At 37.9% G+C, this 72,089-nt stretch overlaps 7 protein-coding genes and 1 long non-coding RNA gene across 12 annotated transcripts in view; 3 read left to right on the top strand and 5 right to left on the bottom strand.

Annotated features, from left to right (window-relative positions):
* The window catches only part of LOC136257241 (glutamyl aminopeptidase-like), a 27,034-nt gene extending 14,107 nt beyond the window's left edge, over positions 1-12,927 (bottom strand). The window contains exons 1-6 of one of the 2 annotated variants that reach the window (XM_066050320.1): positions 11,956-12,927; positions 11,252-11,378; positions 10,241-10,395; positions 8,263-8,376; positions 8,078-8,212; positions 5,052-5,114 (exon numbers count right to left, since the gene is read on the bottom strand). In XM_066050320.1, the coding sequence (XP_065906392.1) occupies positions 5,052-5,114; positions 8,078-8,212; positions 8,263-8,376; positions 10,241-10,395; positions 11,252-11,378; positions 11,956-12,885 (1,524 nt within the window). In that variant the 5' untranslated portion in view covers positions 12,886-12,927. Of the gene's footprint in view, positions 1-5,051; positions 5,115-8,077; positions 8,213-8,262; positions 8,377-10,051; positions 10,210-10,240; positions 10,396-11,251; positions 11,379-11,955 lie in introns of both variants that reach the window. The other variant, XM_066050318.1, reaches the window with a different exon arrangement.
* A 39-nt stretch (positions 12,928-12,966) lies between these two features.
* On the top strand, positions 12,967-25,175 carry LOC136257240 (uncharacterized). The gene is made up of 8 exons (XM_066050317.1): positions 12,967-13,109; positions 17,421-18,129; positions 18,179-18,223; positions 19,359-19,602; positions 20,530-20,702; positions 21,336-21,410; positions 23,449-23,578; positions 25,019-25,175. Exons 1-8 carry the CDS (start codon positions 13,043-13,045, stop codon positions 25,142-25,144), a joined length of 1,569 nt encoding a protein of 522 aa, XP_065906389.1. The 5' UTR covers positions 12,967-13,042; the 3' UTR covers positions 25,145-25,175.
* A 1,717-nt stretch (positions 25,176-26,892) lies between these two features.
* Positions 26,893-27,543, bottom strand: LOC136259405 (melanocortin receptor 4-like). The gene has a single exon (XM_066052895.1). The coding sequence runs from the start codon at positions 27,541-27,543 to the stop codon at positions 26,893-26,895; it is 651 nt and encodes a 216-aa protein (XP_065908967.1).
* A 3,276-nt stretch (positions 27,544-30,819) lies between these two features.
* LOC136257231 (uncharacterized) lies at positions 30,820-36,633 on the bottom strand. Its single transcript, XM_066050306.1, has 3 exons — positions 36,527-36,633; positions 34,027-34,845; positions 30,820-32,317 (listed from the first exon to the last, which is right to left on the bottom strand). The coding sequence occupies exons 2-3, from the start codon at positions 34,810-34,812 to the stop codon at positions 31,001-31,003; spliced, it is 2,103 nt and encodes a 700-aa protein (XP_065906378.1). The 5' UTR covers positions 34,813-34,845; positions 36,527-36,633; the 3' UTR covers positions 30,820-31,000.
* LOC136257232 (protein OSCP1-like) lies at positions 36,622-56,324 on the top strand. Its single transcript, XM_066050307.1, has 12 exons — positions 36,622-36,822; positions 37,128-37,282; positions 38,589-38,624; positions 39,898-40,029; positions 42,819-42,899; positions 48,774-48,877; positions 49,587-49,712; positions 50,563-50,632; positions 53,939-54,017; positions 54,428-54,525; positions 54,986-55,037; positions 56,105-56,324. Exons 1-12 carry the CDS (start codon positions 36,705-36,707, stop codon positions 56,152-56,154), a joined length of 1,101 nt encoding a protein of 366 aa, XP_065906379.1. The 5' UTR covers positions 36,622-36,704; the 3' UTR covers positions 56,155-56,324.
* Positions 56,197-61,905, bottom strand: LOC136257230 (uncharacterized). 2 transcript variants are annotated; one of them, XM_066050304.1, is made up of 7 exons: positions 61,779-61,905; positions 61,090-61,728; positions 60,647-60,732; positions 59,715-59,886; positions 59,172-59,402; positions 57,695-57,919; positions 56,197-57,338 (listed from the first exon to the last, which is right to left on the bottom strand). In XM_066050304.1, exons 2-7 carry the CDS (start codon positions 61,630-61,632, stop codon positions 56,466-56,468), a joined length of 2,130 nt encoding a protein of 709 aa, XP_065906376.1. In that variant the 5' UTR covers positions 61,633-61,728; positions 61,779-61,905; the 3' UTR covers positions 56,197-56,465. The 2 variants fall into 2 exon arrangements, with proteins under 2 accessions (XP_065906376.1, XP_065906377.1); XM_066050305.1 differs by having other exon boundaries at positions 61,090-61,724; positions 61,779-61,864.
* Positions 61,906-65,137: 3,232 nt separating this feature from the next.
* Positions 65,138-66,127, top strand: LOC136259404 (protein unc-93 homolog A-like). Its single transcript, XM_066052894.1, has one exon. It carries the CDS (start codon positions 65,138-65,140, stop codon positions 66,125-66,127), a length of 990 nt encoding a protein of 329 aa, XP_065908966.1.
* A 697-nt stretch (positions 66,128-66,824) lies between these two features.
* On the bottom strand, positions 66,825-68,163 carry LOC136258982 (uncharacterized). Of its 3 annotated transcripts, XR_010703142.1 has the most exons (6): positions 68,067-68,163; positions 67,884-67,981; positions 67,581-67,831; positions 67,464-67,524; positions 67,363-67,409; positions 66,825-67,306 (listed from the first exon to the last, which is right to left on the bottom strand). It is a non-coding gene; the product is annotated as an uncharacterized lncRNA (long non-coding RNA). The 3 variants fall into 3 exon arrangements; XR_010703140.1 differs by having other exon boundaries at positions 67,363-67,524; XR_010703141.1 differs by having other exon boundaries at positions 67,363-67,524; positions 67,884-67,957; positions 68,067-68,161.
* Positions 68,164-72,089: the final 3,926 nt, after the last annotated feature.

Genomic DNA, 72,089 nt, shown 5'->3' with positions numbered 1-72,089 from the left:
CCAGCCTCACTTTTCCCTGATGACGATGAGCTGGTTATGTAAAACTACATGTAAGCCCAAGGAAGTCTTCAGATCGACCCAAAACGTTTTCAACAAGTTGCTATGGATTTTTTTTTTAAAGATTAAACGGAATTTTCTACTGACTGACTGAACAACTGACTGAGTAACTGTAACTGACTGATTCCTTCAGACAAGCATAATTAGATAACAGCTAACACTATGGGCTTGACTTTTTCACTGTTCGAGATCGCTTCGGCCCGAGAGGTACCTTTTGGCATACCGCAGTACGTACAATGCATTCTTCATGGACTTACCAGCACTACAATGGTTACACCGTGTACAGACCGATTTTCAAGTCATTCCTTCAAACGGTTACCCTGTGGCCGTGACAAAAATCACTATCGAATTTTTTGAAAATCACGTATAACTCCCTTGTTCTTTATCCAAACTGTATAAAAGTTGGAATGTAAACATGCTAAATTATGTTCTTACAGTCCTCCAAATTTGAAGAATATCGACTAAAGCATGCGTGAGTTATAACAATTTTTCTAAGTGGTGTGAAAAGAAGAATAAGATGAAGAAAAATTAGAAGAAACTAAGATGAACTTTGAAGGTGCATATCTCAGTGATGGCCTCGCGGATTCAGCTCAAATTTGAAATGGGAGGTGTCTCACCATGAAGGAGTTTCCACAGCAAAAATGCTTAATTTCCGTCTAGCCATTATCAAGCTATGGATGTGTGAAAACGGCATTTTTTTGGTTCCTGTAAAATACACAGTTGTCTGTTGCGTGCCCACATTGGCTGTACTCGGCCACACGACACACATTCTCTTGCAGTTTTTGTGGTTTTACAAAAGTAATTCAGGTAACAAAGGGATATAATTATTAAAACCCAAAATGATATCAGTGAAATTATAATAGCCCATAAGTACAATACAGCACCTACACTTGTACACATGGGCTTCTGGTAAAATTGATCAGCTAATAATTACCAATTCCCTAAAAGTATTACTTAAAACGAATGCCAAAGGTACATAAGTATGTACAAATGTATGTGCTAGTGATGCACCAACTGGTTTTATCAACAGGTACACATATTGATGAAGAAAATTTCTTTACTTGAATACCACGGTGTACTTTCAATTCCAATATCAGTTCATCAATCAACATATGGGTTTACAACACACTCAGATACAGTATGATATTTCATACTTATAGAACTTTGCGTGGGTGAGATCAAAGGTCAGGTGTACTTTAAATTTCATAAAGTACACTTTAGTACTTTATTGCCCACAAAGAGTGCTTTATTGCACCACAAAGAGTGCTTTATTGCACTGCAAAGAGTGCTTTATTTGTACAAAAAAGCACTCTTTGTGGGTAATAAAGCACAGTTGCCCACGTACTTTAGTGCAGGCTAATAGCCCGCGGCACTCACGTCAGTACAACTAATCACCCAAGCCAGTAAAGGCTGATAGCCCTCACCGCGCTGAGTGGTCAATCACCCCAGCCAATACGAGTTTTACCACTGGATTGTTTTTATAGACATACCTAAATGATATCATCCGAGTATACGGGATATAACTGTTTTATATCCCAGTGCGCGGGAGTGCACAGAAGTTTACGGATAGTAAATTAAGTTCCGGTTTGAGTTCCTGTCACTGTGCTCAAGATTTCGTCCGAATTGTGTGGAGATTCTACTTCGTAGCCACAAGAGAGACTTTACATACTGCCTACAAAACTGTAGCGAAGGGAGGTGTTATGAAGCAGCGGTTCCAGGTACGATTCGCCTTCGTCAGAAATTGGTATGGTGGTGTCGCGTGGTGTGCAAGAGAAAAATAAAGACCAACAAGTGGCTACCATAGTCCGAGATAGAACGATGAAGCTAGAGGAAGTTAGTTCTTACCATAGTGGCCGTTGGGAGTGATTGCTGGAGCAAAAATCGTCACGTACTATTCTTGACATTTGTTAGTGCCCTGCGATATATCGGTAATACCGTTTATCGTGATAAATTATTGTAACTGATTATCATACCGTGACAGTGTTTGATAGCCGATATATCGAAATACCGGTATATCGATGAATACCAGTATAGGATTGCTTTTAACCCAGCCTTTGGTGTTTAATTATCCAATTTGTTGATGGTTTAGTAGACACGCCCTAAACAAAACTTGAGGTTGTCACATTACAACACATGCTTACTTGTACTGAACTATATAGTTTTTGGTTTTTGGGATGATACCGCTTCATACTAGGCCCAAGAAATGATGCAATAGTTACAATAACAAGCTAACTATATACCGATATACCACGATATTTTCCTGTTACTAATATTGTGTATTCAAATTTCAATACCGCCGAGCTCTAATTGCTGTTACTATTTGTTAACCCATTGACGCCAAATTCTCCAGGACTCCTGGCCGAATGCCGAATCGCATCATACTAACCATCCAGTACACAGAACTACTTAGTAACCATATATCTAAATACTTGTTATAAACTAAGGAGGTCGACTGTGCTGTTTTTGTTTACATAACAGTAACCGCAACTAACTTTTCGAACAACAAAGTCTAAACTTTGGTAAAAACCAGCCCGAACAAACAACGGAATCCTATCTAGCTATTTACTAACTTAAAGGTGTATTACACTTCAAAGAACTATTCTATACAGTTTACTTACAGTGTGATCCATTCCACAGCTGGTTTCTTCGTGATTTATCCAATTTCTGCTGTTGCGCATGCGTATCTGCACTCGTGTCCACCATGCCACGTCTGGGATAAAGCAGCCGACTGTTGACTTTACCTGTCTCCATCGATGTATAACGCTTTCTTTGTTATCAGCTACTAGGTTTTAAGTCGAAGAACAATTTAATTCACCTATTATAACAGGTTACATTTTACACCATTACATAACAAACACGCACTAGTCTGGGAAGGATCTGGTTATCCCATAAACGGGACCTCTATGGGCGTGTCCATTTCAGTACTAGCGCATCTTGCTATGAAACTCGTTTTACAAGTTATAGCGAGGCTAAAATTTATTCTATGAGTGAGTTATGATGCCATGCTGCCATATGGCGGCAGTGGTTGTTAATGGGTTAATGTAAATGGACAAGTCCTGAAGATATCACGGAAAATACTTCACCATGTGTCACAATAAAATCGATTGTGGAGTGTGAACAAAACCTGCCAAAGTATGCTATGAACATCTACTATGCCAAACTATAGTGAACTACATGTGAGGTACTTTGTTAAACTAGTTTGTGTGCATTCAGGCTGCTAATAATTCATGCAACGTGTGTTAATTACAAGTCCTAGCGTACGGTGAAGCTACATGACTAGAAAGTTCCATAAATCATTTAAAGTATTTCTGCGAGTGCTTTATTAGCATTTCGGCCGCACGCCTTGTGCTTTATTTTTCATATAGTACTCGTGGCAATGCTTTAACATATACATAAAGCACCACCACACATGCGTAAGAAGAATAAGCATGAGGGAGTGCATCAAGAAAATGATACTGAAGCCAAATGCTGTATTAGTGTTGAGACACCCTTCATACATATAAGCAAAGATGACTCTTTAAATGTTATATAGTATTTTCTGAGTCGCCTTCTTCAGAGGATTCGCTACAAGTACCCGAACTGATTCAGTTCTGGACCATCAACCATTAGCAGCATTTAAACCACAATACTGTTAGTCATTAAGAACCCCTAATAACTAATACAGTACTTATTGAGTCATAAATCATTCTTTGGTATGTTGATCCTCCCATGTAAAGCACCATATCCACATAAACCAATCTACATACAGTACAATAAGTGTACTACAACATGGCATGGTCCACACTCAATACCAGTGGCGTAACTAAACCCGGGGCCTACCTGGGTCTAGGCCCGGGTGTCAGCAAATTATTGGATTGAAAACAGACATTTTGTATACCACGACGCCAAGACAGGTTTGGCCAACCGTCACGGACCAAGGGCAATGTACGTATCAAAAATTCGAACTAAAACAGTGAAGAAGACTTACTGGTTTTAGGTATATAGCTACTCTAGAGTATCTCTTAGTGAGCAATAGTGGACCATTGGTCGATTTGATCGAGGCAACGACCACACCCCTTAAATTAAATTTCACATGCATAAATTAGGCTGTGGTGTTTAGACCATGTAAACAATGTTGAGCACGTGTCCTAGCACATGGTAACAGTCGTGCTAAATGGCCAGCTTCTTCAGTGCTATTCTCTTCAACACTTCATTTAGCGAACGTGTGGTACAACAGTTAACAAAAGGATTTCCATGCTTGAGATAACATGTAACGAAACTATTAGTTACTCACACTAATTATTATTCTATTTTTAGACTAGCTTACTCATGCGATAGTGCATTTAAACAAAGACGGCTGACCTTTTGCAATTGAGGCTTGAGATAACAGTGGTAAACTGCACTATGAGGCGATGAATTGTTGGTCTGCTATATATTAAAGTAGAGGGGATTACTCGGAAATAGAGATAAGGAGCCAAACCGGAATCTGGAGTGGTAATTCACTAAATTCAGTGGACGAAATCAGTGTGGCCAGGAGTGTCTAACATAAATAGCTATAACGCATTATAATCAATAATTCTATACTGCCAGTGATGTATAGCTCTACTTGATCATGGATGAATATGTTGGAGTACAGTTGAGACACGTGAGAGTGAGATGAGGCTCAATCTGCAGTGGCTACATTATACTTACATAGATAGTAATTTGTAATAAAGCAGATATAAGTTAGCTAATACTACACCGTACGTTGGCTAGCCCATCATTGGGTCATTAGCCTTTTTGTACAATCATGACATTAAGTCAGTGTTCTGTGGAGGATGTGTCACCCCATCACCTTCCGGTTAGCTACGCTGCTGATTGCACTAGGCCCTGGTGTCAGTGTGGTTCTAGTTACGCCACTGCTCAGTACAACACTAAACAGTGGAAACATTGTGTATTTGTATATCAGGCAAGTGTGTACATTACAATAACAGTGAGAGTACATACATACATGTAATGGCATGTATGATACTCACCTTGATGCCATCTAGGAAAGCTTCACCCATGAAATTACGCAGCATTCTTAGAATTGTAGCACCCTACAAAAATGAGACATTTACATACGTAATGTACTGTGTACAATTGTATGTACAGAACATTTGAAGACATTCTTTTCATTTCAACATGAATGTTACTTGTAGGGTGCATGTATCATGCAACACACATGTTAAAGTGAAGGGCACAATGGGCATGTACCATGAATGTACAATGAATACTACTATGCCATCACATGCATGTTATCTGTTGGTACTAGCAGTATATCAATACCCTATTCTTACACCTGATCCAATATTTCATCCAGTACTGATACAGTAGTTCTGATGAACCGATATTACAGAGACATGCAGTCAATAATTTTAACCTCCACACACTAACCACACCACCCACACATGCTATTTAACAGAGAGCAGAGTTTTAAGTTATAAGAGTAACAATTATGCCCACACCATCATTTGTTAATATTACAATCACGCCAAGGAATTAGTATCAGTGTGGCAGCCACACATGTACACGATGTTGAGAATCAATTGGAAGGGTATTTAGTGTTCAGGATCAATTACAAGAGAGACAAGTTGCTACGAATTGTAACAAATTGATCTTAGCTGACAATGGATACTTCACTTTTCAGATAATTGATATAACTGGGGCATGCAGCACCATTTCTTTATTTTTGATGCAGTATGCGTGGGTTCACCAGTCATAAGAATTATTTACATAAAAAGTTAACAAACAAGTACACCAAAAATTTATGATAAAAAGTACTGAAACTAGCTGCATGGAGTAGTCCACTATATCAAATCACAGTGAAACAATAAGAAGTGTTATATCCCCACTGTGTATTTCCGTTCTGGTATCTTGAGCACATAACACTTCTTAATTGTTTTACTGTAATTTAATATTGTGCTTGTTTCAGTGCTTTTTATCGATGTGCTATGGTCCATACTCTAGTTGCAAAATTCCAAAGGTTTTTTGTATACTTGTATCATTAAATTCTGTCAGTATTCCCACAGTTATATACATTTCTACCAACAGTAGGTGTTTTAATACGTAAGTTGAAAACTTAAGGATAAGGTTTGGTCACTAAGTGAGGCATCAATTAGTGTTTGCATGACTGGTTGCAAATGTTCCCCACAGTGTGAGCTAGGGAGCAAAGTGACCATCCCAGCAAAGCCGGGCCAACCCTAGCTCACCTCAAACTCACCAAATACTTACTTTCATACAGACATCACTATGCTTAACAGGTAAACTTCAGTGTTAGCATTAGGATTAGGGTCTGGTTCAGCTTTGGTTTCTGCTTCACTGGTCTTCTGAAATATCCTTTCGACTCTCATTAAAAAGTAGAAAAGAAAAAAAGTTGCTGGTAGTTGAATGGTTAACATAGTGGAGTAGAGCGTAGGTAGTGGGTATCTATTTTAGTGCTTTTCGTCATATTTTTCATACTTTTGTCTAAGGTTTTACTGGTTGGTGACCATACCGTAGCTTTAGATGGTGCTTATGACACTGACGTCAGTAGCCTCAATCAAACAAAAATGCTGCATCACCAGTCACTGCTCACTCACACATTAGATATTCTTGTTCACCGTTGTTACCCATTTCCAATATTGTCACAATGAACCTTATCCGCAGTGACATCATAATTGACAAAATGGCCGTGTTTAGTGTGGGAACTTCGTACGTAATCACTAAAATGAGCTTTGTTTGTGGATTTCACGACTTGGAACTATTGGATAATAAAGGTAAAAGGCTAGTTAGCGTGATGTGGTGATGCAAAATAGTCCTACCAGACAAAACCAGACTTAAGTTTGCTATCGACACAAAACCACACGCATTTGTCTTGTAATTAAGTATGTACGTATGCCTCACCTTGTCCCTTGCTGCAGTATGTAAACGTTAACATAGCGAACTGCCATCTCTCCCAATACCCTCTGTACAAAAGTGCCCACACTATCGGCTGCCATTTAGTGCTTTGACGTCATTGCAGATAAGGTCCATTTATTTCTATCAGAGATTTGTGTTTCTTCTAACAAAAAAATCAACCCCAGCACTTGCATACATGTAATAGTTGTAACATGGGCATGAGGGCTTTGCCTGATATGTATGCCCTCTGCCCTCGGGCATACATATCAGGCAAAGCCCAAATGCCCATGTCACAGCTAATATGTAACACTTATCAGGCTGATAGCCTTACAGGGCAATCAATCACCCAAGCCAATACGAGTGCAGCCACTGGATGTATTGTATATGCATACCTAAAATTTTCGATTATGCGTCAGCAGCTAGTACATTCTGGTTACGTTCAGTTATGATAACCGGACATATCCTAGAAAAATCACGGACAATTTCCGTTACGCAAGTTTAATATTTTAATCAGTGCTATTGAATCGTTTATGGGAAACTACGCAGTTCACTAAAGGCCTAGACAGGTAAGCTTGCTTGTAGAGTGGTTACTCCGTGCAGAGTAGTAGGTTCATGATGGGGGTGTGTCCATATTCGAAAATGTGCGGAAACGATCGAATGAATAAGTTATAGCACTAGTTTTCACCTTAGCCCAACGTTTTTCAACTCGTAGGGTGGCGAGGATAACAAAATGCTCTCCGTCTGAGGGGTTTTCATAGCGAAATCCAAGTCATGCATCCTAATCATGTCAGTCTTGATCAATCCCCACAATCGATTTCAGCATATAATAACTGCCCAGTTGTAGACCGGCTACATTTTATATGTAGCCCGGCTAGCTGGGCTACATATGAAATGTAGCTAGGGCGGCTTCTTTGATCTGAGGTGTGAAAGCGTTACATACATAGCTACAACATTACCCATGCATGTATGGTACATATGCAATATTTTAAGCTGGGGATCTATTTATCTATTTAATTGCCATGCAAACACAGATTAGTTCTACAAAAATGGTGCAGTCAAAAAGTCCAAAGTTTATTTAGAACAAATGAAGAATACATATACACGTTGGGTTTAGTTCACTATCTACGCACATTCACTTACACACCTTCTGATAACTGATAGAGTCAAACAATGCATTAATTTCATCAGGGTCAGTTGCCTCGGCGATGATGGGGTGTGAAGTGTTGAGGCTGTCCAATGTCAGTGCTGTCCGTAAATCACTGACCACAAACTGGTCCATCTGAAGGAACATGGAAAATAATTTACAATGCATTTTGATGCAAAACTCACCATATTCCAGTCAGGCTGACTGTGGTTTGATCCAATGTACTCAACATATGATGCAAATCCTTCATTCAACCATATTCCATCCCACCATGCCATCGTCACTAAGTTACCAAACCACTGTGAGATAATAATATGCTAATACTGCAGATCAGGAGGTAAGTTTACATACTCCTTAAAAGTAGACTGATGTACTCTACCATTTGTTGATATGATATAAAAAGAAGAGTATATTAATTTTAAGGCTATAGGTAAGTATGTTTCGTGCTCATGTTTGTCACATCAGTCACTCCTGATGCTATATCATACTATCTGCATATCTTACTGTACACTGTATATTAGGAATCTCCCCAAAACAGAGGGCAATTGCCATAATTCTGATACTAAAAACCACAATAATTTTTTTTATTATTATACAAAACAAAAGGCACCTCTACAGAGTCTTACAGTGTAGTGTGTCTAACATCAAATCTAGCAGTAAAAACAAACATTACGAAAGCATTAATATTGCTCTTCATACAAGGAAACCATAATAAATTTTCTTCTTGCAGGGAAATTATATTGAGGTATTAATTTTCGATGTCGCCACTTTCTTTAATAGACATCACAAAATTGTGTGACATGTTACTGCAAGAGAGAATTGATAAACTGTAGCTGCACTAATAACTATTGAAACACACTACAGAAAACAGAGTAAGGAAACCATGTTCCTTTATAACTTAGCTGCGCTTATACCAACTGGTTTTGCTGCAGTACTGTGATTGCACTTGATCCATAACATCACTTGAGATCAGCAGCAAGATCAAGATACCAGCTCCAATAAAGAAGGCACTTTAATAAAACAGCCATGAACACAAGCTGTGTGTATCATACATAGTTGCAGTGCTGCCTAAAATGCCACGATAGAAACATTATACATGATGAAAATCACTTTTACAGAATATTCTTAGTACATCTAACTTCAAATTCAGCAATAAAAACAAAATACTCACTTTTTTTGCCAAAACCCAAATATTGGTCGCCTGCCTGTCTGCCTTTCTCTGCCTGCCTGACCACAGTTGCAAGGCTAGAAGCCAAAAAAAGCAGCACACGACAGCCACTTTACACCACAATAACAAACTCACTGGCAGTGTGTGCCATTTCCAGTTCTGATGAGTGTCTGCCTTCTGCACTTTGCCTTTCCTTTTATGTTCAATGTTAGTCATCTTCAAGGAACCATGCAGAGGAACTAATTTTCCACATTGACATTTTCCTTTGAGGAGCACATTTAGCAGCCACAAAGCTATTTGAAGCCCTTTAGTGACTGTAGCTACACTTATAAACAAATCGCACGGACCGACTAACAAGACTTATTGGACATGCATTTCACCAAAATAAACTCTTGCCAAAATCAAATTATTAAGCAAACACCAAATACGTATTCTGTTCAACAAATTTATGCTTATACGGTAACGGTGGTACAACATATGTAGCTACAGTAATGTGGTAAACCCCTACGGCGGCATTGATATCAATTTTCCCACATAGCTAGGTTGTAAAATGATCCCTAAATTAATACTTTTATTAACAATGCTTCATGTGTCTCTGTTCCATATTACGCTGCCCCAGTTGTTGCCTCTGCAAATATAAACCAGTTGTACAACAAGTTTTAACTGAACACTTCCAACTACAGTAAAGGATAGAGTGATGTTAGCTTCATCAAGAAATGACATTACTCAAAGTGGTAGTTGTGGTAACTTAAGCAATAGCAGCATGCATACTGTACAACAGTAAAATACTATCCAATTTTTTACACCTGATGGGCTAACTCATGAGCCACTATAGTAGCCACTCTCTGCTTCTGACTAGCAGAAGATGTCCCTATTGGATCAACCAGTAGAGCTGATTCTCGGTAGGTAATAAGTCCCCAATTCTCCATAGCTCCAATAGCAAAATCAGGTATGGCACACAGATCTATATGACACAATACAGTATAGTAGTTTACCTGATGAGCTAGCTCATGTGCTATTACCACACCAACCCACTGCTTGTCAGCAGAGGAGGTGGATTCAGGATCATAGAGAAGAGCTGTCTCTCTGTATGTGATTAGTCCCCAATTCTCCATAGCCCCAGCAGCAAAGTCTGGTATGGCAAACAAGTCTACAAAAAAAGCTTTCTAACTGCAAGGTTAATATTTGTATGAAAGAAATTTGAATGCATACCAACTCATACCTGAATCCACCTTTATGCATTTACAATGAACACATACAATGTACACACACATAACAGGCAGTCATTCATACAGTGTGTGCAGTAACTTAATAAAGCGTATAGGCACCTCAATTATTTGATTGTAAAAGTGACCGTTCAATTAGAGTATTTCATTGCTGGGGTGAAATTTAATCTACAGTATGTATACTCTATAGTAGTTGGATGGAGCTCTGTACATATGATAATCTCTATCTCAACATTGCTATCAAACTCTCTACAGCTAAGTATATAATAACTGAGGATCCAATGTAGTCAAATTTAGTCTAATAGATTTGTACTAGATCCAATGTCTACACACATATAGCGGAGAGTCAACTGTCTGTATGTCAAAAATGCTAGTAGAATAGCATGTAGCACTAACACATGCATCAATACACTGTATCTCAGCTGTCGGAACACCTTTGTTCTAGAACATGATGTTATAGCATAGTGTTTTGCACATGCATATAAATTAGAGAGTTAACTTGTAATAACATGAGTGAAGTGCCAGCTGACGTTGATCCGCCACTTGAGCTGATACCTGCCACGTAACAATGATAAGATTTTTCAGATAAATGAAGCCCATTGGTATACAAAAAGCTGTGCTGTCTATGTACTCTAACAGAACACACAACAAATATTGTTATAAAATATGTACTCTAACCGGGCAACCAGTTTTAGCATTTTGATAATTGAGGAGTTCAGATAACAGACCAATAAGCAAAGGATACATTCTATTACTAACACATATAGACACTATATGTACCTTGTTTAGGTAGGGGGTAAGCTATATCAAAGAACTTCTCATAAAAGCTTATCACAGACACTGCAACTTCAAGGGCAAACTCAGTTTGATCATAAGCTTCTGGTCTGGACCAGACTCTAACAGTGACCTGTGTAATAATAGAGTATAATGTCTTCCTCTTGGTCTTACATTATAACCAAGATTAGCTGTGTGATATATGAATAATAAATGCTTTGTTTGTGTCCTATATATATGTGTATGAGTGCTTGCATAGTATGGTGTGTGCATGTGTGTGTGCGTGCGTGCGCACATGAGTGTGCATGTGTGTGTGGTGTATAGTTAAATGCATGTACGAATATACTGTGTGCACACCATGGCCACAATATTGTGTACGAGATTCTAAAAATATATCAAACATTTCATAAGCATCATATACTGTAGTACGTAGTATGAAATTATTTACCTGTGCAGGGAAGGGGACCAAAGTCATATTTCCTTCATTAGGAAGTTCAATAAAATATACTCCAATAGAGCAGTCAATGTATATATACGTATATAAACTAGAATTTGCAGTTACACTGTTTACAAGGCGTACGAGGTCCCAAAACCACTTGGTGCATGCAGCATGCATTAATTGTTTCAGACCAGTGCAGGCAATACGAAAATATTTACTCAAAGCCAAACACTTGTTGCATTTAATCACACACAAACACAAATGCACATACATTCTCTCCACTTGTGCTGACAAAGCTTGAATTTCTGGACACAAATTTGGAGACAACAAAAGCGACCAGGTAGCTACTCATACGAACACTTGTTTGAAACTCAGTACGAGTTAAACCACTACCAATATCCATCTCTCTGGCAATAGGCATGTTAGACACAGCATGATACTGTGAATTGTGGATCAGTGTGATCGTGAAGTTTGCCTTCATCGCTGGCTCATCAAAACAAGGGAACGCTCTCCGAGCATCAGTTGGTTCAAACTGGGTTGTAGCTAATACCTCCCTATTACCAGTTGGTAACAAATAACTGCTGTTGTAAAACCCAACCAGTTCATCTGCCGTCAACATGTAGTGGTAAGTCAGGCGTATCAAAATAACTCCTTTCCTTAGTCGACTGTTCAACTGCACAACATAATAGTCATTCTCATCATAGTTAAGACTCTTTTTCACGGAGTAATTCTCTACAGAGAAACTGTCAACAGTGATGTCCTTAACATGTAGTAAGATGTAGTCTGTTTCCTTGTTCACATTGGCCTCTATCTCACTCGTCCCGTTAACGTAGAAGCTATTCATGTCTGGTTGTAGGGTGATACGATAATGGATGGGTATTACAGATGACGGTAGACGCACTTTCTCCCAAATATGTTTGGCTGGAGTAGAGTTCCCGCCCCCTTCCTCAGAATTACTCTGATCCTCGCCTACCGCAACACCGATGACCACAAACACTACAGCAATCACTGCGATAGACACTAGGCCAACAAAGAGGCAGATTTTTTCGCGGCGATCAAATCGATTGAGATTAAATCTTCTGCGTAACTTCTTAAAGCATCCTTTTTCCCTGTGCATAGGGAGCAAATCATCGTCATCTTCTTGTTCAGAACTTTCCACATCGTAACTACCTTTGTTTGCCCTGAACTTCGACATTCTCATGACAGTTTTACCTCAGTGAACACGTGACACACCACGCCCTTACGGAGCAATGTTAAACGTAAATATACGGTGATATGCAAATGCTAGTGACAGTCAAAGCGCAAGCGCTTAACTTCGAAGTCGTCTCGAATCATTTTAGCTGGATCAAGGTCGACCCATGATGATCCGAAACGTTCGTCTAGTATCTAGGTATTTCACGACATCACGTGCAAACATTGCAGCAAGTAAGTTTTAGTGTGAGTATGCGTGTGTGTGTGTGTGAGTATGCGTGTGTGTGTGTGTGAGTATGCGTGTGTGTGTGTGTGTGTGTGTGTGTGTGTGTGTGTGTGTGTGTGTGTGTGTGTGTGTGTGTGTGTGTGTGTGTGTGTGTGTGTGTGTGTGTGTGTGTGTGTGTGTGTGTGTGTGTGTGTGTGTGTGTGTGTGTGTGTGTGTGTGTGTGTGTGTGTGTGTGTGTGTGTGTGTGTGTGTGTGTGTGTGTGTGTGTGTGTGTGTGTGTGTGTGTGTGTGTGTGTGTGTGTGTGTGTGTGTGTGTGTGTGTGTGTGTGTGTGTGTGTGTGTGTGTGTGTGTGTGTGTGTGTGTGTGTGTGTGTGTGTGTGTGTGTGTGTGTGTGTGTGTGTGTGTGTTAGGGTCTGCAATCCAAACAATCAACTTCTACAAATCAAACACACGTGAAATCCACTGTAGCGCACAGGTTTCCCAGTGTTGGTTCACTGGGTAGGTGTGACCGTGCCAGCACGGCAGTTGCTCTGCTTTGTGTGTGTGTGATTAGTGTACATGTACGTTAAGCAAGTACAGGCATACATCACCGAAACTCAAATTTTTGTTTGCCTGCCTGCCAGCCTAAATTGTCCATGACTCACAAAGGTCCTTATAGGATACACAGACCACATGACACAGCCTGCTAGTCTGAAATTTTCCTGTGCTGACTCTTAGCAGAAAGTACATTAGTACTAGTACATTAAAAATTATAAATTTAAAAATGAAGTAGGAATCCAAACGATAAAAAGTAGTGAAACAAGAGATGAACGATGGTAGCTATTACAGCAAAGCTCAGTGGGAAATCCCTGGTATAGCAATTATTTTGTGTTCAATGCCAAAGTAGGGATTTCCCACCAAGTTATGCTGTAATAGCTACCATAGTTCATCTCTTGTTTCACTACTTTTTATCACTTGGATTCCTACTTCATTTTTAAATTTATAATTTTTACTTTACAAGTATGTTTAGTTTTTTTAAGGCATACAGCTAGCTATAAACATGTGACTGTTCTATTAGGGTGACTGCTGTATTAGAGTATCTCGAGTCAGCCTGCAAGATGTGCGTTTGTCCAAAAAGGGGCATAGTTTCGATCGATTGTTAGAGTATCTCGAGTCAGCCTTCCAACTTGAAGGTGCGTGGTCACTGAAATACAGCATAAGGTGTATCATTGTGGTTTCAATTGACAGATCGATAGTGCACAGAATGAAGAATGGGCGTGATCTTGTGACCTATCATGAAAGCTATCTAGTACTGGTACCTCCGTACAGTAGCCTCCGTCATAGATTATATACGTAAGTAAGGAATATATAATCTGCATGCCTCCGTACAGTGTACAGTAACATAGTCTAAGCGCCTTAAATAATTTTGTGGCGTCTATTATGCTGCTTAAAGAAAGTGTTGATATGGAAAATTAATGCCTCGATATGGTTTCGTTGGATGAAGAAGAAGACAAGCAGCCTGATTGAAGATAAAAGAAAAGACAAGGCACAGTGGGCACACACTCATCAGAACCCCAAAAGGCACATCCCACTGGTGAATTTGTTATTGTAGCGTAAAATTGTGGCCATGCGCTGCTTTGTTTGGCCTCTAGGCTTGCGACTGTGGTCAGGCAGTCAGTCTAACATTCAAGTTTTTTGGCGATTTTTTTAAAATTCTGTATCTGGCAACCTGTAAGCGTTTTGTTGTGTTTTATGTATTATATGGACTAGTACTATTCCGTAAAAGTGATTTTTGTCTCATAAGATATCTCTAGAATGATTTTTAAAGGCGGAATTTTGGACGGCATGCAAAAATTTCACCTGGATTCCCACTTAAATGGCACGACCATCGTACCGTTTGATAAGGATCATGAAGGTTTGGACTTCCCTGTACATAAGTAACACCCAAAAACCAGCTTCACTTTTTCTTCACACTGGCTTGGTAGGATCAGTTACCCCAAAAATACTCTCACAGTGACCTCAAACCCTTCCAACTAGCTTCTTATGTTTTTGTTTGTTTGTTTTTTGTGTGTGTTTTTCTGTTGTTTTTTTTGTTTTGTTTAGAAATTTAGAGTTTTCCACTAACTTGTAACCTCTAGTTTATTGTTATTCAAGAAATGGGATGGTATTTATAGAGTTGTGTGGACAGACCTCACTTCAGCGCCCACCCAGCCACCTGCCAAATAAACTCTAACATTTTGGCTTTGGGCCACAATGTTGTAGAGCACCGACCTGTACGTACCATAGTATCCAAACTGGTACATACCTTTTCACCAATAGCATCAGCTACAGTGTATGCATCATGGACTTGTCTTTGTCCTCCTTTGTGTCCCACTTCTTACTGGGAAGTGAAGTGGCCGTTCCACTTAGTTTTCAGCTAAAAGTATGTTCCACTCGTTATACAGCATTACAGACAAAGAACAGTACGAGATGCAATCAATCCATTGACTACAAGCGATTCTTGTGATGGCAGCACAGCCATCATACGTCACCATGAATCAACACCAATGCGGTAGTGGAGTTGGATCCATGATAGCTACAGACTACAGTACCATACACGTATAAGTTAGTGGTCACCCAGTGATACTTATCAACTTGTGGTGGAGCCACTTAGACTAGTTCCACCCTTATAGTGAGATATTATATAGTTATACAATGGGCACGAGTGCATTTATACAGGCAGAGTACAAGTGCTCGTTGTATAACTGTTATGTACCACTCACCTAATAGGTGGAAATCACCCTTTCGAAAATTTAGTCCTGGTACAGGCATGGAATTAGTCGTTTTTGTATGTTAGCAGGCCTGTAACCTACTCTATTATGTACAACAGCCTCTGTTATAAACTGGTAACAAGCCTGTGAAATATTCAAATCCTGTGTCAGGCCTGTAAAGATTCATTCATTTTGAGGTGTGGTTGTGTAGTCCTGTGCCAGGCCTGTACTAACTGATACAGGCCTGTAAACGCTGCTGCATTTTGAATCCCACAATGAAAAGTGTACTTGTTAGTAAGATTATAGATACAATATGAAACCTTTAATATAACAGGAAGACGGAGTGGCAAGTTAGTCAATATGGCATGAGTATAACTGCTCTCTATACTGCATAAAACTTGGAAATATGCAAAGTAAGCTAAAGCCTGTAGTTGGTGACTAAACAATACAGTAACTAGTAGCAACAGTGGTCACCATAGCAAATTACTACATGTACATTCCAGGCCTGTTGTACAAAATTGTTTTTCAGGATACACTGGTCCATGACCGTGACAGGCCTGTAAATTCAAATTACGTACCTGCTACAGCACCATTACCATCCTGCAGCAATCCTGCCAGACAGGCCTGTCCCAGGTATGGCACAACAGCATTATCTACAATACAGTGCTGTGACAGGCCAGTGACATATAACATTGACAGGTTTGCAGAAGGCTGGTAACAAGCAATAATTTTTATAATGCTGCAGCTACATTTCTTTTATAAAGTAGAATGTCAGTATTGATTGTGGCGCTCTAAAACTAACGACATTATTACGTATCAAGCATGGCCTTGAACATACATACAATCACATAGCAATGCCATAATCGATTGTTATGGTGAATATCAATTAGAATAATATTTAAAAAGCGATTTGTCAAGGTGGAAGCTTCGATCAAACTAGTAATGTATGTAACTGTGTTTATATATATGTAAATAGAGTTTTACCTGCCGTGTTTTCCTCCTTTGATCACCATTGGTTGCTTTTATATCACACATATAACGTAGTAGTGACGTTCCCTGTATGGCCCCACAATCGAATTTCGCATGTTAGGCTATATAAGAATTCAAGTAAACGGTGTAGCATCTTGCCACCTATTAGGTGAAGTGTCGTCGGCACTTGTGCAATGTAGCACAAAACCACAGCCAGTGCAATATATGTGGTCAGTGCATTATACGTTATAATGCACTCGCTGCGGTTAGTGCAGCAGTGCTATATACGAATTATAGCACTCGTGGCACCTTTGAACTGCCCACACAGAGTGGTGCATAATTATATAACTTATTAACTCTTGATGTTATGTACTGTAACAAAATCCTTATGAGAGAATGTAGGATAAACTTACTAGCTAGACAGATATCAGAATTTCAAAGGCCATTATGACATTTCAGGTGTCATCAATTGTGTCAGAAATTACATAGTTGTAAACTCATGGTGACAATTACTTTGCATGCATGTGATAATAAGTATCTGTAGTGGTATTTTGGTATTTTGGTTTACATATGACTGTGTGAATTATTTCTAACGTCAAGCCATTTTTGTTTCATCACAGAATCTTCTTCCATTGTGCATAACAGAGCTGCCATACTCAGCCATATTTGTTTTAACACAACGACAGCAAATGCCAAAACTTCTGCTAATATCAATCATGTCATTCCCAAAACAATAACCACCAATGGACCTTCACTATTCAAACTACAATACAAGTTAATAAACCTTGCAAAGTCTGGTGAGCTGGATGGTGCACTCAAGCTGCTCAACTATATGATAAAATCGAACTACCACATCAATCTTAACATCTACTGTTCTCTACTGAAGTATGCAACAGAGTACCAACATGAGAGTGTGTTCTCGACTATCTTGAGTTACATCAAAGACCACAATGTGTCTCATGATGTTCAGTTATATACTGCCATTGTTAGCGGCACTCTGACATTTTATGGATATGATGAAGCTATGAAAGTGTATGATTTAATGATTAATGAGGGGTTTTCTCTTCGTAAGGACCTGCTAAATGTCTTGTTTAAGAATCGGTTGGCTAATGGTGACATTAAGAACAGCATAATGTATTTTGAAGTGTACCTTGAGCAATCCACCCTACCTCCAGTACACCTTATTAAACAGTTTATTACGTTTTGTCTCGATAAAGAACTTCCTGAGGGTGTGATGAAGTTACTACAGCACTACTCGTCACTGCATGTACCAGTTGAAGAAGATCTGGTCCATCACTTTAAGGAGTATTATGATGAGTACAATAACAGGTGAGCTGTTTAGTACTATAAACTATACATACCTATGTTTGTTCTACAGGTATGGGCACTGTTGGAATACATCACTGACAACCATTGAAAGAAGGTAACTACACTGTACATACGTACGTCATTTATCCTATTAATATATAATTGTTAAGTGTGTTTTGGGTTTAGTTGTACAAGCTACGTACCAAGGGATAAGGCAGAAACTTTAATGTTGCTATTGCACAGGTACATTCCTACTGTATTTGGGTGTGCAGTTGTGTGACTGTGTACCCATCGTGTAAATATGCAAAATAATATGTAACTGCAAAATATACACTGCTACTTTATTATAATGGTGCGTATAACTTGTAACAGAGTTTACTGTCATTCGAGAAAATACAAATCTAGTGAACGGTGGGGTTGAATGGGGTTTACTGGATAATCAAATTGTAAGGTTTAAGATGGTGCGTTTGGTTTTTTTAAAATCCTTTGGTTTATGGCAATATTAACAACGTATATCGCGTGTAATTACCTCAGTCCTTCGCATTCCATAAGAAGTAGCAATAAACATTGCGTGGTAACTCCAGTTGTAAGCTTAGTGTTCTTCAGTATGTTATAAATGAACCAGTTGTATAATATATTCTAGCAGTGCTTAAATCGTGTCCGCCCTCCTCTGGCACTTAGTACCTCCTCCCATAGTACCATAGTATCCAAGCTGGCACAGTTTGCAGGTCATCAATTTTACTTATCGGTGATAAAAACGAAAATTTGACATAAGAAATTTTTATTTAGCCAATAATATGTGTGTGTCATACTTGTAGTTTTTGTACATGTATTCATGTCTGCAATTGTCCATACTGTGTGTATGGATGTTATGGACATTATATACATTATGTAATATGTATACCATATTCAATACATACATGCACATTTGTGTATGTGTGTATGGGATAAGTATAAGTTCATGTATTGTATGTATTAGCTATGTATGTATGGGGATGTGCCCACAGTGGTCGGCAATGGTCGGTACCAACCAGCACTCAAATAAAATAGCCACCACTACCACTCACAAACCACCACCAATTCACTTCAGTTAAGACCCTATCCTACACTTCTGGACTCAACCCTGTCTTTTGTAGCCACCACTATTCTAAACCAGCACATCCCTGTATGTACCTGTATGCATGTACATTGGTATATGTATATTTGCAGTATGTTCATTGTACATGTTTGTGTCCATCCACACCCTACAGTACATGTGCTAGTTGCCAGTCAAGACTACCGTCAAACCGTCTCAGTGAGGATGAGGTGAACAAGCTAAACCATCACATCACAGACCTGATCAGCAAGAAGGTTGGTTCACTTCCATCTGGCAAGTATGACCTCAAAGAGATGGAGAGGTTGAAGGAGATGGTCTCTGCCCACTCTCCTTTCGAATACGTCATGGACGCAGCTAATGTGGGACACACTGGGGAAACTTCATTCTCCTTTAACAAGGTAATGAATATACAATGGAGCATATATTATCCAGGGGATGGGTGTTTGTATAGCTGAAAAAGTACATCAAACACCCATTCATTGTTCAGTTGTTCTACTCAAGCATACACCTTTTGAAAATACTCTCTAATTGAATAGTCATCTTAACATTCCAGTGGTTGATATTTGATACATGGATATTCTGCATGCATTGCTATGTGTCTTAAGTTATCTCTACTGCTCCCAAATCCTTATCATATCCTTTGCATTAAAGGGGTCGATCTGGTTACTCCTCGTAGAATTTTCTTGCTACAGAGTGATAACAGGGGAAGCTACTGTATGTATACAAAACTACTCCATTAACATTTATCCAAAATTAAAAGTACTCTTTCGTTGAGTATGGACAGTTTGTATTTTATTACAGTGAAACTCCATGTAAACAATGGGTTAATGGGTTTTAATAATCCAAAAAAGTAATAAATGAATTTGCTAACTGCACTCATAGCATCTCCTGGGAACAGGAGGGCTCAGCCCTTACCATACTGAAAAGAATGCATTTATGAGTTCGAGTAAATATGCTTAACATACATGTATTATGATTATGAGATTCATAAAGCTCTCCCAGTGCCCGGGAAGTAGTTGTGTTTGCTTCTTGAAAATCAAGTGCATAAATACAAATGATTGCATCCTTACGTAGGTCCATGTGGCTGGGTTGAAATGACTGAAAACACTAACACTACATGTACATGGTGTCCATACATCTTGTATGTCTTGTAGCTACTCAAAGCCTATACCTTTAAATTGTTTTCCCAGCCAATAGCAAATGCGCACACATAATTTTATTGTTGCTTTTGTGGCCACATCATGTTGAAAGTGTCATCATTGTTTTCCTAGTGTTTACATGTTTGTAAATGTTGTTGTTCCTTCTGTGCTTATGTCATGATGAAGGTGTTAGAGATGTGTAAGAGATTGATGGAGAAGAAAGACTGCAAGTTGTTGGTAATAGGACACCAGTTCATGCACACACACTTTATTAATGTTAATGGAAAACCTGTCACTGAACAAGAAGCTATAGACTACTATGCCAAACAAGGAGTATACTTTTTCTTCAAACATTATAGGTATGTACTTTGTATGTGTACGTGCGTGCATGCATCTGTGTGTAGTGTAGTGTGTATGCATTGTGTGCTGGGAAGAGGGGAGGGTGCATGTGTGCATGCATACACGGCCAAGTGGCCAGATAGTACAGTGCAGTGAAGGGCAACCAAGGGTCCCAGATTTTAATGCTTACTAGGACAAACCTTAGTGCCTATGTTACTACTCACATCCTTCCTACAAACTACTACATATTCCAGCCCCAATTATATACAGTACTGTATCAACTTACTGCACAAGAACCATACACCTTTGCTTTACTCTGCTATGAATAAAGTTTTGGCACGTAGTAAATGGGTGTAGCTAAAGAATCTCGGCTATATGTTAAAGAATGACTATGTTAAGTTGTACAAATGTATGTACATAGCTGAGGTTTTCTCCATGGCCTTATTGACCCTACCATGTTACTGTGTATAGAAAAGAAGACGGATATGACTTTTCCAATTATGTATAATCAACATTAATTAGCAATGGCATGCATACAATGGATTACACTAATCAAGTTTCCAACTGCTATATCTGTACACAAAGTTATCATTTAGAAAGTTGATTATGATATTTTTAGACACAATCACAAATCGTGTTACTTATTATCACAGAATTCCTGATGATTATTGTGTGATGTATGCTACACTGAACTCCAGCAACAAGACCATGTTCATCACAAATGACAGGTACTCATACAGACTTGAGCACTGTGTTACTGTACATATAGACAGTACTAGTACTAGTACTGTATGTGTCTATATACAAATTGTGTACCATGACAGGTTTGGTTACTGTGTACATTCATGCAATGGCCAGAAAGTTTTTAGATTCTCCACCTTTTTGAAACACACTTTCTGTAGCAACTTTAAACAGGTTGTAGGACCAGGTGTCCTACAGACCTTCAGCACTTGTGCTGTAAAGCCTTAATAAATAAAAAATAATAATAAAATACCACATAATTACAGTAGTGCATAAATTAATAAGATATCTACTAATTTCACACTGCATACAGTAGTTCCTACAGAGTCATCGATCAATAATGAGTTACATATGTTCCAGTTTTTATTTTCATACAATAAGGCCATGAAAAGTTAATGGCATTGATTCTAGTTACCTGCCTAGTCATTTTTGAAGAATGAATTGTGCAGTTGTTGGTAAAAAGTACATACCATTGAAAGTCTTACAAACACCATTTTCTTGTGTTACATTTTATAGTTGTAACGTGGGCACGAGTGGTCTGCCTGCCTAATATGTCCACCTGAAGCACAAGGGTCGCAGGTCCGAGGTGGACAAATCAGGCAGACCACGAGTGCCTGTGTTACAACTATTATGTAACACTTCTATTGCAGGCTAATAGCCTGTCAGGTGATTAACTACCCATTCCAATACGAGTGAAACCACAGGATTCATTTTGATTCGATTACAGGGAATTTACAAGTGCTTTAATGCTATCGTGTACTAATTACAACATAATAATTATACTAAAGGCCTAAAGGGGTAAGCTTCATTATAGCATGGTTTACTTGTGTTATCTGTAATGTGGGTATGGTCATGTGATATTTTTATACTCAAAAACATGCCAAAATGCTTGTGTATACGCAATAAGACTAATTCTCACCTTCAAGTAATGTTTCTCAACTTGTAGAATGGCAAAGATACTGAAATTCCTCCATCTGAGTGCTGCTTATGGCCAAACTCCAACTCGTGGTAATAGTCACATGAGCATAATAATCGATTTCAGTCTGAGATTTTATAAAACAAACCGGGCATACCGCTACCTAGAGGGCATTATAAAACCTAATAACCACAGGGCATTATACAGATAATTCCCTGACCACAGGCTAATATCAGATATGTATACCCAAAAATTCCTTTGATCTGCTCACGTAAGGTGTTACATAACTTTATATACACCACCAATTTTGTTTTCCTACTATTCCATGCACCACTACTGCATGTCTAATGCAACATGCAACATTTTTGTAATAAAAACAGAAACCTAGCCGCTTAGTGGGAGATGGTAGGACCAGAAACTTATCATTAACTTTGTGCAACGTACAGTATGTGACAGAAAAAAGTTTACATAATTGCGACACCGTAATTAACTAACCAAGCAAGGCAAATGCTTGGCAAGACTCACGACTGGTTGCTCGTCCGTGGTCTTGCTTGCAGAGTGCAAACAGCTGAACTATCACTAGTTTCTATTTGCTTCGCACGGAAATTTGGAAGCAGTTTTTATGCCTACATACTCAGTGGCCAGCTGGTCAGCGTTTATATTGTGTAATCATTTTTATTACAAGTGCATAATCGTACAGTACATGTACATGATGACCTAATCAGGTTTTTTTCCGTAGTGTTTTTTTATTCTAAGCAATAGTTTATTCCGTCGCTCTGTAAAAACGATACTTTTTAAAGCGAATCATAATTAATTCAGTTTCTGATCATTTTATTAATATTTAAAAAATGATATTTAAACTTTTTTCTGTCACGTACTGTAATAGTATCAACAGTGTTATGTGCTGTGGTAGGGTTTGAACAGTACAGTAAGCTAACAGCAGTACAAAGATGTTACTTAGCTTGTTTTATGAATGCAATATGATTTCTCAAATATGATAATATTTGTTCACTGTTAGTTGGTACTCGGATAGTAGCACAAAACAGTAACTAATCCAGAAATGGTCTTCAGTTCTATCTTGTGGTATTATTATTGACATATGTTGACAGGTTTCTGGACCACATTGTAACAATGGAATTGAAGGGTGAAATGGAAATACTATTCCGTCAGTGGCAGTCAAGCCAACAAATCAAATTAAAGTATGATGATGATGATGATGATGGGAATATCAGACTAATTGTAAGTTAAAATGACACCATAACAAGCTACTATGTTTGCTCAACTGCATCAAGTACATAATGTGCAGGTGTACACCTTTCAAGCTTAAGTGGCAGTATTTTATTGGAAATAGGTACTACATATTCTAAAATCTGCCAATTCAGTAGTCAAAATCTTTGTACTAAAACTACTGAATGTGTAAAAAAATTAGTGGTGACTTGATGATGCAGTCTAGGTATGCACCAGAGGGATCACAACTGCATCCGTGAAACAACTATGTCAATATTACATGTACAGTATAATATGTCATTACAATCAATCACTCTAATATGTGATCCGCTGAGTAAAAACCGGACATTTTCACGAAACTCTTATTTTGTTGTAAAAACATATTGAAATAAACTGGGTAAAAATATGCGAGCTACATAAAAATTTTACGCATGTTTCAATCGCTTCGTTATGTATTGAAACAAAGCTCAAATCAATAAACCTATGCATCACCAGATTCTCCTGTTCATTGGGAGTATGAAAATCTTTGTTTCGTGTTTGTACAGCGTACGGTACGTGAGTTATGGTTGCTTATTTATGATGTGCCAATTTACAGGGAAAACACTATACCTTGATCAATGTGCCAATTCATGGTAAACAGACTGAGCCTAATGCCATCTTTGTAGCTTGTTTTAGTTGTGAGTTGTGATCAATTAAAAAAGCACTATAATTTATTTGCCATATTGTTGCTGTACAAATCGAGTTTATCACTGTTCCAACTGTCAAGCGTTATAACTCCAAGACCATTCATCGCAAAAAGCTGAAACTTTGGCTGTCCACTCGATTACTATAGATAACAGAGAAGCAATAAAATGGAATTTTAGGAATGTGCAAAAGCAACCGGTTTATGCTCAGCTGGTCACATATAACAGTCAATCAGTGTAATAAAATTATTCACATACTTTTGAATTGGGTATTAAACTGAATTGTCAATCATTGTTATGTATATATAACTGCATTCATCATCACTTCCTAACTAATTTGTTCCTGTGGAGGTCACCATGAAGCAGGAATGTCACTTCTGGGAATGTGGGTGGGTGGCTCATTATTCATTACCATTGTACATACACAATTACACATGCATTGCTGTTGTATTAAAGTAAGCGGAATGCCAGCTCTATTAACAGTATTCTGTTATTTCGATCTGTTAAAATGTTAAAGCCCCTCCCTTGAAGTTTTAGACCCATCTAAAATGCCTTCCTCTATGCCTAGCTACTGTATGTGTAAGTAAGTGATCAGACATAGAAATGATGAAATAACAGTGAAAACGTGCATGACATCATAATAATGACCAAATTTAGGCAGTGAGACATGGCAATGCAGGCTAAACATAAAATAACAATACGTGGCCATACAGAAAAGTGTAGCGTGTATACATGTAGCAGCTACTCATGCTTGTATTCTCTTCTACAGTATCCTAGACATTATGAGACAAAAGTACATATAGAAGATGATGGCTGCTGTCACATACCAATACAACAATCTCAGCAGTGGCTGTGTGTGAGGAAAAGTGAACACAAACCGAATTACATTTTGTAATTTGTTATTCATATTATTTTTACAATTTAAAGTGGAGTAAACAAGAAAAGAAGAGAAATAATACTGTTGCTCAACATGTATATGCTAGTTCAGTAACTACCACATATGCAGTACATTGCTATACGCACACACGTACTGTACGTACATATACACTGTAGATAGTTAGTTGATTATCCGATTTTTTGATTATAGAGTGACTGCTCAATTAGATACTATATAAAAACATCCCTCCCCATATGAACACCCCTCCCCCCATATTAGTCTAGATAATCAACTCTACAAAATTTGTTTTGCATTAATAGTTACCGAGAGCCTGCAAAAATAGGTCATGTGGGCACAAACTACACTCTGTCACACAATGAGTCCTAACTCAGTATTGGAATAGAATATCTGCATTCTATAAACATAGAATGAATTATATAGCCAATTAAATGAGTAATACATGCTGAAAATTTCATGGCATTAGCTTAATGGTATCGAAAGTTTATGAGTCATTATAGTTTGAAAAAATAGGCTAATTTTATGTGCTCGCAGGCCCGGTCACAATTGTTGATGTTTTATATGCAGCAGTGTAACGTTCCCTTGAAACGTAATCACATGTTGTGGATATAAATATTATACATTGGGAATGAGACACAGACCCAAAGCTGAAACACATTAATATCAAATTAGTAGATATTTTATCATAGTGAATTCATACACACTTGATGAGCAAGAAGAATTTGATTACCTAACTACTGTTAGTATACATAAAATCCAGTAATGTGAAAGTGCTAATATTATAGTGGATCGGTTTGACTGTATCTGAACATCATAGTTACCAGAGCTTGTTCAGATTTGTTAAATCTGTTCACTGTGTGATTTGGTAAATCTGTCCACGTGTATATCAATTACACATTATACAGAGCACTGTTCACTAAAATACTCTAATTGAACAGTCATTTTTACAAAATTAATATCGGATTATGGAAACTGAACATTTTTCAAACAACAAACAGACTAACACTATAAGAGATTCTGTATAGCTAAGTGTTTGAAAGGGACAATGTTGTGCAATGAAATGTCCTTCACATGTATGTATATGTTTATGGATAATATTATGGCTATGTAAAAATAAATAAAATGTTTAGACATGTTTTATACAACAGATTGAGTGAATTGAGACTTCTAGTTTAATAGTTACTATACTGTAATAAATGGTATGTAAAGATGTACATGTATAATAACATTAACAATAAAAGTGATATACTTAATATACACACCCAATACTGCCAATGTGTAAATACACTGTAACCATCTGTAGACTTTTATATTTTAAACATTAGCAACAATATTATATACAATCTCTCATATCAGTAACTGTACTCTATTTGGCATGGCCTGTCACTAATTATTACCAGAAGGAGCTGGAGCAATCTGGTTTGGTCGCACATGAAGCATTCTTAGTAATCGTTGGTAAAATTTGTACTTTTGTAAGCATCTTCGGATCTCCTTCATGTAAATACCATAAACAAAGAAGTGAGAGAACATTTGGACACATTCCATTAAATAGGTCAACTGGAAAATGTACACATTTGCTAAGCCAGATGATGATGCTAGGATAATAAAAATAATGGCCAGTAGCATAATCACTCCACAGTCTATCCCACCCAAAATCAAGCAGTTGGCTTGGCTTGCATTTGTAAGGTATTTAGCAACCTTTGTATTCTGTTGATTTCATTTCTGTCTCCATTTAATCTTTTGCTTTTCTACAACTTCTTGTTTGACTGAAAAGTAACATAGTACAAGTAAGCATTGGTGGCTACTATCAATATTATTGAGCTAAACAAAGAAAATCCAATTACAATGGATGCTATAGGACTAGGTGGTGGTACATAACTGCCAAATGGTTGTACTAGCTGCAAAGTTGAAGTAGACCAGGTAATGAAGGAAACAATTGCTGCTATACACCATGAAGCACATATAAGAACGCATACCACCCGATGTGTCATGATCTTTCTGTAATGATATGGGAACCCGACTCCAATGACACGATCAATAGCCAAAAGAAGAAAAGCAAAACGTAAGTTGATCCTTGGAATTGCCATAATGAAAATCAGAATTTCGCTGTGTTCGATGGTTATACCTAACAGATACAACATCATCGTGAGCATTTCATACAGGTATCGAGGTGTACTGAGGGTATCGGCAACCATCAAATTTACCACAAAGAAATAATACTTTTTGTGCAATGCTCTGTTCTTCCATATCACATGAATGATCAGGGAAGCTGGTATTACAATGGTAAGGACTGCTACTAGTAACAGCTTCAGGTAGGTAGCAAACAATGGCACTTCAGAGAAGATATCACCAGAAGATACATTAGACTTACTCACTGAATAGTTTATTTCAGCCTCCATTATTCTGATTCAGTGGTGTTTACAAGCCTTCAACAACTGATAAAAGCTTACTGACTGGACAGGCAGTGATTACAGGGACCAACAGTACATACTAGTGGCTACAACTGAAACACTCGTGATTATCTTCAAATACCTGTCAATGAAGCCATGTATGTTAGCTTGTACCAACTGTCACAATGTGTTATCAAAGACTACAAAGTAAAACACTAAATCAACACAATGCTTTAAATACATGTAATGTGTGAATAATTATTAATGTCACACTTTTCCCTGAGAGGCACATACTAGCCCATTGAGCATATACATATAAACTATATGTGCATGCATGAAGCATTAAGCACAATGCCAGCACAGTAAGAATTGTGCAATAGAAATCTTTACTTCTAAAGTTATCATATAGTGCAATTTTAGCATACAACCATAGCATACCATAGTAAGAAATAAAAAGCATAATAATATTTATGAGGCTGATGCTTATTAAGAGATAATGATATTATATACCAACTGTCCAATTGTTTGGTGTAATCAACAGACTGACAAACATACAGTAATTTGCATGTCAGTTGTCAGTCGTACAAAAATTCTGAATGGCACTCACATGAAAACCAACCAATGATAGGCGGCCAGACTTTTTCAAATTCTTGTGAAATATCTGGTTGGCTGTTTTTCACGTGATATCACCAGTGAAAGGAATTGTAGCTGACAACTGTCTTGCAATTTACTGTAAACTGTTCTGGTGACTAATTTCGTGAAGTTGAGCAATTAATGAACAAGATGTAGTTCAAGCAAATCAATCACAAAATGTGCATCATTTACTATCAATGATACTTTTGCAGTTCTTGCATGCTGCCAGCCTGATCACTGTTCAAAAGGTATAATACGTTCTCTGTACATTTTACATGCCAGTGAGCTTAGTTGTATAAACAAATGACTCTATGTATTCAAAATGTAGCATTGTGCATGGTCGATACAAAATACTGTGCAACCTATAGCTATATACTTGAATTGTATACACACATGTGTGCTACACCTATATAAGAATCTTGATAGAACTGAGTGCATAATTATAGTTATGGTTAAAAAATAGTCTAGTCAAAATAGGGTAAGACCCATCACTAATTACAACAAATGTTTTTCTTCATAAAGCACTTTTATGGAATGCCTAAATCTACACATTGAAAATGCACGTTGGGGAAATACCAGAAATTCGTTAAGAACAAACTACTCTAATAGAGCAACCAGTCAATGTTAGTATTATGATTAAAGCCTTTCTTGATTTTTTCTGAAACACACCCTCCCCGTAACCCCAGCCCCATGTTGCCTGATACATGTGCTATGCCATTCCCTTCTATACTTTTTCAGTACTTTCTCTACCTCTAATTGTAATTATGTGTAACCGATATTTGTTTTTGGATACAAGTGTTAAGAGATGAGTGCTATACAGCTAATGCAATGTGCTTTCCGACAATCCAATACTGTAGCTAGTTACCGATGACTAGTACTGTTTGCAAAATTGATCAATTGTACAGAAATTTTAAAAAGGTTGTACCAAAAACCTCCAGTGAAGGAAAACCTGGATTTCAACCACACCAGCTTCTTCATTCAAGCATGCTATTTTAGAGTTCTTTATGGCTTACAATAGTATCTATACAACACCAAAACATTCTCGGTGATATTTATACACAATTAATCAATACTCATGATATTGGTACTGATACCAATACAACATTAATTGGTGCAGTCTTAGAATTTTTGTCATGGAAGCATTGAAAACTTCTCATCAAAATAATTTAAAAACCAGCATGTATATAGGAATTATAAATTAATATAGAAGTAGCATTTGGTAGTTTTGCAAGAAATCAAAGTAACACCTAAGGTCAAAATACTCTAATAGAACAGTCATATCGAATTTCACATAATATTTCTCAAGGTTGGATTTTTAGTATGTTATCTAAGCACTTTTTAGAAGTTAACCACAAAGAAAAACTGTTACAAGCAGTGATGGGTATGGGCCAAAAGTCACATAGATTGACCAGCCTAAAATGGGTTATATTTTGGGTGAGAAAAAGTTACCTTTTCACAAATTAGGTTTCATACGTTTGCTAGATAGCTATACAAGATCAGTGTTATGTTGTAGCTACTATTTTTAGGTAGTGTAAGCATGTGGCTAAGTGTATGTATTCTAATGCTTGTGCTATACTCTAATAAAGTAGTCACACACTATCTGTCATGTGTTCCCATGCCAACTATACACCCTTAAGGGTCACAATATGTCCCAGGATAATTTACAAATATACAAATTATTTGAAATCTGAGAGAAGGCACACACTGGGCAATATTGAGTATATTATATATACACACTATTGAGGACAAGCTAGCTAGCCTAACTGTTGATTCTAAGATACATCACGAGCATGCATGTCAACATTCAACACTGCGATTGCGTATTATTGTAAAGTAGTTAACAATCATGAAATAATTGCTGTCATGTGACCTGCAGGTCAGATTATCACAATTAATTCTCATTATATAACATCTTCAAGATTACCTGCTTATAACAATTGAACCTGTAAATGTGCTGTACAAAGAGGTATATAAACAGATGACTAAGAATGTCCCATAACACATCCTAATGATCTTTGTCAGAGTGGCAACTCTGATGAGGGAGCTATGGATTATTCTTGGTCCCATTTGGGAGGTTGACGTCCAAATTATTTAGTAACTAAATCTTGGAACTTCCATTTTTTATTTAACTTTTGATACAACCAACACTACAACACCATGACAACAGACAAAATGGATGGTGATTGGGCTATACAAAAGCAGCTACACTTGTTCTAGCACTAGGCTACAGCCCAATTTCCCACACCATAGTAGACAGTATATCACACTGTGTTTAACATACTTATTGCCAGAGGTGGTTATCGACAATTGACATAACCTGGATTTGTAATTACAAATTGGGAGTCACCAAGTTGCCTTTTGTATGAACACTTGTCTGAAACCTGGTAGGAGTTTAGTGAAGAAAATCTATACTGTATTTTGCTTTATTTTTGTCCCAATAATTTCATGGTAAAAAAAAATATTTGTGTATAAATAGTATCTCGATCTTCACAAAAAATTTTGTGCCAGAAAGTTACAACAAAAAACACCGAATTATGGTAATAGTTGCTGCTTTGCTTTGTCAGAATCACTGAACTCTGACAATGATCCGCAGAATACATTTAACACTTCTCAGGGAAAACCACAATTCCCATATAAGACATTATAATAGTATCTGGTGCAAACACATAACACAAGAACAGATCATTTGTGCACTGTACAGACAACCAACACATCAAATGGTGCAGCTATTACAAATACCTACGAACTCATAAATTTACTACGTGCTCATAGAAACTAGCTAGATATGTTTTTTTGTCAACTGAAATAGCTAGCTAACTGTAGTAGAAAAATGTTACATGGAGTCAGTAGTATTGGAGCTCAATGAATCAATCCCTCTGGGTATTATTACCATAGCTTGTATTAAAACAGACCCGTTGGACATGCTACCTATGGATTTCACAACATCCATCCCATCTGCTTGTACATAACTGCCACCGCCGCCGCCTCCAAGTCCACCACCTCCGCCGGAGTAGCCGCCTCCCCCTCCTCCACCAAATTTCCCGGCACTTCCACCACCACCAAATCCACCACCATCTTTGCCACCTTTACCCCAGTGCATGTAACACGCTGCAGTTGTTGACGACTCCATGTAGCCAGCACCACCATAGCCAACGCATACTCCATTACTTGCTAGAGCATCTTTGCCAGCATTTCCATCAACACCACCAGCACCACTGTCTGCGCCTGCCCCACCGGAGCCAAATTCTTCGGTGTTAGCATCATTCCCATTACGATCTTGTGGGTCAAATCCACGGGTTCCCCCTCCACCACCTGCACCAATCAGTAGTTCACGTCTTCCACTGTTGTGTACAATCATGACAAAACTGCCACCAGCACCACCTGTACTGGGACCAACCATTTTTGACATGCCACCACACAGCATCTCTAGCACAGTGTTAGCATCAAAGAAGAACGTCGCTGATATGATGGCCCCTTTTCCACCAGTGTGCATCTGTCCATCAGCAGCCTTTGCTCCTTTGACCGTTATCCGATAATTACCCTCGTAAGGTATCTGGATTTTGACAAATTCACCAGTGTAACCAATTTCAATTGGGAAGTTTGGCATTTCTCCAATCACAGGATGACTCCAGACACCAAAGCCAGCCATATTACGAGAGCGCATCCTGAAACAGTAAGAATAGCCAGGACAAAGCATATCAACACGTGCCATGCATTGGTCAGGGTTTAATGTGAGGTTCTGCACACCAGTACTGGAATTAACTGCTTCATATTCCAACTCATATTCGGTGACTGGATTATAGTGATTGCCAAGGCCCCACTGCAGATACAATAAGCCATTAACAATGACACTTTGGACATTTGTAGGGGTAGCGCCTCCACCAATAACACCAAGTTTATCGATGGTCTCATTAAAGCCCTCGTCAACAAAGAAAGGTAGGTGGTTATCAACACTTGCTTTAAGGAATGTTGTACTTCCCTCCTGTAGTAGCTTATCGATGACTGTAACCATTTCATTTCCTTCTTGTAGAGCTGCGAGGTCGTGTTTTTGTAGCAACACCTTGGCATTGGCTATCTTAGAGTTGGCATGGCCAATGGACACCTCCATTCCTTCCCTTTGCCTTTCAAGCATCTTCTTCACTTCAGAAAACTACATGGAAATAACACACAACAATGACACATGAGGTACTTAGCATAATTATTACTGAGATACAAGTACTTGCTTTACACACACTGTACATAGTAAATGTGATATGAATATAAATATAAGAAACCTTATATGTACATAGCAACCAGCTAGCCATCTCAAACGGTCAAACTTGTATGGTATTCACAAAACCACAAAAACAAAAAAAGAATACAAAGATTTTATGGAGAATTTGATAGCACACATACTACCAAAAGTAAATCAGTACTTGAAGTACATAGGCATATGTGTTCTAATGCTGAGACTATTTGCGACCAGGCCTACAAAAATAGGAAATGTGGGCACATAAAATTCATGACCTGTATGCCATCATGTTATGAGCCTTATCCGAAATTACTTCACAGACATAAAATGGCCGCTGTAGTGTGGGGACATTTGTAAAATTTGTATGGGCGACTATGGGAAGAAAATTTCTGAACGCCGATATCTCAGCTAAGACGAAATATATCGAGCTCTAACCAGCAGGTATGGTTATAAATTAGCTGAAAGAATAGGAATCTAGTGTTGTTTTGAAATCAACCGAAAATCAATTTTACACACTTATTGTAATGTCTTATAGCCATACCTGCTAGTTAGAGTTCGATATCTTCCTTCTTGGCTGAGATATTTCCGTTCAAAAATTTTCTTCCCATAGTCGCCCATACAAATTTTATGAATGTCCCCACACTACAGCGGCCATTTTTACATCTGTGACGTAATTTTGGATAAAGCTCATTGACATGCACATTGGAATCCTTATTCAACATTTATTTGGCTTCATAAAAGTTACAGAATGCAATGTTCTATTCTGGTATTAAGATATGACTTGTTGTGTGATAACATGTAACTTGTGCCCACATGCCCTATTTTTGCAGGTCCGGTCACATTTTATTCAGCAACTTTATAAGCCATGATCCCTAATATACAGTACTATCGTACTATATGATGCAGTTTACTAGAGATTACAATACATTCATTAACAAAATCAGTACTAGGGCAACAGAAAACCACATGTCCGGTGGATAATAAGGTTTTATAATATTCACTGATATCTGTTCAATCAAGCTTCAAAGTGGAAAGTTCTATTAGCACACTGATCAGGGCTCTACCTTCAGACTATGTTACCTAAGTATACCAGAGCTGAAACAATCATGGTGTTTCAGTATTCAAGTACTCTCTAGAGTTAACGATCAAGTACTCATGACTTGTAGTCATACCCATTTGACACGTTTTACACCAAATTTACAGCTTCTTCAACTACATTAAAGTATTGATGCTAATGTTCATGACAAGAAATTACGCCAGTTAAACTCTTCAGCCTCCATTGTGTCATTCCCTGGTGACTAATACATCGTGTGAGCTGAGTCACATGGTCTTAACAAGTACTCGAGTATCAGTTTTACTATCCGAGTACCAAAATCCTTAACAAGTACTCAAGTATTTGTTTCAGCCCCTAAAGTATACACGTGTGACCAGATCTGATGGGACAAAAAAAATTATAGCCTCCTGATAAAAGTGGTATTTTTAAAGAGGTCGTGAATATAACCTTAGGTAACAATATTTGACATGGCTGCATTTCAGAGGTTGTCATAAACAACAAATAACAGGTGGACACACATACACAAATGTGATTGTGGGACAAATGTACTCTATACTATATATAGCTACTGTACCTCAGAATCAATCATGGACTCCAGTTGAACTTTACGTCTCTTCAGGTTAACCTCAAAATCTGCAAACAAGGTTCTGAACTTCTCCGTCATGTTGTTGGCCTCCATGTCAAGATTGCCAAGCATAGTTGATAGATTGTCCATTGCTCCCTGAGCCTTCACCAAGTACTGTTGTAAGGTGTCCAGCCTCATCGCCACTTGTCTGTGTAGACTATTAAATGCAGTACCAACAGTCGTGTAATCTTCCTTAGGGAATTCACTCTCCGACCCAGAACAGACATTGCAGGCAAAGCGATTGTATTTGAAGGAGAACAGAGTAACAACTTTATCAGGATGGATCTCACAGTGGACCACACTAGGTGGTGGTTCAAATGTGTTTTCATTGATGAGCTTCCTCTCGTGTTGTCTTACTGGAGGGAAGTTACGATCATGTTCTTTACTCCAACAAACATCACAAAAGCAAAATCCGTTGGCATGGCACTGGTAGCACCTTGCTGTAGCTTCATTCTGTGTACAAACTTGACACTTGATGACATTACTTTGGCCACCAAGCAGACTATCAATTGGTTGATTCTGAAATCCACCACTTACAATTTGAATGATAACATAGTTTGGAGTGATACTGTCTTTATCGGTGTAAGCATAGCATGATGGGCATCTAATGGGGTTGCTCTCACGCAGTAAGTCTTGTATGCATTGATGACAAAATGAGTGGCCACAGCTAAGGGCATTAGGTTGCTTTACTCCATCAGGAAGGTAATCGTCATTACAAAGGGCACAACGAATCATTTTGTCACAGTGAGGGAGTATAACATAGCAATCCTGTGGAGATTACATACATGCATACATGCATACGGTTCCACTGATAGTGTATACATAATACATATGTGACCATCTCAACAACACCCCACAGTTTGCAGAATATCTGAATTTTTTACTGTTTCAGTTTTATCTACAGTGTCCAAGGGATGGGTTACCAGGTTTTTGTACATTCTATGGTTGGTCATGCTGGTCAAGGGTTTCAGAGAACTTGCAGTTCACTATTAAAATAAGCAGTGAAATGTGGAAAAGCTGTCTTGTTAAATTCAATATTGTCTATTATGCTCTAGAGCAATTTCACCTTACCCTGATGAAATAGTAAATTTTAAAGGGAATGTGACAGTGATAGTTAACCAGCGACCAACTTGCCAGCCCTTAACCACCATCGGAGTGCATAAAAACCCAGTGCATTAGTTTAGTCCACTGAATAGTAACAGCCCACACATACCCTTGAAGCTTCCAGAATTTGAACTGTCCATTAGCAGGTAGATAAGACGGTAGGTTTATTTGATCTGACGCGTGCTTACCTGAGTAATGAGTTGATTACCTGAGTAATGAGTTGATTAAAACTTGCACACTAAGAGCGTGCAAAATTTCACTTTTATTTAATTTCGAAATATTAAGCAGTTTACTTGAGCAGACTAATGAAACTATGCAGGTATTGGCTGAGAGGGTCACATACAATACTAGTGGATAGTATGACATGTACAATTAAAAATCCCACACACGTACAAATTTGTCAATATATATTCTCTAATGTTATATTATCTCTGGTGCATTTTATGATATATACTTAGCCAACTACGTGCTTCTACGAGTCGGTTAAATGCCACAAAGAATGCATGAATATTCCTTAAATGGTATATACACAACGCATAAAGCAGGATGTAATAAGGTGAGGGAATACTTTTACTATGTAGTCAAAATCCCTTCAAGTAGTGTATATATTTGTGGTCTGGTTATTAATTTGATTATCATGCTTCACAACCCGTGATGAATCCATGTATACCCACTGTACCTTGACAGTTACATTTTAATAACATCCCAATCATCTCACATATATACACTACTTTGCACATGGTGCTGGCAAGATAACACCGATTAGCATTTGTAAAACATTTTAAATACTCGTTGCTTAATCAGATCGGTTTCGTAAAAAGTCTGTGCAAATCTTTTGTTAAGTGGTAAGTTTGTAGTCAATACATTCCTAAAAACGATGTCCCTTATTGATACAAGAACAGGTATACCATTCAATCAGTGCAAAGTCAGCAGGTAAACTAATGGCATGCTTAATGTGAATACTTAGGGGCGGGGTGCTTTTACCAAAATAAAATGTTATCTGTGTACAAGACTTTTGCACAACTTGCACTAAACATCTTGTGTAATTCTTTGTACAAAATACAGAAAACAGTGCTGCACTTCGCTTGAGCGGAATCCTTTCATCAGTACAAATGCGTTATCGGATCGAACGAATGTCAGGCATTAACCAACCAGTTTATGGAACACGTTGTGTACAACACTCTTTAAACAGTTAATGGTTGCTCCAAGTGGGTCGCTCTAAATTTCCTACCCTTGTACATACTGGGGTTCAAAAGATGTTAGTGCGGTTTTCACGGGAATTTTAACTTAACCGATTCATCAATAACACATACAGCAACTATGCGCTACACTAAGCAACACTTACGGAGTTTAATCGCAGCAGTTTCCACCTTCGGTTCTCACAAGAAAAATCTTTCCTCACCTTCCGCGCAGGCGTTACTGTACCCCTTTCGCGCTTACCGTAAACATTCTTTTTCGTATAATTAAGAAGGTGTTTATTAATTAGAACAAGGATATTTTGGCACCTCCGCTGCCTCGTAAAGATGGCTAACTCAAGGTATTGTCTACCTATGGTGTTCTTCAACCTTGGTGGAGAGATGTTATATGTTTTGGACCAGCGATTGAAAGCTCAGAATATTCTTCCGGACAAAGCAAGCAAGGGTGAGTAGTCGTTGAATGTGTTAAACATTTAAACGGTCGCACTCGTGTGTACTGAGCGTTTTTTCCATTAATGCCAGTGGATGCCATTGACGAGGGCCTTAACTGGAATGCTATGAGTCAGATACTGCAGTATTTTGCAGCATCTTTATGCTTACAAGTCTGCAAATGGTGCACTTGTAGCAAAGTGGGAAGGTGTTTTCACTGTAACCAATCTGAAACTGGCACCTTTGCTCGACAACATCCTGCATAAAAATTAATAATGTAGTTTTCAAAATTCATGTCTTGACGTGTTTGTTTCCTAATAGTGTTGTGTGACATAGTCAGCCAGATGACTGAAGAGAAATGTCTGGAGGAGATATTCAATCCTCAGTTATTACCTGGTAAAGCTGCCATCAGGAGTTTGTTTGATAGACTAGCCCATGCTTCCATTATGAGGTTGAATACGTCTAGTATGGATAAGGTGTGTAGTGTGTGTAAACTTGTTAGACACGTATAAAACATGTTGTGATGTGTTGATTTGTGTAAATAATATCGACACAAAAACAACAAAGCTTTATAAAGAGGGTGTGACCTTCAAAGCCTGGGGGCTAGCACCTGCTTTATTGAAAATTGGTTTATGAAAGTATGTGTATATGTGCCTATCTATGTTTGTCCTTATGCACCCAACCCTTTAAAAAGTAAAAGCAACTTGCACACAAGAAAGTCTGCATTAAAATTCTTCACAGGTAAACTTTGTTTTGATGTGTAAAATGTGGGTGTGGTGACTCCTCAGACTTTGGTAACTACCTTCAATAGATGTTTAACAGTTGAAAAACATTGCTGCAGGCCTCGTAGACGACCAGGAACAGCCTATTCCTTCAATTGAATTGCATACTTACGTGAACAAAAATGCAGGGTAGCCTTTTGGCTTTGTCAAGAGAACTTACGAGAAAAGCAGGATGGACAAATTATGAAAAATACTGCATAATACCGTATTTACTTGATTTGTGCCCCAGGGGTAGTATTTTTTTTGCCCAAAAATAAGGATAAAGCTCTTTGAATAGTGCCGCACTGCGATGTTATTCAAGGGTGAGCTACTAATATTGTAAACCTGCCACTACTGTAGCTATTCTACATTATAGTTTTATAAAACAATCACAACACGTTGCTACTTACTTCTTCTATACAGGACCTTTATTTCACTCAAGTCCTTGTAGCATAACCTTGTCACGCTTCATGCTACGTGGTCAATTTACCAACTAATATCTGGAATTTCGATTATGTGACAGCCGGTTAAGCAGGATAATGCCTTCCTTAAATTTAGATGGAGATTAGTACTAAAGGTATGATGGTATGATAGTACTAGTAAAGAGTAATTATGAAAGTATAGTGCGGTACTATTCACGATACTATTCAACGGTGTGGTACGATTAAAATTATTTTCATAAACAAGGATAAAGACCTTCGAATAGTATCACAATGTGGGTACTATTCGAGGATGCTGCACAAATCAAGTAAATACAATATATTGTTTAAAGCAGTTTGTTCGACTAGCACTTTCTTAGCAGTGCTTACAGTAGCAACGTAATTAGAGAATTATAAATGATACACTAATTATGAAATACGAAATTGCAATAATTTTTTTTTTAAAATTTAATAATTTTATATGCATAGTATATATGTAGTGATAATTTAAACCTTGTTGTGGCTATTAGCTGCATAGCGCTTGGTTTATAGAAGTACAGTAAGCAACATCCAATTTGTTTTAAATTTTTGTTTTCCTATAGCTCTATGATCTGATGACAATGGCATTAAAATATCAGGTATGACTACATCGATGTTAGTTTGTATACACTGTAGTACTATTTGTGCTTTAGAGCATACAATACAATACATGTACACAGATGTGTGTTACATTTTGCAATGTAACACTTTTGACACCTCAGATCAAAGGAATTCCAGAGGATATATTTGTCATGTATAATGGACAAGTCCTATGGATATCACGGAAAAGTTGAGTAGGGCTAATTTCGGGGAATTTACAAGTTTTGCGTTGTTTAAAGACTAATCACAACGTATGCTAAAGGCCTAAAGGTGTAAGCTTCGTTATAGAGTGGTTAACTTATGTCGTCCATAATGTGGGCGTGGCCATATTCTAACGCTTGTGAATGCACTGTAAGACTAGTTCTCACCTTTCAGTAACATTTCTCAACTTTTTGAACGGCAAGGATACTGAAATGCCTTCATTTGAGTGCTTACTTCAATGTATGGTAATCATCACGTGAGTATTAATTTATTCCCACAATCGATTTCAGTATGAGCTCGTATAAAACAAACAGAGGGCAGTACCACTACTTCATACACATCAAGGCCATGCTTGCTTGATGAAAGTGGCTTGCTCTTTTAGTAGTACAACCACTTTCCCGGGATACATTACAATGTATACCAGTGTACATTTAGATATCTCCCTGTGAAGAGGTTATCATAACAATCGTAGCTACAATGTTACTTGCTGCCTAACCATAATCGAATCTTTCAGACGTCCATATAAAAGGAATCCAGTGGTTGGCGTCAAGGCTATTTGCCTGAACAGATGTGTTACGTAATAGCTGTAACATGGGCACTCATGATTTGTCTGATATGTATGCCCTCAGCCCTTGGGCTTTGGGCATACATATCAGGCAAATCACTCTTGCCCATGTTACAACTATAAAATGTATGCACTAATATTCAGCTGCATAAGTGTATGGTCAATTGTAAGAGCAAGGCTTATACCCTACACATGATCAACAAGTGATTCCCACCTGATCCTAACCTGTTATTGGCAGTAAGCATATACCTTGTTATCCTTTGCACAACTACAGTGTACATTCAGTTGCTCAAGGAAAATTAGCAACCACACTCTCTGTACAGGTATTTTGAACCACACAGTTGCAAGCATCTACACATGTGTTACAGAACAGGTGTACATTGCACACAGTGTATGCCGCACATAAATATTATCACAAGTACACATCTTGTTCCGTCATAACAGGAAGCACTTACAAATAATGTTTCTACCAAATATTATCAGACTTCCTCAATACACTGTTACAGGTGATGTTAAGTAAGGCTCCAGAGGATCTCATGTTGGTCACTCTCAACCACCTGGACACCATCAGAGATATGGTCAACAGTTCTGAACCACTAGTAGCTTCCATCAATGATATACACCGAAGACTGAGAGGGGTAAGATCTAATGAGCACACGTACTTTGTACACTTTAGTCTGACCATCCTGTGAACATTGTCTTGTACCTTATCTATTCCCACCATTAGTGTCATCATGTGTAGTAAGCCGTATAGCATACGATGTTCAGTCTTGGTTGTGCTTACAGACAAAACATTGCGTGGGTGTTTCCCTGTCCTGCTTCCAAGTTTGTTGATAGACTACTGTGACTTCTAATAATAGAGGGAAGTATCTGATATGAACTTATTAAGCTATAAATTAATATCCTTTAAATCTGTACCACTGAAAATGTGTGCTACTCAAAGGGGAGGGGGGGAACAAAGCTGTGATCTACAGTCAAGAATCTTTAATCATTATTCTCTTCAGTGCTTTGGGTTTCCAAGTCAGGCTTCTGTTGAAAGCGAAGTATATTTTTCTGTTTCAGGCCAAGAATTGTCAGCTTTCTCTGTACTTCTTTCACTATTGACCTTACTATGTTTGCAGGGACGGAGGGAAGGCCTGAAGGTTTAAATACAATTTTTTCCATGTACATTTTTAATGTTGTTACAGTTGTGAACTTTGTTAGACAAGCATCCTTCTGATCTGTTACAAAACTTTTGCTTTGTTACAGGTTGTGTGCTTTACTGTGAATCTGTATGCTGTAGGTCTGAAAAGTAATGTGTACAGGCCAAACGGTACATTGCTTTCCAGGGGGATTGATAATCAGGACACACGTTACGTAGCTCAAGTGATATTGTAATGTGTCTGGGCAGCATCTTTATTTCCTTTGATGTAGTTGACTTAATCGTTATCATAGATTCACAGGGGGTGTAATAACCCTACCGGGATTTGAAACGGAAGTTGCGCACTTGATAATTTTATAGAAACTATACAGTGAGCGGTAAATCCCTTTGAAGTTGTCCGTGTTTCGCCTTCTGTACTTCTGATTGTGGCAGACTGCTTTGTACAGTACATACAGCAGAACTTTCTCGAAAGTATTGCATTCCTAGGGTATAAAAATAGCCAGTATTTTAATATCCTCGTTCAGAATTGAAACTGGAATTGTATGGGCTAAAGTTAGGCCCTATTGCAAGTTATAGAAGTGTTTTATGTGTTAGTACAGTTGTATTTGACAAACTGTCACTTTTTCATATGTTTTGAAACAAAACTCACTTCGTTTTTCAGTTTTCTTTTGGTACATGCGTTGCCCAGACAAAGCGGCAAACCATTTTGAAATTTGGTATGGTGATTTATAATTCCTTCCTCTATGTGCTCCAATCATTGATACAACAACATAGCACTGTATTTTCTGCTTACAGCAATGATTTTAGACCGTACCTAACACCATGCATGGTGAAATTGGGGTGAAATATTACATCAGGAGAAACATGGATACCTGTAACCGCAACCTCCGTTTCCTAGCCCATTAAGTGTTATTATACCTGTGGATCCTACATCAGGTATATACAGAATATAGCCATATATCTTGCTAACACTTGTTTACTCTTTTGTACTGGAATGTAAATTATACCATCAAGTGTTCACTAGTATAGTTGTAGGTGTAGATGATCTCCCTTGTTTCATTGTTTTGTTTCCTATGATTCCTTCTCAATTACAAAATTTCTTGCACTTCTTATTACATAATAAATACGAAGTCAAAGAAAGCTTGTAAAGTCTGTACAGTGCATACTGTAGGTGCTCCACTCCTGTATGAGTAACTGAACAGTATAAGTAACCAGTAGCAACAGAGGTAACCCATAGCAACCCATCCTGGACTTTAACAGGCCTACAACAAAACCTGTAACTTGAAAGCTAACACTAAAGCTTTGAATGTTATTAGTGAATGTTCGTAAATTTCAATATTCGTCCCAGTTTTTTATACAGTACTACAGGTAAGGTGACCAGCCAACTCAGGTAACCGTTACCATTGTACCTGTACATGTGACAGTGTGAGGGCTGCCAGTGATAATACACCATTCTGTCAGACAAGACTACCAAACAATAATTGTATGCCTGTATATCCATGATTCAGTCCTGTGACAGGTTTGTAATCTTAGATCTGTAACAAGCAATCAACCTTTGTAATGGAAAATTTGATTATTGTTCATTTTTAGTATATATTGCTTAGCGACATAGCTACTAAGGCTCAAACTAATACTGGTTTACTGAATTGGAATATTCACTCAGCCCTAACGAAATTTGTCGAACAATTAGTATAAGGTTTCATTGCAATTCAGTAATGAAGGTGGCCACTACCAAGAAGCCTACAAATAACCACAAACAGCTTTGTGGCTTCGTATGAATAGCTTTACTAAGAGATGCCATAATTCCCTTTGTGAAAGGATTATCACAGTATCGACTGATTGTAACAAAGTAGAAGTACCTGTACATCTTCACCAATTAGTGGCTGCCTAATTCTATTACTATCTTCCCTTTATCGCCATTTATATATAGTCCTTTCCTTTTTCATTAGCATCACCTTCGCTTCATTAAATACTTACTGCTAATCACGTGTCACCATATAAATGATCACATGCGAATAATCGTTTGTTAATTTTATTATTATTCGGCTACAAAGCAAACAAATATTAATCTGAATATTCGGCTAATCATTTGAGCCTTAATATAGCTACCTCTTTGATCAACATGTTTGAACAACACTTATGTAACTTCACACTTGGACTGTAACATGCCCTGAATGTTTAGTGTATTACACAGATTTTTTTTTGTGAAGTGTGTGTGTGTGTGTGTGTGTGTGTGTGTGTGTGTGTGTGTAGTGCGTCTGATGTTTATATTTTCTTCTACTATAGTTCTACAAGGACAAGACTAATGGAGAGTTCATGTACATCAGACACACTCTATTGTATTTCTTCCAGGATATGCGCAAACGGGTACATTGTCTCTGTGTATTGTGTGTGTCTGTGTGCTTGTTTGTGTGTGTCTGTGTGTGTGTTTGTGTGCGTTTGTTTGTGTGTGTCTGTGTGTGTACCTTGTTGTGTGATTTAGTGTGTCTATGTAGTGTAATGTGTGTTGATGACCAAATGTTTAGTGAATTGATCCATGTAAGGTACAGTGAAACCTCTTTTTTAATAAACTCTCCAAATTAATGATGCACCTTAACTATGTATAAGGAATGTTCATAGCTCTGGTGCTGTTCACTCTTCTTTAGATTTAATGTTGAATACTATACCCCACAATTAAATGTGACCCGCTGGGCGAAAATCCGACTTGTCTGCATTTCCTGGAATTTCATTTTTATGACATTTTTGTTGTCTAGAGGGAAAACCAATGGACTGTTAAAGTTTCAGTCTTATCTAGTAAGTGGTTTTGGAGTTATAGCGATAGACAAGAAGAGCAAAACAAGTGAATTGTACAGTGCTTATACGAAAAATATTTACAGGTGTTCGTTTAATCAATCATCTCTCGAGTGCAACAGGCTACAGAGTTGGGACTTGTGTCATTCTATTCATCATGAACTGGGGCATTCATCAAGGTATAATTTTTGACTTAAATACACTCATGCTATCAAGCAAGGAGGCTGTTCAAGCTTAAAAACTGCAACGATAAAGTTACATTTTATCCCATCATAAAGAAACACACATAACTCACGTTTGCTCCATGGCCACTGTTCCTTGGTGTTTATTAGCATTACTGATGGGATAGAAGATGCCATATTACGTGTGTAAGTGTTTCAGACCATGGCATACTGTACAAGCAGCGAGTTAGTATAGAGAATTCCTTTTGTAGATACCATTTGAGAGGTCATGGCAAGGCACGGAATGTGATAATGGTTTGTTAACTCAATGAATTTGTATTTGAGGCTTCAGAAAAGCAGCAAAGTAAAGAGCCAATACACATGGCTTCCTAGGTCTACGGAGTGATACATGTATTATGATGAAAGCTATAAAAAAATAATATCGTGTACCTGGAAAGTTTCATGGTACATAATTTTCTTGGTTTTCACAGTTAGTAAAACTACCGTGAAATTTTGTCATGTAAAAATATATGTGTGTCCTACAAGCCTCAACGCACCCTAGTGACCTTACTAATAAATTAGTGTGGCTCCTGGTGTGTGATAGTGTTGTAGGCATATGTGGACTCCACATATGCTTACAAACAGCATCCATGTTCCCTTTTCCCCCCGGGCTAGATGGAATACCCTTGCCACCACCCCCAGCACTGGCTGTCAAGTGCTGGACAGCTGGATAACACCAGCAGCGATTAGGAACAAAGCTATTCGAGGACATCAGCATTAAGCCTGCCCTCAGACCAGATCGGTACTGGCAGATGTACCACACATTCCCAAATTTAAAATGGGCGTGGCTCATGAATGAAGCTGGCCTACTGCAAGACTATATATAGACTACCGGTATGCCTCATACAGAGATTGCTGCTACTGTACTACTTGATTCAGACGTGCTTTAGTAAATATCAATGTAGACCCTTTGTAGCTAACTAGCTATGTGGTTGAGAACAAAGATTTTCGAATCATCCGTGAAATTTAAAGCGCGAAAATTCTGGGCTGAGGTATCCGTGAAATTTAAGATTAGTATTTAGCACATCAATAAACACCAAGGGAAATGTGATTAATTAATTAATTTAATTTAAGAGCTGATTGTAAGAAAATGGTATGCAGTTATCTGTGGCTAGCTTACTGGGGATTAGACTATCGTGGTAGCTGGTTAATCAAAAAGCCATAAATTCAGTTTGTAGCTTTTGCCATATTAAAAGTGTGCTCTGTAGGCCTACACAGCCATGCTGGCACTGGTTATTCACATTTGCTACCATTCACACGTATCTATAATGCCTCAATATGACTATGTAAGCCTCTGTTCATGCTCCATGGCTTGCACGACCTCACATCTTTTGTTCACTGAAATACCCTTAGTGTTTACAATGGGAGCTCTATACTAACTCACTGCTTCTACGCCATTCATTGTCTAAAACACTTAGACACTCATAATAGGCGTCTTCGAGGATTTAAAAACCATCAATAATTACCTCGGCGCAATGTCACTTCAGGTTTTTAAATCCTTTAAGTGGAGATCCAGAAATAACCAGTACAATGTACACACTGAAATGCATAACATTACAACCGATTACCCTTCTGACAACTCACAAACATTTCTGACTAGCCAAGATATTCATGGGTAAGCCAGTAGTGGCTCACCCTTTTCAAAAATTATAATGAAGTGTCTAGACCAGATGGCCTAACACATGACGTCAATTAACAAAATGGCGGCGATCATCACTTTAACAAGTCACTACCATCACTTATATAGCAACACATGTGAGGATTGATTGTGGATTTTAAATAAAATTATGAAACTATTCCATCAGATGGGTTATGTTGATGTCATTCCCATTAGGGAGGGCTGTACGTTTTGATGAAGCAGTTGATTTCAAATTAGCTTAAACTTATATAATCCATTACACTCAAGGATGATATTAAATTTTGATATATACCACTTTAGCGTGGGCGTTCAAGGCGCCACTTGGGTTTTAATTCGCATATTGTCCAGGCAATATCATGGGAAAGTGGTTTGCCAGTGACTTTGATACCCAGCCAGTTCAAAGAAACAATGCGCTTTGACTCGTTATATTGAGCGACATAGAGCTTTGTATTGTGGGACTCGTTTTTGTAGTGGTTGCTAAGCTGAGTATATTTGCTAAGATAGACTAGTTGGTTGTTAGTAAAGGATAATGAAGGCACAAAATAATTGTTTGGGTGGTCATGGTTGTGTATTTCTACTCACCGCATATCAGCCTTTGAACAGACCACAGAATGGTAAAACTACTACTGCTACGTTGAAATAAGTTAGTAACTTACAGTCCTAAGTACTTAACTTAATAAAATAATTTTACTTACTGTCCCAATAGCGAAGTTAGTTGGTTTAACTTAGTACTAAAATGATAATATAAACTCCATCCCACAATCACAAGTTTTCTAATGTTACGCGTTGAAGCATAGTAACGTATTAATGACGTTTTAACGTATGGATAACGTTCTGGTGGTTATTAGCCCACATTATTAAAACCACGATCAATCTTCAGATACTACTGTATAAAACAAATGGGATTAATTCTCGTTAGTTCTTTCACCTATTAGGTGAGTGCGCCCCAAGTGATATACTGTATATCAGTTAAACCACGGCTGCTTGGTATTTGCTGATATTATACACCCGCAACCCTCGGACTTTGGGTGTATACATCAGCAAATCCCTCGTAGCCGAGGTATAACTATTAAACAATATTCTTACATGTAAGAGACCTCTACACATCAAAGGAAACGCTACATGCCATTGTCTAAGGAATACAATGGATGCAGTAACATGAAAGTGTCTTATTCAATCAACTTATTGTTAGAGTTTAATTACTAAAACCCACAATTGGTTGTTACACATATTCCTATAAAACTAGTTGTGCTGACACCACTGCAATGTTAGCTGTTTTGTATTGGCGTTGTGAATGACCTTATTCACAAAATAAACTATTTTTTAGAAAGGGTGAGCCACTACTGGCATACCCACCAATTACAGTAAATGTGCTTAATAAACTTTCACACCTCAGATTAAAAGAGCTATGCAAATGTAGCCCAGTTAGCGACTTTCCCCGGGCTACCTCTGAATGTAGCCTGGGCTGTGATTATATAGATGTTAATGCTAAAATTGATTGTGAGGTTTGATTAATACTAGCATGGTTATATGCATGACTTGGATTTTATGAAAACCACTCAGATTGAAAATGTTTTGTTATCCTTGCTATCCTACAAGTTGAAAAATATTGAACCAGTAGAAAGCGTTTCTGCACGTTTTCAAATATGGGCCATGTGGGCTTGGGCTTACACTTTTACAGGTTAGTTTAATCATTTTATAACTTATGGTAGCCCTTATGGCTTATGGATATATCCTGAGTAGTATAGTTGACGGCTAACTCTGTTGCCTTTGGCTCAGTCACAGTCTGTCAGTAAACAAGTTGCTTATTAAACTTTCGATAACTTTGCCATGCAAATTATTTCATAATATGTATGTGCATATGTGTGTGTCCGTGTGTGTGTGTCCGTGTGTGTGTGTGTGTCCGTGTGTGTGTGACTTTGTGTGTGTGTGGGACTTTGTGTGTGTGTGTGACTTTGTGTGTGTGTGTGACTTTGTGTGTGTGTGGTAGTGTTCAATCCAGCTCATTATTGGTCACTCAGTAGACAGTTTCTTGGCCACCATAGGTGCTTTCAATGGACTTATAAATCATAGGAATACACAGATACATGAAAGATATTCTTTAGGATTGCTAACCTGGTACACAGATTGTCATACTGTTGAGTCCTGGTTAATTGATTTAGTGTCCGGCCTTCCCTTAAATGCTCTGTAAACTAGTAAGATTGAAAATGGACAACGCAAACAGAGCACAAACGTGCCACAAGCAAACGCAGAACAACCCAATGTAAACATAACAAGAACTTCTTACTGCTGCTGTAAGTTGTGTAGTTGGTGATATATATCCACTCCTGTATTTCCTAGTATCATGCAATATGCTCCAACCACAAATTCCCTTGGCTTTCTGCTGCTAAACACTATTTGCAAATTCATCCAGTCAGCAACGAGAAAATGTGGTGGCAAAGGTAATAGAATTTATGCTTGGAGTTGTAGCAAGTAAGCAAGCAAACATACATCATGCCAATGAGCTCCAAATTGAGTGTCTTCAACAATGTCCATCTTATTGACAACGTGAGATTTGAATTTCAAAACCCCTAAATTAATCCTCATATTTATTGTTATATTAGTGTTCGTACTGATTTGCCTGAATACTTAGCAGAATAACATCTATCGGGCCATTTAGTCATGGTACAGATTGTAATTTTTAGAAAAGGTGAGCAACTTACTGGGCATGCCCATGAATAGTGTTCTATTACACAGTAAGGTGACTGCTCTATTAGAGTATCTCAGTTGTACAATACAACAGACTTACTTACTTGCACATTTCTTACCACTTTATCTTGTCGGTGTCCTCTCTCCCACACCTAGTTGGTTATTTCTAGAAAGTATGTTTGTTTGCTACAGTGATTTTAATGTACCCTACATACTGTAGATACAAGTGATGTTAATGCTGCTGTAATTTGTCCACTTTGTTTTTCATATTTACACACAACACTGGTTCTGCCCAAAAATTCCTGAGTGGTGGCCTAAAGTTAGCATAAACTGATATGCTGTGTGTTATATTAGAGTATATTGCACATATATCAGTGATCTATGTAAGAATTGTGCTGGTCGGATTTTAGAGGTACTGGTCGTTTTGAACCACTGCTGACCAGTGTGGGCAGAACCCTGCAATATATCATATACCACTCTGTATAGGCATTTATTGAGGTTTACTTACTTAGCATATTGCCCAGACAATATATGGTAAAGTGGTTTGCATATGTATAGTTGCAAAACTACAGTATGTGATGAACTATGAACAATCACTAAATAATTGTTTGGTCGATGTATGGGTGCATATTTCCAATGTAAACTAATTAGTCAATTCTCTAAAATTTCACAAGTTATCATGTTGTGTGCCAGTTCATGGAGCGAGATGGGGAGTTAGCTTTAACTTCAATTTTCTGAGTTATAGATACATTGAACTTAAGCTGTGATGAAAATAGAATTTGCTGACTAAATTTCTATAGTGTGTGTGTGTGTGTGCGCGCGCACGTGTGTGTAAGTGTACATGTTTTATGTGTGTACCTCTGTAAATGTGACCCTGACTATGTTGCTTTACTACATGTCCAGGTGTCCATACTACTAAGGGATAAGGCACAATTGTCAGACGGTCATTTTGTGATGCCAGTTGGTGGCCCAGTGTCATGTGGAGCTGATGTACCTGGAACAATTAGGTAACAGCAGCAGTAAACATTCTAAAATAATGTCTTCTTATAGAAACACTTTTTTGTATGTCATGTCTATCTTGCCATCCTGGAATCTTGTGTACTAAATCATACCTGCAAATAACAGTGAATATGTACAGTACATACTACTAAGACAATACCGTACATAGAATAATAGTTAACCATTCTGCCATAGTATGGCTCAGTTGTGAGTAACTCCTTTATAGTGACTTAAGTATATACCATAGGGTTCTGCATATTTAGTCATACCGAGGCCCGAGGTATTAACATAGCCACAATATTACCCAACCGTGATACCAAAATATCAAAGGTACCTACTCCCCTTGTAAATTGTGTGTTTACAGAATGGGTGCGGTTGATTGTAAATGTTTTTTTGCCTTGCCACTCACTAAATACCATTCCTGTTCAACATTTGTTGTACAGTATCCATTCAAGGGTGTTACCTATATTTAGTATTGAGGTATTATTTTAGCAATATACTGAATATAGATTTTTAGCAATATCGCAAAGCCCTAACATACCATGGTTTAATAAGCTTTGTTATTACGTATTTGAGGGTTGTTTAGCAATATGAGACTTTGAAAGACTATGGGATGGTTGTTTATGCTATGGAAAATGTACATTGTATATCAATTTCCTACATTTCCAAGTTCTTGTACAATCTGCATTTATTTATGTTTGTGGTGCTCACTTGCAGGTATATGGAAAATGGCATTGTTACAAAGACATCAACGTTCCTTCCTGCTCTGCCGTTTACTACTGGAGATGATGCTGGTAGTCTAGAGCTGTTTGGAGATCGTGTCACTAATCTTGGGACCAACCTGTGAGTGCAGGAATGAATTATACTGCAATGGCTACCTCTTTAATACAACCACCCACCTCTTTATAATGACCATGTATATATTAAGCAGGTCACAAACTATATGTCGTGACCTCATTAAAAAGACCACCTCATTATGTTACCTACAGTAGGTCCCAAACAAAGCTATGGAATATACAGACTTCCCTATCACTTGAGTTGGCCGGTCACCTTTTCAGAAAAGCCACATGACCACAGTCCCAACTGATTCCCGATGAATGTATACAAATCCAATTGGTTTGTACAGAACTAGTCAATTGGCTTGTATAGATAGGACTAGTCTACATTAAGCAGTTTCCTCTATAGCACATATTTATCAGCCAGCTTTTGCAATCACGAATAGCACTCTGCTTTATAAAAGATCTCTGTTAGCTAGGAGCCATGACAGTGAGTAAACTATTTTATGCTTTCTATGACATGAAGAATGGTTTACAGGACCTGAAATTATGTTTTGGAAATAATCTGACAAATCCTGCTATTTGGTCGGACATACTCAATAGTACTGTACAGGAATATTCTAAAAGTGTTCAGACAATAGCCAAAAATGGTCAGAAAATGGCGGATGTCTGATCATAATTTCAGGTTCCGGGTAATTACTTGTATAGAAAAGCCTCTTTGTATAATTCTAATTAAAGCTCACCACATAGTTTCAGATACCAGTACTGTCTTTATGGTCCAAAGATTGAAGGACAAGTTCTACAGTATAAAGTACTGCTTTTTCTTCACAGGCTTGGTAGCTAACTGGCCAGCTGTTGAAGATACTCTTTTATTCATTATTTACTCTTGGTAGTACTGTATCATTATGTTTCTGTAGGTATTCTGTCCGTAGAGAACTTGATACTTCAGTGGAGTCATTTGCTAATACTAGTGCATTCCCTCCCCCGGTAAGAATGGTCACTGTGCTACTAATACTGTGTACTAGTGGAACCTCAGTTATCCAAACCTCCAGAGACCAATTTGTGCTTGCGTACAAGTGTATGTAATCTAACAGGTTTATAACTGGAATTGATGCAGAAATGCAAACCAGAATAATAGTCTTGACAAGGTACAGGTGTGTATCTGATGAACCCTCCATTTTGGCCCTTACCAGCAGATCCAGTTGCAGGACACTAATAGAACAACCAATTATTCTTATACATCTAGTTTTCATGACTGAGGTTCCATTGTTTTCATACGTATGATGTGTTTATGGTGTGTTGGACGTCACTACAAGATCAGCGGTTAACGTTGGCTCTTTGGGGCCAAGGACTTTTAGCTGTATGTACATTACACAGAAGTTGTCTCTAGGGCTTAATGGTATTAATGTTTAGTAGCACAATATTTCACGGAAAAGTATCCTTGGAATTTTTATATAACAATTTGATGCAGCATAAATATTACAGGTACCTATGTATGTTTGACTGTTCTATTAGAGTATTCATTTTTTTTTTTTTTTGGCTGATCAGCCCCCAAATTATCCAGTGGTGTCAGTGGAAACAACTGTTATATCATGGTGTTACATTATAACCAACTCATCCATCGTTGTTTCTTTTCACTAGGATGCTTGGGAAAGACAGAGACTTGCTTGTTATAGAGTAACGAAAAACAGCAAATGGTTATATTGTAACACCACATTCTGTGCCTTTGTCTTCCATGTTAATTAAAGGGGTAGTCTTGGAAATTAAATTTGGTGCCATAGAGTTAAGTCTTGTTGCATTAGAATTCATCACATTGAAATTTCATCACAACTAAACAGTGAGCACTTGGGTTAGTAAGAACACAACACAAAGCAGCTGAAGTGATTATTGACTAACAAGAACTACTGTAGTATTAGTTGTTTATGGTACTTCATTTTATCAACAGTATGCTTGATAAGGATTCTCACCACTGTTCACCATTGACTGACATTATGCCATCAGGTGCACACCAGATGTAAATGCCTGCAATAACAACTTTGTTTTATGATGTTCTGTCCTCCTGTAGAACAAACAATTAGTTAAGGGGGCACGCTACTAATTCCTATGGCTTCTGTGCTTGCTCTCCATAGTATTTTACACCTAAAGAATGAGAACTCTACAAATTTTGGATCTAGTCTCACAGTTTTAGTTCTACGCTTCTTAAACTTTGTCATCTGCTACCTAAGTATGTTTGTAACAAAAGTATGGAAGTAATTTTTTGAAGTACTTTATCAAATGAGTTATTGAACTCTATAAATTTTCTATGAAAAACACTAATCTCTTCTTTTGAAGCCATAGTAGTCATTTCTAAAAATCTGTTTCCATACAATGTTATTACAAGCCACTACAAGAATTTTTGGGGAGTTTCACAATTACCTGTCGGAGGAGAATCAATTTTAATGCTAAAATTACAGTGTTTTGTAACCACACCATAATTTGTACATACTTCAGAGGATTTCACTCAGATTTGCACTAAACAGTAGTTCGATGTCTAAACTAAAACATGTTTTATTCATCCGGTGGAGAACAGTATCTATGTTGGTTTTACAGCTTCATATGTCTTTTATTCATGGAAGCCATAGGACATAGTTGCTAGTTTCCCACAAACATGATGAATTCTAATGAAATGGCAGATTACAAGTGTGCCAAATTTAATTGCCAAGATTATGAATTCTATTAATGGATTAAGTCAATTGTAAAGGTATCAAACTCAATACCAAAAACCTGTAATACCTGCTAATCAGTCCATTAGCATCCATTAGCATCCATTAGCCTTGTACAGTAGTACTGTGCATACACTAGCAATTACTTTAGTGACTTGCAGAATTTCAATGGCCTGGTGAAATCATCAGAGTTAAATGGCTTTGTTACTAGTGTCACATTAAGGCTTAATTCATGTGAGTTGAACATGATCAGATTTGCCAGTGAATAGCAAATCGGTCAAACAGTTAGTTTGCAGTACAGGTATATAAGATCAACTGGCAATGAGTTGTGGATCATTGCACGCTACCGCTCAAATGTAATGTTGTCTCACAAGAGTACGAGTGACTAAAAGACAAGCGAAGTAAAGGGTGTGGTAATCTTTTGCTCACGAGTATTCATCCCAAGCAAAACAGGATGAATACTCGTGAGCAAAATGGGTGCCACGCCCTTTAATTAGCTTGTTTTTAAATCACCTGCACTCTGACATTACATTTGAGTGGTACTGTAGAAACCCCACCATGAGTAGGGTATAGTTGTTATCAACCTGAAGGAGGCTGAGGTGTTGATAACAGATATCCTACGAGTGCAAGTGTGGATTAACTATATTAGAGCTTCTATCCCATACTTTGAAGCGCTTGATTTCCATAAACAATGTGACAATTTGTGTTGATAATGTGTTATGACGTGCTGTCTGTCTCACACTTTGAAGCATTTTGCTTCATAAAAAACTACAATGAGGGTTGTGAAGTTGTGTGTAGTTTCAATTTTGATGTGCTTCTATTTGTGATATGGCTTCATGTTTCTTTTGATCCAACTGGATGTGTAAATCAGCTTGTCATGTTAATGTTTCCTGGAGTTGTAAAGGGATTTGTGTGCTTATACACTTTCATGGCATGTTTTAGTCCTCTTAATTTTTGCTGTAGGGTAAACCCCTACCTAGGTATCATCTATCATCAAGAGGTTCATAATATTTGTATGATCCATACAAATATTATGAACTTTTGGTATCATTTTAGTCCTTATTACATCAAAAGTAAAATGATTTCATAGCCATAGAATAAACACATCAAAAATTACAGCGCTTCATTGGCAACTATGTGTGGTGACCAATATACTGTACAATATCAGTCTATAGGGGTTAAAACACAATAATTATGAAATTAGACCTAAATAGTTTTTCTTTATTAGTTGGAGAGGTATAGCTGTTTCTGTTCAGAAGAGGTTGGAAATGCTCTAAGAGTCACATAAATACTATATATTAACCTGAGTTATATTATCTGGTATTTCAAGTGACCCTTAATAGTTGCAATGCAAAACTGTAAAATGATAGGGTTCACTGAGCAGTGTACTTTTGTTTTGTAAAAAATGCTTGAGTTCTGGGTGAAATAGTTTGGCTCGTACAACTTCTCTGTCACTTAATTATTCTCTAAACCGAACAATGATGCTTTGCTACGATCGGCATATTACCCTCCTCCAATGAAACAAATTTTGTGTAATTTACACTTACACATAGTGTTCCAACTTTGTGTTCATGTGTTATCTGATGTATAGGATATTGGGGGTGACCCTTCAGCAGTGGAGGAGTTTAATCTACTAGCTCATCTTGTAAGGTCCAGTAAACCTCCTTCAGGTAAACTTGTAGTGTGTAAGTGATAACTGCTTACATGTGTTGCTGAGTGTATTATAATACTACGTAGTTAACTATGAAATGCATCATGCTTTCCATCATTTTTTTTATAATTCTGCCTATAAGAGAATAAAAACGGTAGAGTTTACAGACAATTGAATGTAAAAGGCTTTTGTGACATGTCACTCCCTCACCTGCCCCCACTTGAAGCATTTTGTTGCTGTACTGTGTCTTGGTAGCAGTTATTTATTCAAACAGAGAGAAAAGAATGCCTAGACGTTAGTACATTACCAAGCACTTTTAACACTTGAGCATTCTGCATGCATACCGTACAGTATGTACGTACATCATTTCTTCAACTTTGTACTTGTGGGTTCTTTTATGGGTTCTTTTATAACTGTATTTCTCTGTAGCTGACACATTTAAATTAAACTTGTTCAATGACGATGATGAAGTCACTATTAGTTCAACATCCACTAGTTCACATGTGGTCCACATTGATGCTAAAAAGGTAACTAACTATATTGTATGTTGTAAACAATGTACGTACACACACACTATACACGCGCATGCGCGCGCGCACGCACACACACACACACACACACACACACACACACACACACACACCATACACATCACTTCACATTACATTACATTACTGCACTTGTTGTATGGCCTAATGAAAGTGATTATACACTGTTCTGTACTGTGAGTAGATATGTAAGCACCTTATCATTGCTTGAGTTACCTGGAACTACTTTTCAAAACAATATACAGTAGTATGAAACTCCTAGAGTTTATGTTTCATTGACTAATGTATCTATCAAATCTAGACATTTGTCAGTTGTCAAACACTAAAACCATCTCCAGAAGTTTCTAATAACACTAGTACAGTACAATATATAGTCACCTGTTTTTGTAAGGTTATATGTACGTAAATGTTAACAGTTCATTGTACTATTTCATTGTAGAGTGATGCTCACTTACAAAGTCTTATTAAAGACTTCTCCAATGTCAACACAGGTAAGCAGTGAAGTTATATACACGTACTACACGTAAAAATTCAGTGTGTGTACGTGTGTGGGCATGCGTGCGCATGTGTGTAGTGTGTGTGCGTATGTGGGTATGCGTGCACGTGTGTGTAGTATGGGTGTGGGTGCGCGCGTGTGTGTAGTGTGTGTGCACGTGCACACACACGTGTTAAGGGGTGTGGTACCATATTTTAATGGTTTGTGTGCACGTGTTATGGGGTGTGTGCGTGTATGTTATGGTGTGTGTGTTACAGATGTGCGTACATGTAACCTGCATGTGTGTTATGTGTATGTGGTAATGTATTGTTAATTAGTATTAGATAATATTCCAAACTTGATTTTTATGTGTGCATATTATAATGAATTTCTTTGTCTGAAAGTGATAAATGTCAGTGCCAACATTAACTTTCACACCTGTTTTATTGTAACTTAATGAACCTAACTAAGTATATTGGTATCAAATATAATCAAGAGTTCATAATACAATTAAGGGAGAGAGTGTCTAACTGGAATACACCCAGGAAAATCACTGAGTCAAGTAACACATTAAGCCTGTTCACAGAATAAAGCCTTCACCTTATCAACACCAATAAGCACCAATCAACAGTTCTGTATTATCAGGAGAAGTATTAATTTGACCAAAGGTAAACTTTACTGGAGTGATTTTGTACAGGGTATATTGGGAGCTGGATACTCTCTCCCTTACAAACTCTTGATATAATGACTGGCCACTTGTATGCATGTACAGTGGAACCTCGATTATCCGAACACCGATTAATCGAACACCAAATCGACTGCTCAATTAGGGTATTTTGTCAAAAAGTGTATGCTTTATTAGAGTAGTTGAGCAAAGCTCAGTATATAAATGTATGGATGTTCAATCTTACGTACTTTCGATTATCTAACACCCGGATAATCGAGGTTCCACTGTAATGAATTTGAACTTTTATGGTGTGCAATAATTAGAAATCAGTTGAGTCATATATAGCACAAACCTGTTTATTTGGTACATCAGTACTTCATAGCAACTAGTTTACATTTAGTACATACATGTTGTAGATCAACAAAAAGATGATATTCTGGACTTGTTAGATCAGGCGTCCTCATGATAACTACATTACATCACTGTATGCACAGTAATAGCTAGTCCATTAAGTTAATGCTGCAACCCGATCACTACGTATTGTCCATCAATATACATTCTCTAATTGTACATACATAGGTGTATTATGTATGTAAATTACTAACATTTCATAATTGTATAGATATACATAAATAATATTTTTTCAATGCATTTAGCGTGTATAAAGCATTATGTGTGTGTGTGTTTGGTTGCAATTCCATACATATCAACTGCACAAATACTATCTTATGTGTTTGTGTGTTATTGTAGCGCCAGTCAAAATAATAATTTTAGTTCCTAATTGTCACCGCATTTTTCACACAACACCTTCCCATGATTGTCTTCATAGAAACTGGTGGAAGAGATGACCTTGTTGCATTGAGCACAACGGAAACACTCAGGGTGGTAATTCTTATCACCGAAGCTGGTGCATTTACCGACGATGCCATCGTTACACACCACACAACGCTTGGCAAACTTTTCAGCATGACATTGCTTGCAGTAAGGTTGATTGTCATGGGTAATAAATGAGACACCTGCTAACTGCTTGTCACAGCAGGCACACAAGAAGCAAGTATGGTGATATGGCTTATCTTTATACTTAACTCCTTGAGAAGTGATCGCCTTATCACAGGCTGTACATCTCACTGAACACTGTTGATCATAACAGCTAGTGCACAGGGGATTTCCCTCGTGTTTCATGAAGGGAGTGTCTGCCAATGACAGTCCACAAAGGAGACAGTTAAAGCATTTTCCATGCCAGAATAAGCCATTATGGCCAAGGTACTTGTCTGTTGGCTGAATATGTCCTTTACATCCAGTACAAGTCATAGTCTTCCCTCCAGTTGCACAAGCCTCACACACCATCTCGGACCCCTTTGTAAATACTGTCTTCCCTATCAGGTCTTTATTACAACGAGTACAGCGATAACATTTCCCATGCCAGTACTTAGATCCTTTAGTGATCTGTGGTTGTCCGACTGATATTGACTTGTTGCAGATGCAGCAAATGTTAGCGAACAAATCGTCAAAGCAAGATGTGCAGTAGATGTGCTTGTTTTCTTCAACGTACGACTTTCCGTGTAACTCTTCATCGCATTCCCAGCAGCAGAAATGATTCTTGTGCCATGGCTTGTCCTTTGCTTTTGTGAAAGTATCTTCGAATATAAGCTAAAGTATGACAAACCAGTATAAATTAAGTAACATACACAACATCCCCACATAGCTACTTTTTTTTAAATACGTGAATGTCTGTTCAATACTCCAATGAATAATAAAAAAAAAACCTTTTTTGTAAAGCTGAGATTAGCTGTTTATGTGTATTTGGTGGATCACATGATATTCAACTGCTCAAGATTTGGGAATGACAGTGAATTAAGCAATCTACACGTGTTGTGTAATACGGAGACTTTTCAATTAAACTAAATGTATTTTAACAGCATTGTATATGTAAACTGATATGCCATGTGTACTCTGTAGACAAAGACAGGTCACCCCTAAACACAGGTATGTCCTACAATACTTACCTGATCACAAGCTGCACATCTGGAGAAGAACAGTTCAGCCTGGTGACGACCACAGTAGATACTCTGTTCTTGCTCAGAGAAGAAGTACACCAGATCAACAAGGAGCTCTTGACATTTGGTGCACTTGAAACATTGTGGGTGCCAAGCACTCGCCTCCCCGACATTATCAGGGGCAGTAACATACACATCACCAGGCTCTACTAGTTGGAAACAGCCAATACAAACCTGTAAAATATGTGGAGTATATAATACCTTATGCATTAATTGTAGTATAACTAGTGTTTAGTAGTGATGATTTGTTCAGTGACCACATCACATACTGGAACTCAGCTATGGAATGCCCTCAAATAAAAATCAGTGTTTAGTGATGATTTAATGGTGTACCAATGTGGATAGCTAATGGTATAGTAGTCCAAGATCCCAACCACTAGGGTCTGGTGACTTGCACTACATTTTTGGACCACAGTATAGCAAATTACTTCAGTAAGTTATTTACTTGTGAACTGCTGGCAAGCTGTATAGTTTAATTCTTTGTACCCTCCACCATAATGCTTATGACTATGTACCCATAGCTTCAGTCAGCCGTCTTCTTTGTTTTATCAAATTATGTACGTTGTTGCTGAATCGGAGCATTTGATGGGTCAGAAAAGAAAAACGGCAAAGGGCCCAAAACTATAGCAATGTCACCACTGAGACTCTACCCAATAACACAGTGGGTGGGATCTGGGAACAAGAATACAAACATGGTTGGCATTTTTAAGAGTCACAGTAGGTAAGTGTTGCTAACACTTGTGGCACACTCCTGGTTTGTAGATATTGTTGTAAAAGTTATTACCACCATCATGTGGTATTTATGCTGAAGATAAAGAGGTGTGTCCCCAATTTTTTCACCAGTTGTGCAGGGTAGAGTATGTATGTATGTGCTTTATTATAGAAAACCAATAATACCATCCACTTCACTAGACTATAAGCAATTCTGTAAAAATGGTTTAGCCTGTGCTGAACTAATAGTGAAATGTATTTATCCTGCAGCATGCAGTAATTATGTTTATCAAACTTTTCTACTCAATACCAGAATCATTGTGATCATTTGTCCTACAGCAATTCTATACAATACTACATATTAGAGATGCAACGATATATCGCATATTGTATCGTTTTAAGACAATATCGCTGTATCAATACAAATTCAAATTGTATCGATATATCGCGTATCATGATATATCGACATATCGTGGCTTGTTGACATGGCTGACAATCAAATTATTGTACACTGTGGTTAAGCTGAATGGTATGTAAAGCTTCTCAAAGAAAAAATAGCTCACTTATTTCCTTTAAAAAATAAAATAAACCATTGTTTAGACTCCACTTTGTATCGTGCAATATATCGCTGTATCGTGATACACCAGAGGCAATATATCGATACGTCTATACACTGTATCGTTGCAACTCTACTACATATTTACAGCAGTATAACCTTTTTTTTGTCAGTTGTGAGCACCACCACTTCACCAACACCACTTGCAGACTTCATCATTTTCTCATAGAACTTCTTCCATCTACCAGTCTCCTTCTCATTCAAGCCAGTCACCATAGTTTTGTCAGAGTCACACAATTGTATCAGGTACTGTTGATGACGATGTGTGGCCCCTCGACTACCCCTCTTGGGAACAAACTCTGAAGGAAGATGACTCATGTACAACATCACCTACACCAATGAAACATTGAAACAGTCATAATTTATTTACAGGCCTAATCACAATATTTTCAAAACCAAAAAAGAATTATGTGGGTGAGACACTTATAAATTGCATGTTTAAACTAAAATTGAACCGCTAATCTTAGAACGAGTCACTCATCACATATTAACGTAGTCCTAGTAATTTGTTTTACGAATTACAAAACTGTCGTGTATATATTAATTTGAATGTGATAGTTTCTTAATATATTTTTTCAGACTCAATCACAACAAATTATTATAGTCTTAATAATAGCATACAGGGTTAATCTACAAAGGTACCTGTTCATCTGTGAGGTTAGGTGGGTACCATTCCAACTGATTCACAGCAGGGGATGATGCTGTCTCGGTTACTTTACCAAACTTGAGGTGTGATAGATAAGGGATATCAACTTGTGAAGCTCCTGGTATTTTGTGTTCACTCCTTGGACACCCACAATTGATGCAGAGATTCCTACAATGAAACATGGAATGACTAACTGCACACAATTCTGCACAACAGGTACTGCATTTGACCCACTGAACAAAACCTTGTATACTTGTTTTTAATTGTAAGTTAAGTTTTACGCACATTTAATCACTTCGGTAACAGGATTCAAATTTATGTAACTTATATACCATCATATTTGCCTCTTCATGTAGTACAAGAATTAACTCTAGTTGAATGAATTTGCCTGTTAATGGTGAGTACAATGAGTAATGTCCTGACTCTGTATACTGTCATATGGTTGATTAAACATTTTAAAATTTAAAAGAAAATTGAGGAAAATGCAAGTAAACTAGTCAGGTATTTGTTTAACAGGTCACAAATCATGGGTTAAACCAACTTCTTTTGCTGCTTGCTATAACATTGTTATGGTATCAATATTTAGCCACCTAACAGAAGCACTTATCAAATTCAATGTGTCATAAACAGTGACCAACTGTTAATTGATTATCATAACAACTTATGTGTTCCTTATGGAAACCACTCAACTGACATAAACACTCACTACACATCAAAGAAGGTTTTGATAGTTTACAATACAGTGAATGGATGGATCACAAACTTGTAAAGTATGCTACAAGAAATTACTGAATCACTAAAAGAAATTGATGAAAGAAATGATGTACTCAGTGGTGAGCAAAACATGTTATTAACATTGTGTTTGTCATAGCATTCTCTTCAACAACCAACTAGCTACATGTGAATACATCATACACCACATGTGTACCTCCAAACATGTAGAGAAAATCCTTCGCAATTGTCCTTACACTTCAGACATTCTGATCCATTGTCAATATCCTGCACCAATATTCCCTGCATGTATACATGTGTTAGTTATGTAAGCAAATGTCTGATGAGTTGCTATATTCAATGTTATTTGATTTTTTCTCTATGAATGGCCAAACAATAGTATCTGTAGGGAACACTGTATATTATGTGTATATCAAGTTGTCAAACTGAAAATCAAGATTTAGTTGACATGTCAAACTTCATTCCACAAAGTCAAGAGAATAGATAAACCATGCCAGCCTGGTACACATAGCTAACTGGTAAACACAATGAGGAAATGGATAAGGCTACTGGCTGGGGTGTTCTTTTAACTGATTTAAGTAGAAAAGACAGTAAGTTAACATTTAATTATAAGCTCATCTGTACACTTTAACCACTCACTTTTGCTTTAGCAATCTTCTGAGCTTCTTTTCTTTTAGACGATCTTACACCTCTTGTTGGCAACCTTGCCCTCTGATCATACGACTCGTTTTCTTTTGGCTGGTTTGTGTCAGTATGAACAGGTCTTGGTGGCATGCTAGCTTTCTGATTGCTCCATTCCTTCCCCTTTAAATCTCCTCTACTAGAGTCCTGCACATTTTGATGCTGTGGAGAAGGGTACGGCTTATCAGGACCAAATGCTTCTTTAACTGGTGAGGTTGGTCCACTTTCGGGGTACACGCCCGGCGACCGCTGCTTCTTCCTACGTGGAGGTGGGACTGGGTCACCTGCTGACTTTCTCTCTAAAGGTGGAGTGCCAGTACGCATGCCAGCATTCAGAGTGGGCAACTTGGGTTTTCTAGTAGGTCGGTCACCAGAGACGGTCTGACTACGTGGAATCGGTACAGGTGCGTCTTGACGGGCAGTAGACTTGTAGGGGGGTGGAGGTCGAGGTGGTGGCAATTTCTTCTGCCTCTTGTTTTCCACTACCATAGGTTCATCCATTGTGTTTAAACAAACACACAATGCTATCAATATTAAGAAATCTCTCTGATATTGCTATGAATCGGCAAACGCTGCACGGAACTGTGACACTCCTGTCTACGAAACACTTGCGGTAACTACAAAAAATAATTCGCTAGTTGTCTCACAGATGAGGAAAAAAGCTGTCCTTTCTTCACTGTACACTGTTAACACCTACACGCCCATCGCGCCCAGCCATTTGTTGCAGTGTTGTAGAAACGGATATGCGTAAACAGAGGCAGCACGTGACTAACCTCACGAACTAACACGTGATCTACACTTGTCAACCATGCAGACGGTTTATCTAATCCTTGCTTTACTAGTATTGGTCTGAACTACTTTATATACCTTATCTGCCTATAGCTACTGATTCGATTATAAAGATAATTTTTATTTAATTTGGATCAATGAATTGTCTAGCTAAGTGTTTGCAAAGTGACTTTTCTGGTGTAGCTAGCCAAGGGGTGTCACTCAGGCTCTTGCTGTAGATAATTTTTATTTAATTTGGATCAATGAATTGTCTAGCTAAGTGTTTGCAAAGTGACTTTTCTGGTGTAGCTAGCCAAGGGAGTGACACTCAGGCTCTTGCTGTAGGTCGATCTGCGACCGCGGTCAAACTCTAAGTCAACGGTCAAGGCCACTAAATAGCTCTTACAGTGGGTCAAGGGTCAAGACGATACGGAAGGTTCGAAACCCACAATCGAAAACTATACGTAGCTATTATCAAGTTTACGGATTATACGTAACTCACAAGAAGTAAGGATCTCTAAGAAGATGTTTTAAAGCTCCAACAGGCAATTCGCCGTAATTATAATGATTTTTCTCTCCCAGCTGCTGGTAGCACGCACTAAGAAAATATTATAGCGCAGGTGCGAATAGGAAAACAGAGAAATAAGTGGAGGTCAAAAGTTCGACAAGAAACGCTCAAGTCACAGGTCAAAGACGATAAACGCTGAAAGTCAAGGGTCAAGGTGAAATTTTCCCCGGTCAAGACTTTGACCGCGGTCGCAGATCTACCCACAGCGTGATCCGACGTGACACCCCCTTGCTAGCTAGAGTAATTCACCCAAAATCGGACGCAATTTCTTGAGCTACAACAGGAATTTTTGAACAACTTATATGTCTTTAGATTAAGGCTGTGGGACTTTGCACACCGAGCCAAGTATCAGTTTTCTCGGTTTCTTTGTCTGGTCACGTGGCAGCAACCCTGCAAAGTCTCGTATAATCCAGAAAAAAAAGTCAATTCACGGACACCCACGTACAGTTCACAAATCACTTACATTCAATCAACAGTTTCAGCGAGAGTTTCAGTAGCTATATCTTCACTTTGTAGAACAATAAATAATAATAAATAAATAACAACTCATTTAGCTATATACCGAGCTATATACTTTCTACAATCCCCAGTTTATTTAATCAAATTCTTTAAATCACGAATTACAAATTTAATATGACATTGCTGGAGTAATAATCGCACCATGAACGGAAGTATACAATGTTTGTAAAAGTATATAGTACACATTTCCCGTAAACTTCTCTCAAATACTTAATCAAGTTTCTGTACACTTAGATTTATGGTGCGATTAGCTATTACTCCATGCAGTGATGTCTCATTTTATTTGATTTGTAATTTGTGATTTTATATAAACTGGGGATATTTAGAAAGTAGATGAGTTGCTCTACAATGTGAAGATATAAAACTGTTGATTGGATGTAAGTGTGATTTGTAAACTGTGGGTGTCTGTGAATCGACTTTTCTTCCAGATTATATGTATTAGTCAGCAATGAGTTTGCAGGGCTGACAAAGAAGGCGAGAATGCTGATACCTGGTGTGCAAAGTCTCACAGCCTTAAACATTCTAAAGACATATAAGTTGTTCAAAAATTCCTGTTGTAGTTCGAGTAATTGTGTCCAGTAGTTTGGAGCCTGTCCAATATTAGGTGATTTATACCTTCTTCCCTTTTAGGTTCTTCACATTTTGACCTCAAGCTACGAGAGTGATGCATTGTAGCATTTCTGATATTAGATGCCACAGCTTGATCACAAGCTACTTTGCCTTTTTTTGATTAGGAGGCTTAGGCTTACATGACTCATAATGTTCTGCTAATCCAATCATTTCCTCATGCATATGGTCCCTTGCATACACAATGTTCTGGTTTCTGTAACACATCATGCCTTGCAACATGATCCCTCCAGGAACAAAGTATATCAACCATTGACCGTTCTCATCCAGAAAATATTTACCACCTTAGTTCTTGGGTTTCTATCAGGTGCACCAGACCACTCAGACTGACTCAGTCTACTGCTATTTGATTATTTCTCTGCTGCTTCTCAAGCTGAGGTGGCTGAGGATGCTGAGGCACTAGGGACAGCCAATATTCAGAGATTGTAAACATGACTGATGAAGGAGACTCTTATCTCCTTTATCTGTGATTGTTTGTCCTTTCCACCCTTTTTTCAATTGCTGACAGGACCACTGTTAAAAATCTAAGTTTGATAAATAAAACAGTCATCAGCAAAATAAGCTAACAAGTGCTCTGAATAATTATTAGTTATAGCTACTAGCTAGATCATTAATGTATACTAAGATAATGTTGATCCAAATTCTGTACCATGAGGAACTCCAAAAGAGACTTTTACATGGTGATGAATGTGTGCCCTCAATAACTACTTGCTGTGAAAGGAGAAAATGTTCATTGTATTGTTCTTCCCATATTTCATAACTTCTAGAAGCCTTATTGATACATAGCAAGAGTACCAAGGTATTACAGTAAATTGCAAGACAGTTGTCAGTTGCAATTCTTTTTGATGGTGATAACAGCCAATCAGATATTTCGCAAGAATTTGAAAAAGTTTGGCTGCCTACTGTAGATTGTGTGACCGTCAGTGTCAAAAAAAATTTTAAGGTCAATGCCGGGAAATCACCTGAAAAGTAACCAATCAAAAGTTTAAAATTAAGTTGCAGCCATCTATCTGATTCACAGTTACTTATGCCTGTATCAGTAGACCTGAGGTGGCGAATAGTTTGGAAACACATCCTGAAGAAGCCGGTAGCGTGTATGCTATTCGTCAGTGAAAGAACCGTCCATCGCAACCTCGAGTCTATACTGAATATAGTTTTCCCCCTGTAGCTAGCTGTAGTTTATGTAGTTGTAATAGTTGTTTGTAATTGTAATAAGTTTCAAGCGGTTTTAAAATAAAATAAGATACAGGCATGAGTAACTACTTGCATGTGAATCGGATAGAATGGCTGTTAATTTTAAACTCAGTCTATAATGGATTTCCATTGGTTACTTTTCACGTGATCACGCAATCCACGATATCATTGGTTAGTTTTCACGTGCTCTTCCAGTCGTACGTGATTATAGCGTGCGCCGCAATTGTAGCTAAACTTGCTGTACCTGCTCCTATCACAAACATAGTGGGACATTTTAAATTAATCCTGACATCGAAGGGAACGATTGTACTACTTTCCTCTGCTACAACGATGCCTCAGTTTCACATCTACTCAACAACTAGTAGCGAGATGATAGCTGGTAGGATAATCACATCCACCGAAAAGGAACTCGATGTAGGCAAAATGGATTATAAGAATTTCTCAGTAGAGGTTAGACGGGCAAAGAATTCGTATATAAAGAACGTCTTAATCTACGTAATAACTGCTGTCCTACAATACTCCGTTGCAAATGGCTCCTTTAGTTTAATGACCAGCTTAGCTGGAGAGAGGAAAGGTTTTGCCGCCCTAGTGGTCACCTACATATCAACCATGCTTGCAATACTAACCCCAGGACTTATTGCATCTCTGGGATGCAAAGCTGTGATTATTATGGCAAACATTGGCTACTTGATATTTAGTATTGGCAACTTCACTGTCCAGTACTTCACACTGTTACCTGCTGCAGTATTTGCTGGATATAGTGTTGGGTCTGTTTGGATATGTGGAGCTACTTATCTTAACCTATTGGGAATGAACTATGCTAAGTACCACAAGACGACCGAGAACAAAATGATCAGTTATACTAATGGAATTTCAATGTTTTGTTTCAGCAGTGGATTTTTGTTTGGTAATGCGGTGTCTTCATTACTACTATCACCAACAAGAGACAGTGATGCAGTTAAGGTTGGTAACAGTACTGACGAGTGTTCACTAGAACCAGAGAATATTGCTGAAAATGTGTGGGTATATGCTTTGAGGGGTACACTGACTGGAATGTGTATATTATCCTTATTTCTTTTGATCTTCCTTGATAATGTCAAAGATGAGACTGTTAATTGTAAAAAATTTGCTTTGAAGAACCTTCTCACAAACATCACAGAAACTGTAATAGAATTTGGCAAGGGATGCATGCAGCTTAGAATTGGTCTTGTGTTACCCATACCGATCGCAGCTGGAATTGAGATTGCTTACTTTCCAGGAACATTTTCAAGGGTAAGTGTTATCATAAGTGTGTGGTTTGAATGGGGAGAGCATATCTAACTGCCAATAATGGCCCTGTACAAATTCACAGTGTTACAAGAATAGATCATCAACACTTCACTGCTTTGGTATAGATTACAAAGACTTCACTATATTCAACACATATAGGAAGTGTCAAGTTTACTTTAACATTTTGGTTGGTATAAAAACTTGTATACTAAAGAATCCATGTTGGTATTCCACTTGTAACAGTGAGTTTGGAGCTACGGTTTAGTTAGACATTCCCTCCGGCTGCATTATTACAGCTATAAGTACCTATAATATGTATAGTACGTACTCATTGAGCTGAATAAAAACAATTAATAACTAAGATTGCTTCATCCCGCGGGCCTCCTGTATTGTTCGATATGTAGCGCTTCTATATCCGCTAAAAATAAATTATATTAAAAGCGCTTCATTCGATTGTAAGACACTCCAATCAAAAGTACATAATAAAATAGGGAGGGAGAGTGTCTAACTAGGACACTTTCCCTAGGCACACTCAAACTAGGACAGAGTATCATCCACACATTAGTAGAACAAAAGTTTTACCTCATTCAACACCTATCAACAGCACTCAAAACCTATCAACAGATCTCTATCAGTAAACGTGTAAATTTGTTCAAAGATCATTGTCTATTCAATAATAAACAGTGATTTTGTACAGACTGCATTGGCAGTAAAGTTCACCACACATTTTCAATGTGGAATCCTCTTAAGTATGGCTCTTGATGTTGTGTTGACACATGTTTGTGGTGAAGCCAGACGTCATACTCCTGCCCTCAGCACCTGTGATTCATTATACCCTATGTTAGAGGCTGTAATACATTTTGCAGGAACAAAACAAAAACAAAAACAAAAAACAGTTTAGTGTATGTAAAACAAGAGATGCATGAGAAGAGCTGGAGCCACTGTTGCATTGTATTTAGAAGATAAGTGGCCCACTTATCTTCTCTTTCAGCCATCAAGAGGAAAAACCCAAATTATAACAGCTCAAGTACTTTTATCCAGCATAGGTGTATCTGCAAGTGAGGCAAACAACATGTTTTTAACTTCACATTTACCACATAGCTGCCCATTCTCTCCTTTTCCCATCTAGTTAATTTGTCATTTTAATCCTTTTCCCATCACTTTGTGCACATGCCATACAAGACGTTTCAAATCAGCACCTGGTTCTCGAAGTTGCATTTCCACAGAACTCTACAGAAAGTTTCACCAAATGAAATACTGTTTGTATGAATTTGGACCAATAATACCTTTAGTGACTTCTAAAGACTCCTGCACTGATCAGTTTACACAATGTCTGGTATGTTCATCTTTTGCAAGGATAATAAAGCAATAAAGTGCACACACTTACACTTCATCTGTTTTTTCGTGTACTTTGCAGAGTTGAATTCCAGCCACCCGATGACTTGATCCTGGGGAACGATATACAAGTTGTAACACTAGTATTGTAAATATCAAAAAATCTTACATCAGATAAAGTAGGCTCAGAAGACAACTCGGTCTCACTGTTGCTGGTGGTGGAAGAGTCATTAATACCATCATCACTGTCTTCACTATCACTGCTGATGTGAATGAGGAATTGTTCTAGAAGTTCCTCATGAAGTCCATCCTGTTCCTAGTAATGATCTTCGACTTTTTCTTACCAAAGATTGCCACCTCTCAGATGTAAAAGCCTCAAATCCTTGATAAACCAGTTCCTTAGCTTCAGTCAAAGTAAACCTATAAACAGATTCCAATGTTGATATACTGTACCTCTTGTTGTTCTGCTTACATGTCTCTTCACTTGAGCCATCTCAATAGGATTCAGTTCACAGTGTGCAACTGGTAGTCTGACTACTTCATGGCCTATTATTATGTTAGCCGAAAGAACTGGAACCACAACAGTATACCAGAAAAAAAAGTCATACCAGAAAAATAGAAAATTTTATAGCCACAATGTATACACTTAACACACCTTTACTTCCAGCTATCTCATCTATAGTATATCTTGGAGGAGTCTTTGTTCTTCCCACAGATCTCTCTTCAGTGAATTTCTGGAATATGCTATACCTGTGAATCATCATACAGTCACATACTGAACCAGTAACAGCATAATTATACAAACTGCCTTACGTTTCATATCTAACCACTCTTTCAACTGTGCTTTTTGCCACTTTTGCTTTGGTTAATCCTCCAAGTGGTGACTGCAGTAACACAGTAATGTTTACAGTTGAATGTGACACCTACCTGTGGTAACTGGCATTGTCCATTACAATCAGACAATTGGGGACATTGGAAACAGCTGAAATTGAAAACTGAAACTGAAAATTGAAACTGGAAAACTAAAATTTGTTAAAACTTCATATTAACAGGTACCTCTTAACAAAGACCATATCTGTAATAAGACCGCCTGTATAATTAGACTGCCTGTATAATTAGACCTCCTCTAATAAGACCACCTCATTATATATAGTAATTATGTCAAGTAGGTCCAACAAATATAGCTAAGGTGTAGTACACCTTAGCTATATTTTTTGGACCTACTTGACATAATTACTATAATGAGGTGGTCTTATTAGAGGAGGTGTAACTATACAGGCGGTCTTATTACAGATGCGGTCTTTGTTAATAGGTACCTGTTAATATGAAGTTTTGACCAATTTTAGTTTTCCAGAATCAGTTTTTCAGTTTCAATTTTAGCTGTTTCCAATGTCCCAGACATGTGGCTAGTAATGCTGGAAGTAACTTTTCTTGAAACCATCTTTCAAAATTCTCTGCATTCATTTCTTGATGGTAATCTGCTACACCCCAATCATAACCTGAAACAACAACCACATTTACTGGATACCGTATAACGGGAATGATTTGCAGAAGAAAACATTCATGAATGATCTACTATTTCCTCATTCGCGAGAAAACGTTCGTGATTTATTGCATAAAGTAATTAATTGGGCATGCACTTACAACAAATTGGTCTTTTTTCTATGGATAGCTAGGGAATGCTCGACTATATGGCTGACTCTGACATGTTGTGTTCTACGAATACTAGTAGCTATGCATGATCGCTGTTTCGCTGGAGAAGTAGGCATTCATGATATTAAATGAGCACAGGACGATAGGGGGCAGCACTAAAACCGAGGCTAAGACATGCCATTCTGGTACAGTGAATCGCTGGGCTGCAATTGTATTTGCCCATTTAGTAGCACTGATTTTTTCCACTGTCACTGAAGTTTGCATCCCTGTTCAAATCACACGCCATGGTCCTGCACCTCACAGGCTATACCGTCACACATATATAGCAGTTTAGCGAGTAGCAAGGCGAGTGGCTACCCGCTTATACACTTGTTACATGAATGCTACATCAACTGATCCATGAAAAAATCTTTTTAATTGTGGGAAAAATTTAGCAAGAAAACATTCGCGAATGCACCTAAAACCGCGAAATTCGCGAATGTTTTCTTCCACGAATCATTCCCATTATATGGTACTTTACATCATGAAAAAGTACCTGGAACCCATCCATCTAATAAGGTGCTCTCTTTACCTGATGGCTTGCTATGTATAAATCAGGTTAAACAAGCATAATTTTGAAAGCTATTTAACCAATCTGACTCCTCCTATAGTCCCCCCAGTAGTCTTATTAGCCTCTACCCAGGCTCTGGACTTTCCATTATGCGCATTGGCCTAATTATACCACTTGTTTTCCTTCAGTTCTGTTGTGCCTCATTGTCTCAAATATTTATGATGCAAATGGACTATGCAGGGCTGCTCATAGTATACCCTGCATGTATGTGTAGTAATTTAGTAAAATTAAAACACACAAACTGGTGCAATGCTAACCACTTGTCATTAGTCGTTTTATACTTGAATCCCATATTACTATAAACCCTCTCTTAAGTGATGTTCTTCCCCTGGAAAAAACACCGTTATTCCGAAGTGACAGAGTAACAAAAACAAAGGCTTCAGCATTCAAAATGTACCCACCAAAATCTTCGACAGTGATAGATTTTCTTTCTTGTCGTACAATGAATGTACCTTCTGTCTGATTGTATCCCGGTCGAAACTGTCTGCATCGACATGGATTTATGAATGTCTGTACCTGCCGTGACAATTAGATGAATTGAGTAGGCTCCTGCAAACTGCTTTTATACCTTTTTCTTGGCATAGAAAACTCACCTTTCTTGTGGTACTCCATCCTCACTCTTACAATAGATGACTGAAATCCCTACATGGTGAAATGAATACCAAACCCAGCTGCAAGGAAGATATTTAATACCAGTGGCCTTCGAAGTTCTCTTTTTCACTTCACATTGACGAAAACTTTAGACTGCCTTGCTTCTTGCTCAAAGTAGTCCCATAGTTTCATGAGTAGAAACTTTGTTTGGCTGTTTAACCTATTTCCAAGAGGGTTTCACTCCGCATTCACTGATGCTGCAATGGACGCCATATTTAGTGCACGCCCGTTACATGAGCTTACGAATAAATGCATTATAAATATCATGTTCAAAGCTTTTGATCTTGTTTGGCTTCTTACACAACTTTCCAGGATTCAGCTCAACACGTACGTACTATAGTTTATTATTTACTACATTAGGTTATAGCCTTGATAATTATATTGTTATATGTGTAACGTGTGTGATTTATAAATCAGTAGAAATACCTTTATAAACCATTTACAAGTGATATATGGACATAGATATCCATATCCATTTTGTTGATCATTGATCACTTCGGTGCACTCCAAATGACGATGCAAGAACTATGTAAAGTGCTTCTGAACCACAACCATTAGTGGTGCCACATTTTGTAATAATACTGATGAATTTAAAATATCTGAAGTATGAGACAGTAACATGGCTTAGTTGTAGTAGTAGTTATATGTAGGACATAAGCCTGGGCAATAGTATCGATAGTATTCTCAATTGTGATAGTACTGTTCTGATGTCAAATACAATAATAGCTTAGTTCAGTACTAGAATAGCACACACGTGATGCATGCGCATGCGCAAACGTCTAGAAATGGCAGATACTACAAATGTGATTGACGACCATGTTATTTCTGACAATGGCACTCGCCTCAATGAAAGCCAGTCTGGGGAAACTGAATTAATTCATAAATGGCTCAGACCACGAAGTGGTCGCAAACTATTTAGAATTGTATGAAGAGGGTGAGATGTTTGAGAGTGAAAACTGGCCATACACCATAGTGAGACTGAGCCCTCTGAAATATAACCCCACTGGAAGGCTGTAGCAGCAAAATATGGAAATACTTTGGGTTCCCTGGTAAAGATGGCCAGTACATTGAGAGAGACAAGCGGAAATGAAACGAAGTAACTTGTGGTCGCTGTTGGAAACGTTTCAAGTACAATGGGAATACTTCAAACATGTGCTCGCATTTAAGCTCACTCCACCCCAGTGATTTTACCACAATGGAGAAAGAAGAAAAAGAAGCTGACTCTGGAAAACATCCAAGGGCAGTGACTACTATTAAATCGAAAAGTACGCCGGTGGAAATCAGCTTCCAGCTCTTTTTGAAACTCGACAGCCACTTTCCAATGGTCATCCAAGATGGAAGAAGCTAACTGATTCTGTATGCTACTTCATAGTAAAGGATATGTTACCTTTTGATACAGTAAACAGTCCTGGATTCCGACACCTAGTAAATACGTTTGAGCCATGATACAAACCACCTGATAGGAAAACTATTTCAAACGACTACATGCAAAATTTGTATGAGCGAGCGAAGGCAAGAGTCCAGCAGCAGCTGAATGATGTGGAGTGGTATACAATCACCACTGATATGTGGACATCTCATGCTACATATGCTTATTGTGCTGTGACCATTCATTTTATTGTGGACTTTAAGCTGTAAAGCTTTCTGATATGTGTGCATGCGTTTCCTAACAGTCACACTGCAGAAAACATTGTTCAAGAAATCAACGATTCACTATCTGAATGGAATTTGTCAGTTAGAAAAATTATAGTGGCTACCACAGAT

Source organism: Dysidea avara, chromosome 6 (genome assembly GCF_963678975.1).
Source record: "Dysidea avara chromosome 6, odDysAvar1.4, whole genome shotgun sequence".
NCBI classification, from domain to species: Eukaryota; Metazoa; Porifera; class Demospongiae; order Dictyoceratida; family Dysideidae; genus Dysidea; species Dysidea avara.
The sequence above is the reverse complement of the archived record's forward strand: the minus strand, read 5'-3'. Positions and strand labels throughout refer to the sequence as shown.

Excerpts from the sequence above, each read along its gene's own strand:
- LOC136259405 (XM_066052895.1), bottom strand. The coding sequence starts at position 27,543 with ATGGAGGCTGAAATAAACTATTCAGTGAGTAAGTCTAATGTATCTTCT.
- LOC136257231 (XM_066050306.1), bottom strand. The coding sequence starts at position 34,812 with ATGATTCGTTGTGCCCTTTGTAATGACGATTACCTTCCTGATGGAGTA. Across the intron at positions 32,318-34,026 it reads AGTCCATGATTGATTCTGAG|TTTTCTGAAGTGAAGAAGAT; the intron begins GTACAGTAGCTA and ends ATTTCCATGTAG.
- LOC136257230 (XM_066050304.1), bottom strand. The coding sequence starts at position 61,632 with ATGGATGAACCTATGGTAGTGGAAAACAAGAGGCAGAAGAAATTGCCA. Across the intron at positions 59,403-59,714 it reads CTAACCTCACAGATGAACAG|GTGATGTTGTACATGAGTCA; the intron begins GTACCTTTGTAG and ends TCATTGGTGTAG. Across the intron at positions 57,920-59,171 it reads TCACAACTGACAAAAAAAAG|GTTTGTATTGGCTGTTTCCA; the intron begins GTTATACTGCTG and ends CATATTTTACAG.
- LOC136257232 (XM_066050307.1), top strand. The coding sequence starts at position 36,705 with ATGGCTAACTCAAGGTATTGTCTACCTATGGTGTTCTTCAACCTTGGT. Across the intron at positions 36,823-37,127 it reads TCCGGACAAAGCAAGCAAGG|TGTTGTGTGACATAGTCAGC; the intron begins GTGAGTAGTCGT and ends GTTTCCTAATAG. Across the intron at positions 42,900-48,773 it reads TCCAGGATATGCGCAAACGG|GTGTCCATACTACTAAGGGA; the intron begins GTACATTGTCTC and ends CTACATGTCCAG.
- LOC136259404 (XM_066052894.1), top strand. The coding sequence starts at position 65,138 with ATGCCTCAGTTTCACATCTACTCAACAACTAGTAGCGAGATGATAGCT.
- LOC136257240 (XM_066050317.1), top strand. The coding sequence starts at position 13,043 with ATGATGATCCGAAACGTTCGTCTAGTATCTAGGTATTTCACGACATCA. Across the intron at positions 18,130-18,178 it reads TATGATGAGTACAATAACAG|GTATGGGCACTGTTGGAATA; the intron begins GTGAGCTGTTTA and ends TTTGTTCTACAG. Across the intron at positions 23,579-25,018 it reads ATGGGAATATCAGACTAATT|TATCCTAGACATTATGAGAC; the intron begins GTAAGTTAAAAT and ends TCTCTTCTACAG.